At 35.2% G+C, this 69,900-nt stretch overlaps 4 protein-coding genes and 1 long non-coding RNA gene across 8 annotated transcripts in view; 2 read left to right on the top strand and 3 right to left on the bottom strand.

Annotated features, from left to right (window-relative positions):
* Positions 1-142, bottom strand: part of LOC121175095 (uncharacterized) — a 1,952-nt gene extending 1,810 nt beyond the window's left edge. Inside the window, exon 1 of the long non-coding RNA XR_005892133.1 lies at positions 78-142. This is a non-coding gene — a long non-coding RNA (uncharacterized lncRNA). The remainder of the gene's footprint in view (positions 1-77) is intronic.
* A 36,184-nt stretch (positions 143-36,326) lies between these two features.
* LOC100797489 (methylenetetrahydrofolate reductase 2) lies at positions 36,327-42,494 on the bottom strand. Of its 2 annotated transcripts, XM_003527540.5 has the most exons (12): positions 42,271-42,494; positions 41,617-42,036; positions 41,113-41,173; positions 40,921-41,003; positions 40,452-40,625; positions 39,508-39,681; positions 39,313-39,413; positions 39,106-39,217; positions 38,894-38,974; positions 38,630-38,807; positions 36,833-37,167; positions 36,327-36,692 (listed from the first exon to the last, which is right to left on the bottom strand). In XM_003527540.5, the coding sequence occupies exons 2-12, from the start codon at positions 42,019-42,021 to the stop codon at positions 36,609-36,611; spliced, it is 1,788 nt and encodes a 595-aa protein (XP_003527588.1). In that variant the 5' UTR covers positions 42,022-42,036; positions 42,271-42,494; the 3' UTR covers positions 36,327-36,608. The 2 variants fall into 2 exon arrangements, with proteins under 2 accessions (XP_003527588.1, XP_040872727.1); XM_041016793.1 differs by lacking the exon at positions 40,921-41,003 and having other exon boundaries at positions 42,271-42,492.
* Positions 42,495-46,187: 3,693 nt separating this feature from the next.
* On the top strand, positions 46,188-52,536 carry LOC100527672 (uncharacterized). 2 transcript variants are annotated; one of them, XM_006580906.4, is made up of 3 exons: positions 46,188-46,475; positions 49,542-49,681; positions 52,307-52,536. In XM_006580906.4, exons 1-3 carry the CDS (start codon positions 46,343-46,345, stop codon positions 52,316-52,318), a joined length of 285 nt encoding a protein of 94 aa, XP_006580969.1. In that variant the 5' UTR covers positions 46,188-46,342; the 3' UTR covers positions 52,319-52,536.
* Positions 52,537-60,127: 7,591 nt separating this feature from the next.
* Positions 60,128-61,922, bottom strand: LOC100796954 (carboxymethylenebutenolidase homolog). Its single transcript, XM_003527539.5, has 3 exons — positions 61,709-61,922; positions 60,822-61,116; positions 60,128-60,743 (listed from the first exon to the last, which is right to left on the bottom strand). The coding sequence occupies exons 1-3, from the start codon at positions 61,818-61,820 to the stop codon at positions 60,218-60,220; spliced, it is 933 nt and encodes a 310-aa protein (XP_003527587.1). The 5' UTR covers positions 61,821-61,922; the 3' UTR covers positions 60,128-60,217.
* A 2,682-nt stretch (positions 61,923-64,604) lies between these two features.
* Positions 64,605-68,495, top strand: LOC100796425 (UPF0301 protein Cpha266_0885). 2 transcript variants are annotated; one of them, XM_006582384.4, is made up of 3 exons: positions 64,608-65,072; positions 66,971-67,119; positions 67,594-68,495. In XM_006582384.4, the coding sequence occupies exons 1-3, from the start codon at positions 64,874-64,876 to the stop codon at positions 68,266-68,268; spliced, it is 1,023 nt and encodes a 340-aa protein (XP_006582447.1). In that variant the 5' UTR covers positions 64,608-64,873; the 3' UTR covers positions 68,269-68,495. The 2 variants fall into 2 exon arrangements, with proteins under 2 accessions (XP_006582448.1, XP_006582447.1); XM_006582385.4 differs by lacking the exon at positions 66,971-67,119 and having other exon boundaries at positions 64,605-65,072.
* The last annotated feature ends 1,405 nt before the right edge of the window (positions 68,496-69,900 follow it).

The following is a 69,900-nucleotide window of genomic DNA, read 5'->3' as shown; positions in this document are numbered from 1 at the left end:
TTTGCTTATTGTTTGTCTCTGTGTTCCTTGCTTGTGATTTGTCATATAGGGAATGGAAAGGAGGATTGATGTCATACCTTGAAGAATTTGAGTCAAGAAGCAAGGGGTCAACCACCTTAAGAGCTATTGGACTAAGAAGCACTCCAAATTGAGTGAAACATCAAAGATAGAATAGCCACCACACTTGAGGACTTTTTTTTTGTAATTTTGTAATTGACAATTTGCTTGCTTTCAAATTTTGTAACAAAAAGGCCTTTCATTGGAAGTAAGTTGGGAGCCTCCAATAGGTCACCCTACTTCCATTTGTGTGTAATAATTTTAGGCAATTTTCCCTTAGGATAGTGAGTGTTTTGTTGGGAACCTTAAATAAGATCATCCAAACACTCTTAGGATCCGCCTAGTTTGCATTTCTTGCACTTTTATTTCTTGCTTACTTTCATAGCTTATTTGCTTTACTCTCCATTGTCAAACCGCCTAGGTAGCTTGTCTTTGCTTATTGTTTGTCTCTTTCTTTTCTTGCTTGTGATTTGTCATATAGGGAATTGGAAAGGAGGATTGATGTCATACCTTGAAGAATTTAAGTCAAGAAGCAAGGGGTCAACCACCTTAAGAGCTATTGGACTAAGAAGCATTCCAAATTGAGTGAAACATCAAAGATAGAATAGCCACCACAATTGAGGACTTTTTTTTTTGTAATTTTGTAATTGACAATTTGCTTTGCTTTCAAATTTTGTAACAAAATGGCCTTTCATTGGAAGTAAGTTGGGAGCCTCCAATAGGTCACCCTACTTCCATTTGTGTGTAATAATTTTAGGCAATTTTCCCTTAGGATAGTGAGTGTTTTGTTGGGAACCTTAAATAAGATCATCCAAACACTCTTAGGATCCGCCTAGTTTGCATTTCTTGCACTTTAATTTCTTGCTTACTTTCCTAGCTTATTTTCTTTACTCTCCATTGTCAAACCGCCTAGGTAGCTTGTCTTTGCTTATTGTTTGTCTCTTTGTTTCCTTGCTTGTGATTTGTCATATAGGGAATTGGAAAGGAGGATTGATGTCATACCTTGAAGAATTTGAGTCAAGAAGCAAGGGGTCAACCACCTTAAGAGCTATTGGACTAAGAAGCACTCCAAATTGAGTGAAACATCAAAGATAGAATAGCCACCACAATTGAGGAAATTTTTTTTGTAATTGACAATTTGCTTTGCTTTCAAATTTTGTAACAAAATGGCCTTTCATTGGAAGTAAGTTGGGAGCGTCCAATAGGTCACCCTACTTCCATTTGTGTGTAATAATTTTAGGCAATTTTCCCTTAGGATAGTGAGTGTTTTGTTGGGAACCTTAAATAAGATCATCCAAACACTCTTAGGATCCGCCTAGTTTGCATTTCTTGCACTTTAAATTCTTGCTTACTTTCATAGCTTATTTTCTTTACTCTCCATTGTCAAACCGCCTAGGTAGCTTGTCTTTGCTTATTGTTTGTCTCTTTGTTTCCTTACTTGTGATTTGTCATATAGGGAATTGGAAAGGAGGATTGATGTCATACCTTGAAGAATTTGAGTCAAGAAGCAAGGGGTCAACCACCTTAAGAGCTATTGGACTAAGAAGCACTCCAAATTGAGTGAAACATCAAAGATAGAATAGCCACCACAATTGAGGACTTTTTTTTTGTAATTGACAGTTTGCTTTGCTTTCAAATTTTGTAACAAAATGGCCTTTCATTGGAAGTAAGTTGAGAGCCTCCAATAGGTCACCCTACTTCCATTTGTGTGTAATAATTTTAGGCAATTTTTCCTTAGGATAGTGAGTGTTTTGTTGGGAACCATAAATAAGATCATCCAAACACTCTTAGGATCGACCTAGTTTGCATTTCTTGCACTTTAATTTCTTGCTTACTTTCATAGCTTATTTCCTTTACTCTCCATTGTCAAACCGCCTAGGTAGCTTGTCTTTTCTTGTTGTTTTTCTCTTTGTTTCCTTGCTTGTGATTTGTCATATAGGGAATTGGAAAGGAGGATTGATGTCATACCTTGAAGAATTTGAGTCAAGAAGCAAGGGGTCAACCACCTTAAGAGCTATTGGACTAAGAAGCACTCCAAATTGAGTGAAACATCAAAGATAGAATAGCCACCACAATTGAGGACTTTTTTTTGTAATTTTGTAATTGACAATTTGCTTTGCTTTCAAATTTTGTAACAAAAAGGCCTTTCATTGGAAGTAAGTTGGGAGCCTCCAATAGGTCACCCTACTTCCATTTGTGTGTAATAATTTTAGGCAATTTTCCCTTAGGATAGTGAGTGTTTTGTTGGGAACCTTAAATAAGATCATCCAAACACTCTTAGGATCCGCCTAGTTTGCATTTCTTGCACTTTAATTTCTTGCTTACTTTCATAGCTTATTTCCTTTACTCTCCATTGTCAAACCGCCTAGGTAGCTTGCCTTTTACCAATTAGTTTTTACCTTATCTTTCACACCTCTTTTAGTGTTTATTTTGGCTAGTTTCAATCATAGTTTCTTTTACCTTTTGTTTTCAAACCCCCAACAAGAAAGAACCATAACTTAGGAACCAACATGAGTCTTCATTCTTCATCTAGTGTTAATGGTGAGGGTTTTACTCCTAAGGACCCTTGTATAAGATATTAGATGAGTTGAGATCGCTTAATTAGGGTTTAGAAGTATTGACTAATCAAGGTTTAGGTCTAGTTGACTTGTTGGGGTTTAAGGGTATTTGACAAATTTGGGTTTATGGGTATTTCACTAATTAGGGTGATTTGTACTTGACTAATTAGGGTTTTGTGTTCATTGACCAATTAGGGTTTATGACTATTTTAAAAACTTAGGGTTTACGGATACTTCACTAATTAGAGTTTACGGGTATTTGACAACTTAGTGTTTAGGTTTTAGGGGTATTTGAGTAACGAGGGTTTATGTGTAGTTGAGTAATTAGGGTTTAGTGTTACTTGACCAATTAGCGTTTAGGATTATTTGACAAATTAGAGTTACTTGACTAATTAGAGTTTAGGGTTATATGACAAATTAGGGTTAGTTGACTAATTATAATTTAGGGGTATTTTACAAATAAGGTTTTTTGATTACTTGACAAATTAGGATTTAGCAGTATTTGACTAATTACGGTTTATGGGTACTTGAGTAGTTAAGGTTTAGGGGTATTTGACAAAGTAGGAAATAAGGATATTTGACTAATAAGGGTTTAGGGTACTTGACTAATTAGGTTACTTGACTAAGTAGGATTTAGGGGTATTTGAAAAATTAGATGTTTAGGGTTACTTGAGAAATTGGGGTTTATGTGTGTTTGACTATTTCAGATTTATGTGTACTTGACTAATTAGGGTTTTGTGTTACTTAACTAATTAGGGTTTATGGTTATTTGACAAATTAGACTTTAGGGTTACTTTGCTAGTTATGGTTTAGGGGTATTTATGGTTATTTGACAAATTAGACTTTAGGGTTACTTTGCTAGTTATGGTTTAGGGGTATTTCAAAGATAAGGGTTTAGGATTACTTGACTGATTGAGTTTTAATGGGTATTTGACAAAGTAGGGTTCAGGGTTTCTTTACAAATAAGCTTTTAGTGGTATTTGACTAATTATGGTTTATTGTACTTGACTTATTAGGGTTTAGTGTTACATGACCAATTAGGGTTTAGGGTTATTTGAAAAGATAGGGTTGCTTGACTAATTGGGTTTAGGGGTATTTGACAAATAAGGGTTTAGGGTTACTTGACGAATTTGGATTTAGGGGTATTTGACTAATGAGGATTTATATGTAGTTGAGTTAATTAGGGTTTAGTGTTACTTGGCCAATTAGGGTTTAGGGTATTTGACAAATTAGGGTTACTTGACTAATAAGGGTTTATGGGTATTTGAAAATTAAGGTTTAGGGTTACTTGACAATTTGGGGTTTAGGTGTATGTGACTAATTAAGATTTATAGGTACTTGACTAATTAAGGTTTAGTGGTACTTGACTAATTAGGGTGTAGGGTTATTTGACAAATTAGAATATTGTGTTACTTGACCAATTAGGGTTTATGGTTATTTGACAATTTAGGGTTATTTGATTTATTAGGGTTTATGAGTATTTGAAAAATTAGGATTCACGTGTTACTTGACAAATTGGGGTTTATGTGTACTTGACTAATTAGGGTTTAGTGTTACTTGAATGCTTAGGGTTTAGGGTTATTTTACAAATTAGGGATACAGTTACTTAACTAATTAGGGTTTATCTATATTTGATAGATCATGGTTTAGGTTTACTTTACTAATTGGGGTTTAAGTGTGTTTGATAAATTAGGGTTTAGGGTTATTTGAAAAAATAGGGTTGCTTGACTAATTGGGTTTAGGGATATTTGACAAATAAGGGTTTAGGGTTACTTGACAAATTCGGGTTTAGGGGTATTTGACTAATGAGGGTTTATAGGTAGTTGAGTAATTAGGGTTTAGTGTTACTTGGTCAATTAGGGTTTAGGGGTATTTGACAAATTAGGGTTACTTGACTAATTAGGGTTTATGGGTATTTGAGGAGAAAATGACTTTTATCTTGTTAGTGGCCTGCACAAAATTGCAGGAATGAGGAGAAAATGAGTTTGTTGCAGTACCAAATACCTTAAATACTTCTTCCTCATCACATAGCCACCAAGTCAATTTCCCTTCCTTGACATCAATCAATGTTCCTATTGTGTTGAGGAAGAGTTTTCCCAAAATAATTGGTGTGACTTCATTCTCCTCTATATCCAGAATCATAAAGTCCACAGGGAAAATGAATTTTCTGACCTTGATCAGTAAGTCTTCCACTATCCCTTGTGGGAAGCAGAGAGTCCTATTTGCAAGCGGAGAGTCCTATTATTATTATTCTTGTTGTTGTTGTTGTTGTTGGATTATGAAAGAAAACTGAACAACATTGAAAAACAATAATTTTGTACCCATCGTCATCATTTATTTGCCGAGTAAAATCAAGTAATACCCAGAAAAACATCTTGGAATGAGTAAAGATACCAAGTACTAATCCAAATCCAAATAGTCAAATACATAGAGTTTAGTTCAAATGCAAACAAATTGATCAAAAAAGTAAAGACGATAATATCAGTCACATATCAAGATGATCAGAAAAACCTGAAAGATGGAGCTAACCACATTATTTGAAAACATTGAAATTACCCATTTGTTTCCTATAGTTGTAATAACTTTCCCTTTTAGTCCGTATAGTTTAAAACATCTCATTTTGGTGCCTATAGTTGCAATTCATTACCTTTTTGGTCCTCACTATCAAGTATCCATTTACATAGTTTGAAACGAATGTGGCATGGCTCATTTAATCCACCTTCAGTGCAAGGGAATAGTCACTGAAGTCTGAACAATCAGAATCTATTGTGTTAAAAAGAAAGAATAAGTACTGCTTTCCCCACCATACCTCTTGCTATCATTGCAGCAGCCATGAGAATTACACAATGCCATAACCATATTATAGTATATTGTTATAAAATGGTTGCAATTTAAAATTGATAGAAAGAACCACAAATAATTGGTTTTTACTTTTTACTAATGCACATTTGATAAAAGTGTCTCATAAGAAGCCAATGCCGATCCAAAAATTCTTTTCTTATTTAGGTTCCTATGCTTTGCATGTTATCACAATAAAACAAATTTAGAGAAGGAAGAATTTATACCTTGCATCTAAACCATGCACCACGATAACCACCTTTTCAAAGCATCTTGACTCAGTCCAATCCCCAACTTGGAATGGAAGATCAGGCATCTTTATGTACTTTCACTTTTTTAAGACAAAAAAAATCTTGATATAAAGAAGCTGCAAAGATTATTATACGAGACAACTGTTAAACAATCATGTTTCAGGTTTTCGGCCCTTCAACTTAAGTAACTTAGTAGACGGAACTCTTGATAAATAGAGAACAAACAGGAAAACCAAATAATAAAATTATATAATAACACTAAAGGTGAAAAAATAATATAATTATAAGTTAAAACACCATTAGAAATAGAGATAGAAAGAAAATATGAAGAGAGAGAGAATGTTAAGATAACAGCCAACGGATAAAGATCCTCAATGCCCCAAATAAACATCTTCAAACACCATTACTTTTGGAAGAGTCTCACACACATAAACAGTTTAGATTTTAGAACTTGTGATTGATCTCTGCTTTCACATGTGTTCATACCACCCCAAGTTCATCAGATGACACAAATAATCTACCATTCGCTCCCTGTTTTAAATATCAGCTAAATGATACATTAAGTATCCAATTAATCTTCTATAAATTGCATTAATCAGAAGGAAACCATAATTCACATGATAGAGCACAACAATACTACTAATATATGAGCTGCCCATGAAATGCAATTATAATTTTAAGACTGTGTATAAAGTAGGAGTCAATACATGTAAATTCATGTGCAAAGGCATATCAGTGCATTAAGGAAGTGAGGATCATGTCACTAAAAACCTACTTGTTGTGGACACTTGAATTTTTTCAGAGTGGAAGGCCCAACAGCTTCTTTTGCACATTCAGAATGGTAGCGCGCGTCACATCCTCGAACAGAACACAAGAGCTCATCATCCCCAAGGTAAATAAAATGGCAGCAAAAACAACATTCACCCTCAACCCAGACACATAACAAAAAATTAAATGAAACACATTATCAGTTAAAAACAAAAACAATTAATTACATGCTGAATCCATTAATCAGTAATTTAAAGATTGTTAAAAAAATATCATCTTGGGAGAGCCAACTAGAAAAGGATCTTTGAGGCGATCCTGGAAGGCCTTGTCGATGGTAGGGGGCTTCTTGACCCAATCCAGGGAGTCACAGGTGCGCTTCGAAACCCGAGGTTCGAAGGCAGGTTTGGAACCGAAGCCATTGGTTAGGGTTTTGAAAGAAGCGTCAAGGGCATCGGAGGAGGAGCAGTGAGAGTGTTTGAGAGCCGTGGAGAGAGATAGGTTCCCCAAATCTGGCATTGTGGAAATCCTTAGAAGAAACTTGCCGACAAAGACATAGTGTAGGGAAAAGAAAGATGCAGGGAGAGAGAGAAAGCAGAAGCCGGAGAAGAAAAGAAGAAAAGGAGGAAAAAATGGGCGGGAAAGTGTGATTTTGTAATTTTCAGGGAATGGTGTGAAAGTACCAAAGGGTGCATGGGACAAGGTTTATATTTATGATCTTGTAGGGTGTTGTGTGGTGACTGGTGAGGGAGAACAAGATTGATTTTAGATCGAGTTATATTGTATTAGGTTGTGCCGTTGGAGGGAGTCGCAAAAATGAAAGCGGGATTGTTTTCAATTTACAAATAACAATAAAATACTTTCATAAATTATTTTAAAAAGTTTATTGAAATAAGTTTAAAACCATTTATGAATAAATAAATTATAATAATTTTCGTAAACTCTCTTAAACACTTCAAAAAGTGTTTATGAAAATAATTTACTATTCTACTATGTATATATAAAAGAAGATTCCATGGATAAGAAAATATCATATAATAACTTCATATCCATTCAATATTAATTAAATATCATTGATTTTACTTTAATTAGTTAATTCAAAATAAAAAATGTTACGATTTATTTATGATTCTGTTAAAATAATTTTTTATCAAATCAATCAATCCATTTAATTACTAAAATAAAAATATATACAATTATGTTACCTTAATTAATAATAATGTTTTCAATTCATTATACCGTATGTAATTATTTTAATTGGTGACAATTCTTTTACTCTTTATATTACCTACCTATTATTATTATTATTATTATTATTATTATTATTATTATTATTATTCAAAAATGTGAGATGAATTTGAGGATTATTTATTATTTTTTAAAATTTGATGTTTTTTTTAAACCATGTTATACTATTTTTTCATACATAACTTAGACTTTTTTCTCATTGTTTTTCCTTTGTGAAAGTTTTTATATGTTTTAAATTATATTTATTTTTATAATTTAACATTTAATATTTTATGGTCTTATAAGTGTTAACATATATAAACATTTGAAAGATATATGATCGGGTGTTTTTATTAAACTGATTTTTATTTTTCTTATTCAATATTTCGAACCATGACCCGAGTTATGTAGTAAAAACTATTGTTTATGTTAGATATTATCTAGCATAATCAATTATGTGATACAAGATAAACTTAAATATTCTACTAATGTGTGATAAAAAAGGCAATGCAATGAATATCATGATCAAGCCTTCAAACAAGAGTCAAATATGAAAAATAAATAAATTATTATATACCTTTTTGTATTAAATACTAAATCATAAAACCAAAACCCTAGAGCCCCAAAACCCTAATCCCCAAACCTTGAAACCTAAACACTAAAAATCCAAAATCCTAAGCCCTTGTAACCCTAAACCTTGAACAACCCCAAATCCTAAAGGGAGTTGCTACATGCACCCAGCATTATTGATGGGGCACCTAGCAAACAGTGAAGTGGCGAAACTGCCCTTCAGCAAATGCATTTCCGGAAGACGCTTTTTCCAGAAACATTCTGAAAGACCATTTTTTCGGAAATTTTCCGGAAGAACCTTCTTTCGAAAGAAGAATTTGTGATTCCGAAAGTACTCACAAAATCTTTCCGGAAGAACATAATCCGGAATGTTTCCGGAAGAAGCTTCTTCCGGAAGATATCCTTTTACTTCCGAAAGAAGAGTCTTCCGGAAGTTAGTTTTTTTAAAAAAAAATGTTTTATTTTGTAATAATTTAATTTTAATGAATAAACTAAATTATAAAATAATTAATATTATTATACATAAATAATTAAATAATTAGTGAACGTAATTATGACTAATATTTATAATTTGTTTTTTACGCGCATATAAAATATTAATTTGTGTGACAATTTAGTATAATTTAAACCATAAAAATTAATTAATTCATAAATTTTATTAAAAATATAAAATTTTTATTATGATAATATTTAATTTCTATTACAAAAGTTAATATATAATAAAAAAAAATGGTTATTATTTTATAACAAAGTGAAGAAAAAATAATTTTCATTTTATAATAATAAGTAAAAATAAAATAATATTTAATGCATATGTAATGACGATTTTGCCTCTGTGTAATTTTCTTTAAATTAACGCGTTCCACGCTTCGATTTCATGCTTCCTTTACTCGGTTTTTTTACTGCGCCTTCTTCCTTCTCTGCTTTCTTTCTTTCGTTTTGGTTTGTAGTTGTTGCTTTCGGTGGTGGTCTCTTTTGCGCTTTCCATTGGTGGTCCCGTGAAGTATTTGAAGATTTGGTGATCCCCGTGTTCCGTATTTGAAGTTTTGTTAGTCGATGTTCTTCCTATTTCGTCGGAGGTACGTATTTATTAGTATTTTTTTAGTTTTCCGGCTAGTTTTTAGAGAAGAAAAACAGTAAAAAGATGTATCCGGAAGAAATTTTAGGCACAGCAGGAGGAAGTTTCGGAATGAGAATGTTAGTAACTTCCGGAAAAAGTGATTCCGGAAGTGTTTTCCGAAAGCACTTCTTCCGGAATAGGCCTTGGTAACTTCCGGAAGAAGGTCTTCCGGAATGTTAAATTATTAGCAAATTTTTTTATTTCTGTTTTAAAATTTATATATATATATGTTGTGGATTATTGGTTTAATTAGGTATAATGGTATAATATTAAATGATTTAGGTAACTTAATTGTATAATGGTAGAAAAATGTTTTATTAGTTGTTTATTATAGTGATAAGTTTAGTTTAAGTAAATTATTTAGTTATAAATTTAGAATATATTTTATTAGTTGTTAGTATGTTTTTTAGTTAATAAGTAGTCAATTTATGGATGTGGTTATATGATAATTTAATTATACTTGTGTATGATGCATATGTGCTGTTAATATGTTTGTTATTTAAGGTGTAGTAAATTTTTGGATGTGGTTATATGATAATTTGAATGTACTTGTGTATGATGCATATGTCCTTAAGATGGACGAAGATCAATGGAGGTATGACTTTGCGATGTCACAAGAAGTTCATATGGATTATGATTATGATAATCAAGAAGAATGTGGGGGTGAATGAACCACATGTGGATTGTTCAAATGCTTTTAATACGTCTTAGGTAATCATACATAATTTGAGTCATTTGGTTGAATTGATGTTTTGTATGAAAATTAATATGTTAGGGTTGCGTTGTAGGTATTCGCTACTCGAGATGATGTTTTGCAATGGGCTCGAACAATTGCCCATGAAAATGGATTTGTTGCAGTGATTATGAGGTCTGACACAGAGACCGGTAGCAGAGGAAGAAGTTCATTTGTCTTAATTGGGTGTGAAAGGATTGGTACGTACAAGTGTAAAAATAAAGAATTCGTTAGAAAAGACACTGGGAGTAGGAAATGTGGTTGTCCCTTCAGGCTTCGTGGGAAACCAGTGCATGGAGGGGAAGGTTAGATGGTGAAGTTGATCTGTGGGATTCACAATCATGAATTGGCGAAGTCCTTAGTTGGACATTCATACGTCGGGCGATTGACTAAGGAAGAAAAGAAAATTATTGCTGATATGACAAAGTCGATGGTGAAACCGAAAAACATCTTGCTAACGTTGAAGGAACACAATGCCGACAATTGCACCACGATAAAGCAAATTTACAATACAAGAAGTGCATATCGTTCTTCAATAAGAGGAGCTGATACCAAAATGCAGCATCTGATGAAGCTTCTCGAACGTGATCAATACATTCATTGACATAGATTGAAGGATGAAGTTGTGGTGCGTGATCTGTTTTGGTGTCACCCAGATGCAGTAAAGTTATGCAATGCATGTCATCTAGTGTTTTTTATAGACAGTACTTACAAAACAAACAGGTACAGACTCCCACTACTTGACTTTGTTGGAGTGACACCAACGGCGATGACATTCTCTACTGGGTTTGCATATCTGGAGGCTGAGCGTGTTAATAATATTGTATGGGCTTTGGTCGATTTCGAGGCCTATTTTTAAGAAACGATCACCTCCCTCTTGTTATTGTCACTGACAGAGACCTAGCACTGATGAATGTAGTGAAAACTGTGTTTCCCGCGTCTACTAATTTGTTGTGCATGTTTCATATCGATAAGAATGTGAAGGCAAAGTGCAAATCTTTAATCGGGGAAAAAAATGCGTGGGACTATGTAATGGATAACTATGGTACTTTGGTTGATTGTCCGTCCGAACACGAGTTCCATGAGTCACATCAGAAGTTTCAAGTTGCTTGTTCGCCTTGGCCGATGTTCATTGACTATGTTAACGACACATGGATTATCCCCCACAAGGAAAAATTTATTACAGCATGGACGAATAAGGTCATGCACCTAGGCAACACAACAACAAACAGGTATTAAGAACTGATTTTATTTGTTAGTAAGGATTAGTAATAAATGGTATTTAATTGTTGTATATTTTCATGTTTGTTGTGTATTTAAAATGTAGGGTTGAATCAGCTCATTGGCCTCTCAAAAGAGTACTACAAAATAGCGTTGGAGACCTATGTAGTGTTTGGGATGCCATGAACACCATGATCACGCTGCAACACGTCGAAATTAAAGCATCCTTTGAAACCAGTACGCATGTGGTTGGGCATGTATATAAAAAAACCTTATACAAGAGGCTTCTTGGGATAGTTTCAAGGGATGCTTTAAATCAGATTGCTTCTGAGGTTGACCATCTACGTTATCTCGACAACAATCTTTCTTCTTGTGGTTGTGTGATGAGAAGCACGCACGGTCTTCCTTGTGCATGTGAGCTTTCTAGGTATACTGCTGGCAGCATCCCATTGGAGTCAGTCCATCTTTTCTGGAGGAGACTTTGCTTTTCAAACCAAGGGTTATGTGAGACGGAAGTCACCATCAAGGAAGAGATAGAGATCATATCTAAAAGGTTTGATGAACTTGATGTGGCTGGCAAAGTAACTCTGAAGAGTAAACTTTGAGAAATTGCTTACCCTGATCATAACTCTATGTGCCCTCCTCCATCAAAGGTCAACACTAAAGGTGCACCGAAGAAACCGATGAAAAGAAGTCAAAGATCCACAAAGCGTGATCCGTCTTACTGGGAGTATGTTAATGCTTTTCATTCTGTTCAAAGCAGCAACTCTCTAGTGAAACGAAGTGCATCATGTTCTCAACCGCCTCAGCCAACAAGGATAATCCCAATGTTGGATCAATTTGCGCCATTATTTCAAGGTTTCATTCGTGACGTTGTGGATGTGAAAGCGAACGGTAACTGTGGATATCGGTCCATTGTCGCTTTATTAGGTATGGGGGAAGATTCGTGGCTGTTAGTGCGTAATGAATTGATTAAAGAACTTGGCAGGTGGTCGCATGAGTACATGAACCTCTTCAGTGGCACAGAGAGATTTGAACAATTAAAGTTGTCCCTACTTGTTGATGGGTTTTCAAAGGTACGTTTTTAGGTTAATTTTTTTTAATAACAATGTTTAAATTACTTACATGTGTATGTTTGGTTCATTCAGGTTAGTGTGGACAAGTGGATGGATATAACGGACATGAGATATGTGATTGCTTCACGGTATAACATAATCCTTGTATCGTTGTCCCGACAACAAAGCATGACATTTTTCCCTCTTCGAAGTCAACCACCACCTGATTCTTCTGGCCACCGCATCATATGTGTCGGTCACGTGTTTGGAAATCATTTTGTTCATGTACATTGAATATAGTTACTTTAACAATTATGCAATGACTTCGTTGGTTCGTTTGACACGGTCAGCGAATGATATAATGTTTGTTCATGTACAACAGGTTTATTTGAAAGACCATTGTCCCTTGCCGCCTCCAGCGTTATTGTGGTCAAGCAATTGTTATTCTCAGGCAAAGCAGTGGACAATTCCATATATTAGTAGAATGTAGCAATACACAAGCTTGATGTCATTCAAAACACACTATGTAGACCTAAATGAAGACTAAACATGCATTGTTTATGTAATTGTATTCATTATGCGATATAATTTGTTGTAACCTGTTACTAACCAATTAATATTATTAAGTACTCGTTTGGTTAAGCAAGGAAATTGTTGGTCCAACAAAAATCATTTACGCGTGCAGTATACATCATTGTCATAATTCACAACACATAATGACATGCATGTGTATTACAGTTTGAGCGCGATAACACATTGGTTGACTTGACTACACATTCTGAAACTAGCAGTCGCTCGACAACACATTGGCTGACTTGACTACACATTGCTAACAACACATTGGCTGACTTGACTACACATTCACGCGTGTCTATTTTTTTGTAAACGAAGTTAAGCAATCGCTCGGTCACAACCATCTATACAAATGGCAGACTAGGCTACTAAATCACACATTTTCTTGCTTTCAAATAGTCTCCCAACTGATACACAAAGTATGGCATTTTTAGGAGCAACTAGCAGTCAGACGATTGTCAACTCAAGGTTGGCTTTCATTTTTCCAAATGGATCGATTATTCACAATGATACTGGGGTTTACTTCCAAACTTCAACTCCAGTGCCCATTCGAGTACCAAATAGCTATGATTTTGCAAGCCTAAAAACCAGAATACACAATACCCTTCAGCTATCCGACAAACAATTTTTGGATGAAATTCACTATCGGAAGCCATTCACCGATACAGGTAACCAAATTCGCTTTGAGTGTATGAAATTGATAAATGATGACGATGTCAACACAATGTTAATGTGTAATGATCAATTTTCTTGTGTTGGTCTGATTGAGTTATTATGCATTGTTGGAAGAACACCAGATGGAATAATAAACTTACTTGAATGCACTATGCCCCGTACTCATGACGCGATCCTGTATTACAACGGGAAATGGAACATGCCACCGCAGGACAAATTTGTTGGATGCGCGTTCACAGGAAAAAATCCTAAGAAATTTCAAATTCCTTCAACTTGTACCAACGATGAACTGAAGAATTTAATCAAGCAAGTTGCACCTAAAGGGATTCCCCCTCATGGAATTCACGAATCACAAACGGTAAGACGATTGTTTTTCTGCCAACCAGCTCACTTTGAGTATTCAGATACGGTTATAAAATATGCAATAAATGAGCTGATGGCCAACGAAGAACTGCTGAAGGTGTTAGTACAATCTAACTACTGGAAAAAATATGGATCAATAGAAATTTTAGCTGCCTTTACTAAATATGTTGCGAAAATCGAAGACGAGGTCACTGGGACATCGCTAAACAACTGAATGTGATGTTTATTTTTTTGCTTTTTCGTTGATGTAACCTTTATCTGTTTACGGCGTGTTTAATTCCCATAATAAAGTTGAATGTGTTGTTTCAGTGGTCCAAAAAATTAATTGTTAGAAGGGTCGATTTCCTATTTTTTTGGATTTTGAGGCTTTGTTTTTAGGTGTTAGTTGACGGAACCGGGGAACGGGACTATTTTTTTTTTGGTTCTTAGACGCCCAAACATGAGAAATGGCCACCCTCCATTATCTCACGCCACTGGCACACCCACGCAAAAAAATCCCAAACATGGGTACTTGAACATGGAAAAGGGTCGATTTCCTATTTTTTTGGATTTTGAGGCTTTGTTTTTACGTGTTAGTTGACGGAACCGGCAAACGGGACTATTTTTTTGGGTTCTTTGACGTCCAAACATGAGAAATGGTCGCCCTCCATTGTCTCACGCCACTAGCACACCCACGCAAAAAAATCCCAAACATGGGTACTTGAACATGGAAAAGGGTCGATTTCCTATTTTTTTAATTTTGAGGCTTTGTTTTTACGTGTTAGTTGACGGAACCGGGGAACGGGACTATTTTTTATTTGTTCTTTGGCGTCCAGACATGAGAAATGGCCGCCCTCCATTGTCTCACGCCACTAGTACACCCACGCAAAAAAATCCCAAACATGGGTACTTGAACATGGAAAAGGGTCGATTTCCTATTTTTTTTTATTTTGAGGCTTTGTTTTTACGTGTTAGTTGACGGAACCGGGGAACGGGACTATTTTTTTTTGGATTCTTTGACGTCCAAACATGAGAAATGACCGCCCTCCATTGTCTCACGCCACTGGCACACTTACGCAAAAAAATCCCAAACATGGGTACTTGAACATGGAAAAGGGTCGATTTCCTATTTTTTTTTTATTTTGAGGCTTTGTTTTTACGTGTTACTTGACGTAACCGGGGAACGGGACTATTTTTTTTTTGTTCTTTGACGTCCAAACATGAGAAATGGCCACCCTCCATTGTCTCACGCCACTGGCACACCCACGCAAAAAAATCCCAAACATGGGTACTTGAACATGGATTTTTTTTTAAAGTCATCCTTGTAGTATCTTATATGGCGATTTCATTGTCATGTAAATTTTTTATTATTATTTTGTTTTTGGTACGACCTTATATATTAATGGTGTAAATTATGATCGAATCATAATTTATTATATATCATAATTACTTGAAAAATCTTACTAACACATAATTATGAATTATGAATTATGAATTATGAATGATTTTAAAAACATTTATTTTTTATGTAATTTTTACAAACAAAACTCATGATTTTAGGTTCACTTTTTTAAAAAATAAATTTAAAACACTTGTAAACTTCGCTTAACGACCACAAACAATCGAAATAATAAACTATATTATAAAATAATAAACGGTGCAAAACACGTCAATTATTAAACAAACAACTGTAATAATTACAAATATTCATGTCAACTACAACACAAAAAATAAATACAATGATCAATGGTCCGTGCGGCGTCTCTGACGAGCCCTGACAGTCCCATCAGCACTGGGTCCCCCTCTCGCGATCGTCAGGCAATCCTGCATAATGTCATATAACTCTGTGCCTGCAGTGACTATCCTAAGGTTGAGCATACGCTCCAACCTCTGTGCAATCACCTCATATCCCACGTAATCATCCTGTCAAAGTCATTAAAAACATTTATTATGAACTTTAAAATAAATAACAACTCATAAAACATTAAACGCGCAAATAATCTTACCACATGTGGAGGGGGGTCAAATGATACTAGAACCTGGGGGCTGGGCGGCTGTATGTAGTCCTCAGGGTCTGCAGCTGGTGCATCCTTCCGCTGGTCACCTGCCTGGGTCGATATCATGAATGGGTGAGATATGCGGAAAAACCACTCCATGTAATCCGCAGATACCTGCCCAGGCACTAGACAAAGCTGACCCGCAGGTAGTAAGTGATCCGCAAACTGCATCCACCTGTCATCTATCTGATCGTGTGACAATCGTGCACTAACAGGCGGCGAAGGGATGCTCTGGATGTAATCGAACTGGCGTACCACCCTCTCCGGTCGAACTGTGACGACCATAGGACCCCATCTCAGCTGACCCTGGAAAGATGAAATCTCCTGAAACGCCCTAACCCCCCGATGCTCCGTGTACGGCAACCAGGACACATCTGTGATGGTCAAACCATCACAACGTGCCCTGTAGGGTGCTCCTGTGATTCCCTTCATGTGTGCCTTCGACGTCAACCACCGGGAAGCACGTGGGGATGTCTCCTGGTATGTATCGTCAGTCACGCATTGGTTCACACTAGGGAAGTGCTCATAGATCCAGCACTACACAATAATTGAGATTAACATAACATAAAAACATGTTTAAATCATAATCGAACGTAACATATTAATAAACACAAAATTTACCTGAAGTAGTGTCAAGTACCCCGCAAGTTGTCGGGTCGTGGTCCTACAAGCCTCATCTAACTGGTCATACATATGAACCAGTGCGGCAACTCCCCAAGCGTAATCACCACTATGAGCGAGGTCCCGGAAAGCGTCAAGGTGAACCACATGCACGTATTTTGCACTCTTATTAGCAAAAAGAGTGCAACCGACAAGGTGCAGCAGATAAGCGCAAGCTGCGGCAATCCACCGCCGGGCCTGACATCTCGTCTCATAAATGTCTCGAACCCATCCTAAACGTACATATGCCCCATGTGTGAGTGATGTCTCGGCTCTGGCCTCCTCGGCAGACACCTCCAGCAACTCCGTCAGCAAAAATCTGGCCTCCTCTGTAGAAAGAGCGTGGAAACTGTGCAAGGCGCCAGTGATAGGAAAATGTAGGATTGACGACACATCATCCAATGTGATCGTCAGCTCTCCTACAGGAAGGTGGAAGGTGCTAGTGTCACGGTGTCACCTCTCCACAAATGCGGATATCAGTCCAAGATTGCCAGTAATAACTGAACAATCGATCAATGGACTTAATCCTGTGGCAACCACCAGGCCTTCAATCTCAGGCACTGGCCTCCCAATCAGTGTCATCTTCCTCCCATGTGACACTAACTTCAAATCAGGACATTCCTGATTTGAAGTACAAATTATACAATTATTAAAAAAAATTAATCACAAACAAATAAATCAACAATGATAAATAATTAACAAATTAAAATACCTGTCCACTCCAAACAGCATGGGCAACATGCTCGGCAAATGATGTGAGCACTGACGGGTCACGTGGACCACCAGGGAATCCTTCAGCAGCATCATCACCATCTGACCCCTCACCACTATCAGCACCTTGTGCGTCCGCACGCATCTCAGGTGCCTCCAAAGCCTGCTCAGGGACATCGTCAGTCATGTCAGCGACGTCCTCAGCCATATCACGTCCCTCCGTAGTCATCTGATGAACGCGTATCCTACAGGCTGAGGCAGTAGGCCTACGCCTCTCGGGAACGTCAGCAGCATCCTGGTCAGCAGGTCTATCTCTGCCTACAACTCTACCTATGGCACGACCTAAACCTCGTGTTCTGACCATGATCTGCAAATCATGTCGAACACGTATTTTTTTTCGGTCAAAATATATACAATTTTCTTTATAAAAAAAAACAACTTTATTTATAAACAAATAAAACTAACTTAAATCAAATTATTTTAAAACATACACAACATAATTTAAAAAAAAAATTAAACAACTTCATTTAAAAAAAAACACAACTAATGTAAAAAAAATTAATTAGTAGACATCCACAACTTAATTTTAAAAAAATAATAAGAAAATTCATTTCTAAAAAAAACACAACTAAATTATTTAGTAAACATCCACAACTTAATTTTTAAAAAAAATAAACAAGTTCATTTATAAAAAAAAACAACTAATATAAAAATAATTCATTACTAAACATCCACAACTTAATTTTTTAAAAAAAAACTTCATTTATAAAAAACCACAACTAATGTAAAAAAAATTAATTAGTAAACATCCACAACTTAATTTAAAAAAAATTTAAAAAAATTCATTTATAAAAAAAAACACAACTCAATTATTTAGTAAACATCCACAACTTAATGTTTAAAAAAAATAAACAACTTCAATTATAAAAAAAACATAACTAATATAAAAATAATTAATTACTAAACATCCACAACTTAATTTAAAAAATAAATAAACAACTTCATTTATATAAAAAAACACAACTAATATAAAATAATTAATTACTAAACATCCACAACTTAATTTAAAAAAAAAAACTTCATTTCTAAAAAACCACAACTAATATACAAATAATTAAGTATTAAACATACACAACTTAATTTTAAAAAAAAAATTAAACAACTTCATTTATAAAAAAAAATACTTCATTTATAATAAATTAAACAACTTTATTTATAATAAAATAAAAAAGTTTATCTATAGACAAAAAAAAACACAACTAATTTCAAAATATATAATTATTAAACATACACAACTTAAATTATATATAACAATAAAACAAAAATGGGAAGAAAAAAAATTCCAAACATACACAACTTTATTTATAAAAATTAACTACTTCATTTATAAAAAATACATAAGTAATTTAAAATTAAATAATTAGTAAAATATTCAACTAAAATGATATAAAAAATAAACTGAAACAATTAACAAAAATAACAAACTTAATTAACAAAAACAATATTTAAAAAAAAAAACTTCCGGAAGAAGGGCTCTTCCGGAAAGTGTTTCCGGAACCACTAAAAGGTCATCCGGAAGAACCCTTCTTCCGGAATGTTTCCGGAACAACCATTTCTTCCGGAAACTTTCCAGAATAGGTGTTCCGGGAGCTTTTCGAAAGACCAGTACTTCCGGAAGACGTTTCAGTGGTTCCGGAATAACTATTCTTCCGAAAATCTTTCGGAAGACCTTCTTCCAGAAGTTTCGGAAGAACCCCTAACGGGTCTTCCGGAAGGCGCCACCGTCACCAAGTTGTCGCCATTTTTTCTGGCGTCTTCTACCCTAAGGTTTCGTCTTCTACCCTAAGGTTCCACTAACCTAAGGTTACACTAACCTACCCTAATGTAGTGCATAACAAAACCAAAGCTAAGAAGAAGGCCACCTACCTCGAATGCAAATGGGTCCAAGGGCTGCCGGAGAAGCCTCGCGGAGAAGAAGCTCGTCGGGGAAGAGAGAAGAGAAGAAGCTTTTGCGGAAGAGACTCAGTGAAAAGAGAGAATGCTTCCGAAAGAGAGAAAAAAATGTTTTTTATTTTTTTAAATGAAGGGCAAAATTGACCTTTCAATGAATTGCTGGGTGCACCAACAATATTGCTGGGTGCACCTAGCATATCCCAATCCTAAACCCCATAAACCCCAAACCCCAAACCCCAAACCCTAAACCTCAATCCCAAGCCCCAAACCCCAAACCCCAAACCCAAAACCCTAAACCCAAACCCTAAGCCCCAAGCCCCAAGCCCTTAACCCTACTTGTTTGCAGAGCACAAGGTTGCCTTCTTTAATATCCACTTTCATTATAGGAGCACAAGGTTGCTTGCATTCACCTCCCTGCAATTTTGGCAAGGAAATTAAGTATTGATAATGCAAACTGAGATATCAAAATGATTTCTGAAAACCTAAACAAACTTTTTGGGGTTGAGAGTCAAAACGATCAATGCAACAAAGATTGAGACACTTAAATATACCAATGAAGCCATGACAAAAATTACATGAAGCAATGATGTTATCATAGAAGGTGTACTTGCATAGAAAAAGTATATTTCCAAGACATCCGTTTTTGGCAATAGAGTGATTTTACAATCAGATTTACAAAAATTAAGAACTCAAACTAATATTGAATTCTAAAAAAATGACATTTTCCACTGTAAGCAAGAAATATCGTATAATTTATGAATGTATTTAGTTTTTGCACAAAATTAATATGTACAAAACAAGACAAATGTGGGATTATAAGTACACACGAGGCATAGGCACTGTCTAAAATTTAGTTTTGGCACAAAATTTAACCAAAGAAAAATATCCATGTAAGAAATCAATTTATAAATACAGACTGCAGAGACAAGTCAACTTATAGGGTTGAGTACACACCATAGGCATAGGCACAGGCATAGTCCAACCTTTTTCTGGACACCAGTCCAAAGATGGGCGCAGATCCTTGCCTAATGCATCGTAGGATAACTCTTCACCCATTGGAGGAGGTAGCAAATCAATCTAAAAAGATGCATAATAAATATTAATTTACAATGCTGACATAATACTAAAATACATCCTGACAAGTATTGTTCAAAAAAAAAAAAACATAAAGGAAAAGTTCATTAAAAAAAGAGGGGGTAGGAAACAACTTATAGTTGGATATGTCATTCATATCTTGGTAAAAATGGAAATAAAATGATAGATGACAGACAAATTGAGAGGATAGAACTGAATGAGCCTTAAAACAAAAAGCACTACATAATGGTCCATTTGATTCACATTCAATAGTCAACACCCTTTGATATGGATCAAACAATGTCACAATTTTCTGTCGTAAATCATATCTGTTAGAAAAGCTGCTTATATCTGTTGTAAAGCTTTTATAAAGCTGTTTCTGGTTGTATTTAGGTCCTAAGCTATAGCTTCTTTCCTCATGTAACCCTGTTCAGACTTGTTATATATATATATATATATATATATATATATATATATATATATATATATATATATATATATATATATATATGGGTTTGCTAATGCACTCACACCATTTTTTTAGTATGAGTACATTAGCAATCAACACCAAAAATTTTAACTAAAAAATCAATCACCTCTTTTATTTTTCAAAATTTAATGTAGGGATATCCTACATTTGTTCCAAGCTCGACACATCTGATCTATATGCTCGAGCTTGAGGGGGAGTGTTGAAATATGATTAGTTTCCCATTGGAATATGATTTGTTTCCTAATTTTCATTTACTGTTTTCAATGTAATTTACTTTGATTGTATAATCCCTATAATCAAGGGATCTCTTTATCTTTTGTATTCAATTTTGATTATTATAAATAAAGAGCAAAGGAAACACTCTCCTCATGCATTCAGATCAATCTAAGTCTGATATTCAAGTAGGAAAAAGTATAAAAGAACACAAACAAAGATGCAAAAGAAAATTTTGCAGCAACAATGTACCACGTTATATTGAAAATCTCACATCGACTAGCGATATGACCAAAATAGTTATATAAGTGGGGGACAACTCTCACCCTATGAGCTAAATTTTCGGGTTAGGCCCAAACCTAAAAAAGAATAAAAGTAGACAAAGAATTAAAGAGAAAAATTTTAAAAAAAAATGCATGATCTTAAGTATGAATAGGATAAAACTAAGAAATCTAATAGTACCAAATAATTTATATTCAAGCAGTTATAGCTCATTAAAAATTCAAATGAGATATTCAATATAAGTAGACAACTTAAAGACAAAAATAAGTATTACCTGAACTTTATCATTTCCCATTATTTTAGTCACACTTCCAGACCAATAGCAACCATCTGCAAACCAATCTACCAAGTCCCCAATCTTCCATGTTATTAACAATAGCAATCACTTCTGATATGGTATTCACATCAAGCTTTTCACTTTCATAAGAAAGAGTAGGAAATGAAGGTCGCAACATCAATTCCTTGTTGTAGCCCTTTGACTTGCCAATATTAGTTAGAGGCTTTTGATACAACTTGATCCAACTTGGCTCTGCAAACAAGTAGTGTAATAATTGTAACTTCAAATGAATTATTACCCTTCCAACTTTTGTAACAGTTATTGGGGGATATAGTTATAAACTCCAAGGATTAAAAGAGCTCTCGAGTTTGTTAGAAAAAGCTACGTAATTAACATAGTTATCAATCTTAGATAGTGACATGACACATAGCGGCTAACTTGTAAAATGCTATAAGGGGATACAGTTAATAGAAGATAATAAACAGATCAGTAACCTTAGTCAGTGATCTAATTCTTTTGTTAAAATTTTGCTACAACTAAACTGATTCTGTTGACAGTTTCCCTGGTACATTTTCCCTACAAGTTCCACTCACAATACATTATGAATTTATCATGTATTAGAAATACAACAATATAGAAGGCATTTTTCATATTCGTTTGTTCAAATCACTCAGTTTTCTCTCTTTTCTCTCACTTCAATTTCCATTCACATAAATTTTGACATGGTATTACAGAGATTATGTTTTCTATCATACTTTCATGGCTTCTAAAAGTAATCCCTTTCAGTACCAAATACCTTCTTAGCACCTACCTACCACATTTACTCAGCCATGTTTCATCATGCTAAATGAGAAGAGAATCTTACAATAGCAAGAGCAACTTCAGGCAGTAATTTGAAGTCACTAACAACAGAATTTTATTCTGAATCCTCAATCCCTCTCAGGGATTTCGTTGTAGATGATCAAACTGATGTTAATGTCAATCCAGCCTTTTCAAGGATGGGATCTGCAAGATTCCCGACACCTCTCGTGCGGTTATTTTACCTTTATGATTCTATCCTTGCACAGCTAGTTGGATTTCTCCATTCTTGGCAGGTTTGCGACAAATTTCAGTCACCTGCACACTTAGTTGTGCCAATAACACTTACTTTTGAGTAGAACTCTGAATGATAAAGGTGGTGTTGAAAAGCATAATGATTGCAACAGTTTTTAGTCCTTTGAAATTTCTAAATTAAATGTAATGTGATCCATATATAGGAGTAAGAAATAAAATTTTCTCCCAGAGCTTGGTTTGATAAACTAAAAGCTACTCTCCTACAGTTTATATTTTCCTCCAGCAAGTGTGATCCTTCTCTTTTTGTCTATTCTGAGTAAAAATCAGTTGTTTACATCCTAGTCTATGTGGATGACATCATGATAATTGGAAGCAGTTCCTGTCTCATTCAGTCCCTTGTCTCCAAACTGAATGCTGTTTTTCCCTAAAGGATCTAGGTGATTTGGATTATTTTTTGAGAATAGAAGTCTCAACTGAAGCAAACCCCAAACCCTAAACCCTATCAGAGAACTACTAATCGTAAATCAGAAAGGACAGAACAGAGAACAAAGAGAAGTAGAGACTTAGAACACATAGAAATAGATAGACACAAAAAACAAAGGAGTAGAGTATCTCTTACAAAATATAGAAAAATAGAGAGAACAGACAAGGAAACAGATGAAATAATTGGAGAAAATGAAGAAAACAAAGAATGAGAATCAAAATAGATAGGTTACCAAAGAAAACCAAAATAGGGTGTTCACAGCATTGTCTGTCACAAAATTTGGTAGAAGTGTTCAATCAAAGAGGTCTCATTCAAGTCATGGGTTTGAGTTTGCGAAAGATGTGAGAACACTTGTAGTAACCACGTTTAAAGAACATTCAATGCAAGGGAATAGTCACTGAAGTCTGAACAATCAGAATTTGTTGTGTTAAAAACAAAGAATAAGTACTGCTTTCCCCACCATACCTCTTGCTATCATTGCAGCAGCCATGAGAATTACACAATGCCATAACCATATTATAGTATATTGTTAGTAAATGGCAATTCCACAGCTGCGGTTTAACAATTTATAGAAAGAACCACAAATAATTGGTTTTTACTTTTTACTAATGCACATTTGATAAAAGTCTCATAAGAAGCCAATGCCAATCCAAAAATTCTTTTCTTATTTAGTTTCCTATGCTTTGCACGTTATCACAATAAAACAAATTTAGAGAAGGAAGAATTTATACCTTGCATCTAAACCATGCACCACGATAACCACCTTTTCAAATCAGACATCTTTATGTACTTCCACTTTTTTAAGACAAAAATCTTGACATAAAGAAGCTGCAAAGATTATTATGAGACAACTGTTAAACAATCATGTTTCAGGTTTTTGGCCCTTCAACTTAATTAACTTAGCAGACAGAACTCTTGATAAAATAGTGAACAAACAAACAGGAAAACAAATTGATAAAATTATATAATAACACTAAAAGTGATTATATAATATAATTATAGGTTAAAATACCATTAGAGATAGAGAGAGAAAGAAAATATGCAGAGAGAGAGAGAGAGAAATGACTTTAACAATGCACAACAAATAAAGCAAATTAGTTTTCAAAAATTAAATCTTGATCAAGTCCGGAAAGTAGCTTTCCATTTTCTTTGAGAACACAACAATGATAAGATGACAGACAAAGGATAAAGATCCTCAATGCCTCAAATAAACATCTTCAAACCTTGGAAGAACAATACCACATAACCCAAATTAAGCCTACAAAAGGATCAAGACGAACAAGCATTAAAAGAATAACAACCTCACAGAATGTGCTGTCAACTATATCAACCCATGGAAAAATCTATGAAAAAAGGGAATTCATATCCACCTTAATTGTTATTTATATATTATTAATTTTAAATTGTACAAAAAATATTAGTAAGGATAGGTCTTATCAAAATTATGAATTTTCAATAAATTTTAATAATTGTACAAAGAATGTTAAAAAGAGTGTCTTATAGATGAAGTGTAGTTAATTCAAAAAACATAATAAGAACTAAAATGAAATCCCTTAAAGAACTGAAATGGTCACACGACTGGCTAAAGAGGCACAATGCTACGTGGGGGAGTGAGGGAGAAACAAACAATGTTCGACAGTATGAAGCTATAAGCCATAATATGAGCTACCTTCTCCAATATACTCAATTATAAATCCACCTTTATCGATTGTATCAGCGGCCTCCACTCCCCATCCACAAAGTTCAGTCTGGATCGAAAAAAACATATATGGTAATTGGTAGTAATATTTTGTAATGCTTAAGCCCAACAGAAGGGAAACCCCCCAAAAAATAATACAAATATGCTTTGTCCATCTTAATGTAGTAAAATTTCAAACCTTGACAATCTTGAAATTTTTCTCCTTGCGAAATGGTCGATTATTGCAATTTTCTGAGCAGCAACCTTTGAACAGCTTATGCATTGAACCCTGATAGATGATATATCCTGCAATAACTATTGTATAACCCTGTTTATGAAATCTTACTAGACAAGTAATTAGTATTACAAGTTTACAACAAATTACAGTGACATGTCATATAATGTGTAGCATGATAGTGCATGTTTGTATCACTGGTGCGTTGTCTCCTACCTATGTTTTGAAAAGCATCTTACTCATTCCTTATACAGTGAAAGGGCATGGGAATTCGCACTGCTGCAATTAGAACGGCAATACAAACATGCTAATATTTGGTGTATAACTGTAGGTGTAATCAGGCAGAAGGTTAACATAATTTTGTAGTCCAGACAAATAATATTTCTCAATATAATTTGTTAACACAAAGGAGTAGCAGGCATCAATATTTATATCCTTCAAGTCTGGGATCACCAATATTTCAACCATAAAAATCATATATATGTTGGTTATACAACAAAAAATAACTTATTGTCAACTAAAATTAAACAGCGTACGTTATCTACATGTACAGACTACAAGTTTCATTCAAAACAAAAAGAAAAAGAAAAACACTCTGATAGTGCACATGTACCTGCACACAAAATCATCAGAACATGTAGAAGTAGAACTGCAACCGGAGCACCCTGCACCATCATCCATATCACTACTTTTTTCTTTACTAAGTATATATCTGATATTAATTCAGGCTAGCAACATGGTGAGCAGTGCAATAATTAACTTCACAACTCTTAAATTTTAATTTTACCAAGAGTCAAAATCAAGTTCTTTTAATTAGCATTCTAAAAGGGCTACACTAATTTTAATTTTATTAAATATAGTAGTTTCACAAGATAACAAGAAAACATGTAGGATACTGCATCTTATGTGTACATATGGTGGTGGCTGCTCCATCTTACTGTCCATGTCTTTCGAAGTGAAGTCAATCTTAAACTCCTCACCGATAAATGAAAGAGGCAATTGACAAAATACTTCCTGGAAAAAGGTGGGGTAAGAAATCTTTCAAAATTGATATTAACAAAATTACAAAAGTCTTATGTAAATAGCCGGTTTGACTCACTCAAACATACAAGGAACAAGTATATATGATGAGCAAGAGCAATCAAAGTCATTATAATACAGAGTCCTTCAGAATTTGTATTAATTTAATAATACAAGTTCCTTTCTTTCTCAAACATGCTATATATTATTCATTTTACAACAGGTATCCATAATGCCAAATATATAACAAAGGGTCAGCACAGGATATATACATAAGTGCAGTAGATGTAAAACATTTTTCATAAGCCTTACAGAAATGTCACTTGTCGAAGCATCAGGCTGCTCATCCAACAAATACAACATTCCTGTCAGCCAGCCTAATCAATGAAAAATACCAATAAAAAAATAAAACTTTGAAAAGAGATATCTAAATCTAGTGAGAAATATTCTACAAATATATCAATCCAATTTGAAGCAGTAAAACCTTATGAAGCATATTGCATATTGCAGATGTGACAACTAAGTCGATGTTTTTTTTTTCTGCAAAAATAATATTATATTAATGAGTACCAATGGTACTAAAAGTACATAATACAGGTCAGATTTGATCCCTTGACATTTGTTATGTCTATGGAACCATAATCTGATCTATGTGAAAACATTACAAAAATCTGCTCTGAAATTCTGTCCTCCTCATTTGAGGAATCCTACTCAAATGTTAGAGTACCAGAAATTAAAATGCATGTTGAAATCTTTCTCCAAATTTGTGAGCCACGTCCACATCAGGAAAATTGTATCATCTAAGATTCTATTTGCATTGATTGTCCCATTTGAGAATATAATATTGTTTCTCTGCTGCCAAATGGTCCACATCAATGCCACCCACTACCAACTCCATCTTCTAGATCTCATTCCCGCTGTCACTCCGTATATGTGTTGAATAAAGTGTTGCCATGGGTTGTTTGAGAAGGCCCCCGACATACCCACCCAAGACAAAGACTCCCACCATACTGGAATTATCTTTCCACACTGAAAAAATAAGTGGCCTGCACTTTCCTCCTCCCTACTGCAGAATGGGCAAGTTGAATCTTCAACCTGAATGTGTCTTCTCTGCAAGTTTACTCTAGTTGGTAATTTGTCTCGGATTAACCTCCATGCAAATACAGCAAATTTCGGCGGCAGCTTAAGTTCCTCCCACAACGCATAATAGGCAGATTTGGCGGTATATTGTCCACTCGGGTCTGCCTTCCATTCCCACTGATCCCCTTTGTGTGCCTGAATTGTACTTCTTGCTACATCCGCTAAAAATGAGACTGCCATGTCTATTTCGTTATCAAACAATGGTCTTCTCCACCTAAAATCCCATTCCCATCCAGCTTCCTTGAATGTCCCCATGTGCTGTATATATTGATTTTGCTGAGTAGAGATACAATACAGCCTCGGATACTTTGAAACCAGCGTGTCCTCTCCACCTAACCATCTGTCTTCCCAGAATTTAAACTTATCCCCACATCCAACCCTCCATGCTGCCATAGTATTCATTTTGTCTCCATATTGCGAATGATTGAACATAGTCTTGAGATCCCTCCACCATACAGATTCACCCTTTCCTCTAGTTACCTCATTCAAACCCCTCCAACCTTCATATTTTGACTCCAAAACTCTAGTCCACAACTCCCCTTTGCTATGAAATAAACTCCACTTCCACTTGCCCAGTAGTGACAAGTTAAAGGAATTAATATCTTTGACTCCAAGTCCCCCAGCTTCCTTGGGCAAGCATACAGTATCCCACTTGACCCAAGCTATTTTAGTTTGTTGTTGATCACCTCCCCAAAGAAAGCTTCTCTGTATCCTTACTAGCTTGTCCTTCACCTTTTTAGGTACCCTGAAAAAAGAGAAAAAATAAATCGGATTGGACGTTAGCACTGACTTTATGAGAGTCACTCTCCCCCCAAAAGACAAGTGTCTTTGCTTTCATTTCGCTAACTTTCTCTCACACTTAGTTATTACAGGGTCCCACATCTGATATGCTCTCGGATTTGCTCCAATAGGAACACCAAGGTACGTGAAAGGAAACGACAACAAGCTACAATTGAGGTATCCAGCTGCACTGATCCTCCACTCCTCCGACACCCCTACAGCACCCAACCCACTTTTGGCAAAGTTGATTTTGAGGTCCGATACAAGTTCGAAAGCCCTCATCATTGCTTTGATAGCTCTAACATTTTCCATTGTTGCCTCTCTGAAGAAGATTGTGTCATCCGCATACTGTAGTAGGATAATTTCCACTTTATTTTTACCACATAAGAACCCCCTTATACAATCCCTTCGCAATTGCTTGTGACATGATGCCACTAAGTGCCTCTGCCACGATACTGAAGAGGAGAGGTGATAATGGATCGCCCTGTCTGAGCCCTTTCTGAGGTATAAACTGTGCTAACGGGCTACCATTCACTAGAACTGATACAGATGCTGATTTTATACATCCCTTCACCCACTGTATCCATTTATCACAGAACCCCATTCTTTTTAACATGTAAATTAGGAATCCCCAGCTAACTGAGTCATACGCTTTCTCATAATCCACTTTAAACACTAAGCATGGTTTTTGACATCTTTTGGCCTCGTCAACCACCTCATTTGCAATCATCACACTATGTAACATATGTCTGCCTTCTATAAATGCTGATTGTCTTTCATGTATAATAAAAGATACCACCTTCTTCAGCCTATTCGCCAATATCTTTGCTACTATCTTGTATATACACCCTATCAATGCGATAGGTCTGTAATCAATCAACATTTGAGGATCCGATATCTTGGGTATCAGGGCTAAAAAAGATGCATTAGAACCCTTTGGGAAAATTCCATTTACATAGAATTCATCCAAGAAGCGCATGACATCAGGCTTGATGATGTCCCATAATTGTTTTATGAATTTGAAGGTCAAACCATCTGGCCCCAGACTCTTGTCACTTCCACAATCCCATACAGCCCTTTTTATCTCCTCCTCCTGAAAGCGTCTCACCAGAGTATCATTTTGCTGATTATCAATGGTCTTGAAATAGACCCCGTCCAAAGTTGGTCTTTGAATCTCATTTTCTTTAAAATGTTGTTCAAAGAAAAGCCTAGCTGCCTCTTTGACTTTTGTCGGCTCCTCCGTCCATTCCCCATCAACCATCAGTCCTTTTAGGCAATTATTTCTTCTATTAGCATTGATCATCAGGTGAAAATATCTAGAATTACAGTCACCTTCTTTAATCCATCTGGATCTCGCCTTCTGCCTTAGTAGTGACTCATGTGATTGAGCCGCCACCCATAAGTCCTCCTGAAGCTGCTTCCTACTCATCATCTCCTGTTGGGATAACTGTCGATCAACTGTGTCCTGTTCCAGCTTGTTCAGCTTTTCTTGGATCATGGTGTATTTCTTAAAAGTATCCCCAAATTGTTCTCTATTCCACATCTTAAGCCTGTTCTTGAGTGCCTTTATTTTTTCTTTCAAAACATAACCTCCCCACTGTTGGGTTACAAGTGTGAGGTGAAGTCCCACATCGTGTAGAAGTGGAAAGGTTGAGCACCATATAAGTGAGGAGAAGACCCATAAACCTGAGCCTTAAGGTTTTGGGTTAGAGTGTGGTGTCAGGTCTCCTTATGTGGTGGCTCGTGGTCCACAGGTGTACCCCTCGAATCTCCCCAACAATTGGTATCAGAGCCGATGGTTCAAGTTGGTGACCGGCTCAGACGAGTATGCAAGTACCGCAGGTGGCCAGAATGGCTAGCGGCACAGTGTGCCCCGCAGGTGGCCATGGCTATACTCGTGGATGATAAAGACTTCCGCTCGAGGGGGAGACTACCATGTGGAAGAGACTCACACTTGAGGGGGAGATGTGTTGGGTTACAAGTGTGAGGTGAAGTCCCACATCGTGTAGAAGTGGAAAGGTTGAGCACCATATAAGTAAGGAGAAGACCCATAAACCTGAGCCTTAAGGTTTTGGGTTAGAGTGTGGTGTCAGGTCTCCTTATGTGGTGGCTCGTGGTCCACAAGTGTACCCCTCGAATCTCCCCAACACCCCACCCCTTTTGCTGATTAGATTTCCAACTTTCCTCCACCGTTTTCTTGAAGGAAGTGTCAGATAACCAACAGTCCATTATTCTGAAAGGCTTAGGACCCCAATCTGCATTTTTAGAACATAGCAATATCGGGCAATGATCCGAGAAATTTTTCTCCAGTGTATATTGAGCTGATCCAGGCCATTTGGATATCCAATCTGGAGATATCAAGATTCTGTCTAACTTGCTCCTCGCTGTTCCGTTTGGTCTTACCCATGTGAATTTGTTACCCACCCATGGAGCTTCCTCAACCTCCATATCTTCTATCCATTCATTGAATTCTCTAGACCCACCATCCTCCGTCCCTCTGTGGCACGCACCAGTTCTCTCAGTAGGATTCCTAATGGTATTGAAATCCCCCAATATACACCATAGTCCATCTTGGCTTTGCGATTTCAATTTTCTGACAGACTCCCATAGTACTCTTTTGCTTTGGATATAACAAGGAGAATAAATGCTTATAATATTCACTGTTTGATCTTCTTGAATCCACTTCCCAACCAACATTACATAACCAGTCCCAATTTCTTTCCTCTCTAGCTTGAAAGTCTTTTTGCTCCACAAACATCAAACAAAAATAAGCTTATAAAAGGAAAGACATCACAAGGTAAAGAAAGAAACAAAAATTAGATATCCCAAGCACAACAAATAACTGAATTTGAATGTGGGTGGGACTCTAATGGAAGGGCATACAGCAATTTGCAGTATAATCAATAAACAATAACAGTAAAAGATTCTGGTGAAAATAAAAAATTGACCTTCTTATCCAAGCGCTAATCAGAAGGATGCCTCCAGCAAACAGTATGCCCAGGATTATCTTTTAGTTGCAACACTGAATCTGACCATGGAGAACATTTACTATGGAAAGCTACTTTACACCTAACACGCCTAAACTGCTTTTTCTTGCAAATGAAGCATAACTGCACATTGAAGGACATAATATAAGTATGGCAAGACAACGAGGACAAAATAAAAAAAAAGATTGTGGACACTATTGGGTGTTGGGTAAATAGTTTAATTCAATAAGCTCTTGCTAAGTGAGAATTACTCATAAGTTTTACTTATGGAAGAGTCTCGCACACATAAACAGTTTAGAACTTGTGATCGATCTCTGCTTTCACATGTGTTCATACCACCCCAAGTTCATCAGATGACACAAATAATCTAACATTTGCTCCCTGTTTTAAATATCAGCTAAATGATACATTAAGTATCCAATTAATCTTCTATAAATTGCATTAATCAGAAGGAAACCATAATTCACGTGATAAAGCACAGCAATACTGCTAATATATGAGCTGCCCATGATTTTAAGATTGTGTATAAAGTAGGAGCCAATACATGTAAATTCATGTGCAAAGGCAAATCAGTGCATTAAGGAAGTGAGGGTCATGTCACTAAAAGCCTACATGTTGTTGACACTTGAATTTTTTCAGAGTGGAAGGCCCAACAGCTTCTTCTTTTGCACATTCAGAATGGTAGCACGCATCACATCCTCGAACAGAACACAAGAGCTCATCATCCCCAGGGTAAATAACATAGCAGCAAAAACAACATTCACCCTCAACCCAGACACATAACAAAAAATTAAATGAAACCCATTATCAGTTAAAACAAAAACAGTTAATTACATGCCGAATCCATTAATCAGTAATTTAAAGATTGTTAAAAAAAATACCATCTTGGGAGCGCCAACTAGAAAAGGATCTTTGAGGCGATCTTGGAAGGCCTTGTCGGTGGTGGGGGGCTTCTTGACCCGATCCAGGGAGCCACGGGTGCGCTTCAAAACCCGAGGTTCAAAGGCAAGTTTGGAACCGAAGCCATTGGTTAGGGTTTTGACAGGAGCGTCAAGGGCATCATCGGAGGAGCAGTGAGAGAGTTTGAAAGCCACTAAGAGAGATAGATTTCCCAAATATGGCATCGTGAAAATCCTTAGAATAAACTTGCCAACAGAGGCGTAGGGTAGGGAAAAGAAAGATGCAGAGAGAGAGAGAGAGAGAAAGCAGAAGTCGAAGAAGAAAAGAAGACAAGGAGGAAAAAATGGGCGGGAAAGTGTGGTTTTGTAATTTTCAGGGGATGGTGTGAAAGTACCAAAGGGTGCATGGGACAAGGTTTATATTTACGATTTTGCGGGGTGTTGTGTGGTGATGGGTGAGGGAGAACAAGATTGATTTTAGATCGAACAAGATTGATTTTAGATCGTAAAATGGCAGCAAAAACAACATTCACCCTCAACCCAGACACATAACAAAAAATTAAATGAAACCCATTATCAGTTAAAACAAAAACAGTTAATTACATGTCGAATCCATTAATCAGTAATTTAAAGATTGTTAAAAAAAATACCATCTTGGGAGCGCCAACTAGAAAAGGATCTTTGAGGCGATCTTGGAAGGTCATGTCGGCGGTGGGGGGCTTCTTGACCAGATCCAGGGAGCCACGGGTGCGCTTCAAAACCCGAGGTTCAAAGGCAGGTTTGGAACCGAAGCCATTGGTTAGGGTTTTGACAGGAGCGTCAAGGGCATCATCGAAGGAGCAGTGAGAGAGTTTGAAAGCCGCTGAGAGAGATAGATTTCCCAAATCTGGCATCGTGGAAATCCTTAGAATAAACTTGCCGACAGAGGCATAGGGTAGGGAAAAGAAAGATGCAGAGAGAGAGAGAGAAAGCAGAAGCCGAAGAAGAAAAGAAGACAAGGAGGAAAAAATGGGCGGGAAAGTGTGGTTTTGTAATTTTCAGGGGATGGTGTGAAAGTACCAAAGGGTGCATGGGACAAGGTTTGTATTTACGATTTTGCGGGGTGTTGTGTGGTGATGGGTGAGGGAGAACAAGATTGATTTTAGATCGAACAAGATTGAATTTAGATCGTAAAATGACAGCAAAAACAACATTCACCCTCAACCCAGACACATAACAAAAAATTAAATGAAACTCATTATCAGTTAAAACAAAAACAGTTAATTACATGCGGGATCCATTAATCAGTAATTTAAAGATTGTTAAAAAAAATACCATCTTGGGAGCGCCAACTAGAAAAGGATCTTTGAGGCGATCTTGGAAGGCCTTGTCGACGGTAGGGGGCTTCTTGACCCGATCCAGGGAGCCACGGGTGCGCTTCAAAACCCGAGGTTCAAAGGCAGGTTTGGAACCGAAGCCATTGGTTAGGGTTTTGACAGGAGCGTCAACGGCATCATCGGAGGAGCAGTGAGAGAGTTTGAGAGCCGCTGAGAGAGATAGATTTCCCAAATCTGGCATCATGGAAATCCTTAGAATAAACTTGTCGACCGAGGCATAGGGTAGGGAAAAGAAAGATGCAGAGAGAGAGAGAAAGAAGAAGTCGAAGAAGAAAACAAGACAAGGAGGAAAAAATGGGCGGGGAAGTGTGGTTTTGTAATTTTCAGGGGATGGTGTGAAAGTACCAAAGGGTGCATGGGACAAGGTTTATATTTACGATTTTGCGGGGTGTTGTGTGGTGATGGATGAGGGAGAACAAGATTGATTTTAGATCAAGGTATATTGTATTAGGTCGTGCCGTTGGAAGGAGTCACGAAAATGAAAGTGGGATTGTTTTCAATTTACAAATAACAATAAAATATTTTGATAAGTTATTTTAAAAAGTTTATTGAAATAAGTTTAAAACCATTTATGAATAAATAAATTATAATAATTTTTGTAAACTCTCTTAAACAGTTAAAGAAAGTGTTTATGAAAATAATTTACTATTCTGCTATCTATATACAAAAGAAAATCTCATTGGATAAGAAAATATCATATAATAACTTCACATCCATTCAATATTAATTTTTAAATTGTACAAAAAATATTAGTAAGGATAGTTCTTATCAAAATTATTAATTTTCAATAAATTTTAATAATTATAAAGAGAATGTTAAATACAGTGTCTTATAGATGAAGTGTAGTTAACATTCATATTATTTGAAATAGTTAACCAACCATTATGAATATTTTTACAAATTTTTAGATAATTCAAAAAAAAAAATTTAAAAAAATATTTTTCTTAGTTTACATATTTAAAGATTTTTTATAGTCAATTATAAATGTGTATATATATATATATATATATATATATATATATATATATATATATATATATTAAATTCACATATAGTTTAGATATTGACTTTATTTATTCATTTTTTTGTGGTTTAATTTTATAAATAAAATGCTAAAATATTTTTTCATCCTTCTAAAATTACCAAAGTTCAGATTTATTTTTATAATTTTTTGTCTATTTTTCACCCCTATAAAATTATAATTTATTAGTTTTTCATCTGAAATTAGGTTTGGATGATTACGGACCTATGTGACATTTTTTTATTAAAAAAATGTCATAGGTCCGTAATCAACCAAAGACGAAAATCTTGATAATATTCTGAACCATTAATAAACATCAGCAAATATTATTAAAATATTTATAACGCCCACATAAATAAATAATTGTGATGCAATTACAAAATAGGAGTTTGATAAAATATAAAATAAAGATATACAAATAAGAACTAGGCCCAATGAAAAAGCAAAAAAATGGGATTAATAAATAATACTACTCCTAGACTTCCTAATATAAGACCCGATCCAAGAAAGACTAAAAGAAAATCATGTAACCATTCAAGCAAATCCATTCTATGAAAAATAAGAGATAAATAAATCGAAATTTCATGACCTTATTGATATGACTAGGAAAAAAATTTATTAAATACTAAAATTATCTCAGCGTTGAATACCACCAACTCCTAACATAAGAGGTGTGAGTTGTTATAGGTACAGTTGTTATATGATCAATGTTATTTCATTCTTTTCTTTCTGTGAAAGAGTAATTTGAAAAATAAATGAATATATATATATATATATATATATATATATATATATATATATATGTATGTATATATTATATCCGTATTTCATATGTGACAATTCCATCAAGATTAATATTTTTTTTTGGATTCTTTGATGTTTAAACAATGGAAAAAATGTATCACCGACATTAATTATGTATGGGACACAATTTTTAAAAAATGCATAACATGACGAATTAAGCATTGGGGAAGAGGTACTACGACCCTTACAAGATTATTGAGAAGATAGGGTCTGTAGCTTATAAGTTGGCTCTACTTGAATCGTCCAAAATACACCCTGTGTTCTACTGCTCCTTACTGAAACCACATTTTGGGCCACTTCACTTAGATAACTCTCTTCCACCATCAGCAACAGAAGGTAAGCCCATTATTCTGCCTCTGGCTATCTTGGACCGTAAATGGGACACTTCCACCCCACCCAAGCATCTGGTACTTGTACAATGGCTTGGGTTAAATCCTGAAGACTCCACTTGGGAGGACTGGACCGAGTTGCAAGCCACATATCACCTTGAGGATAAGGTGTTTCTCGAAGGACCAGGGAATGATAGTGATCAGCACCAAAGACCCAAACGCATCAGTAGAAAGCCCACAGACTAGGAGGAGTATGTTCACTAGGTTGTTACCTTTTGTATTAGTGAAATAAAGCATTTTGTTATAGTGGAATTGCATTGTTCTTTCTGTTTTTAGTGGAACCAGCTTGTGGTACAGGTGTCAGGCATTGATAGGGTCTGGTAGAACTTTCTGTTTTAGGTCTGATGCTGTAATAGCTATATATATGAATGAATATGACAGTAAGAGGCACTGAAAATTTTACCAAATTCCAGGCTCTGTTTCTTCTCTTGTTTTCTGGAGTTACCCTTCGTGGCCTCAAATACAGGAAGTTTCCTTGCCTATATTCAGCACCTTATCAGGATACTTAAAAAAATAATTTCTTTTATCTGTGGTTTTAGTTATCTTTTATATTTCAAGATCATTGAGTATTCTCATATCAAATTATGTCGTCTGCAGCACTTAACAATTTAACCAAAGCGTGACACGCGTGCAGATAAACACGGTTGCAACTATTGTGTTATATATATAGAGAGAGAGAGATTGTAATATACATGATTTTTTTTTCTCAAATGCCAATGATGACAAGGTTCTCAGAGAAAAGAAATAAAAGCAAAATATAACACACAAGACTTCGATATTCTACTTTCACAGTTAAGAAACATCGAATTCAAAGGAAGGAGTAACTTGTCCTTAAGTCAACGTACAGGTTACTCATGCGACTCAGAAGAATGAAAAAATAAAGATGTTTGGGACAAAGCCCAGAAAAATAATTTGGTACTTCAACTTAGAACCACGTGTAATATGAACCATCCTACTGAGAAGAAAACAAAAGAAAGGAAAGGAACATGACAACGAACAGAAGTGACATAACTAAAGAACTAATAAATAATAAGCTCATGTCAGAAATCTGCAAAGACGGTGAAAAGATCACCATTGATGTAATCATTGTCGACCAAACTCACCAAGAAGTAGCTGCCCCCAACCTGTGACACAAATAGAAAGAATTATCAAAACTCTAGCATCTAGCTGAAAACAAAAATAATGCATTGCCATCAAATACACGGTATTTCCTTTTATAAGGCAGTGTGCAAGGTTTTACAGGACCATAGATTTAGAAACCAACCTCTTCAACCAATTTCCTGGATGCATCACCCTCAGGGTACAAGCTTGCCCATCCTCTTGACCAAATTTCAAATGCCTCATCCTTCCATACATTGAAGCTGACAGGATCAACAATGGTTGGTTGAATTATCTCCTTAGCTGGGAAGACACCCCATGTCACAGCATTAACATCAGTTTGACCCACATTAGATTTCCAGCTCCCGTCTTTATTCACAGCCATATAAGTTAAAGATGTTCGATCCTTGCATTTATCAACAAGTGCATCCAGCTTTTCCTTAGAGCAGAAGAACTCTACATATGCCTTCTGGTAAACATACCCGCCTGGTCCACCCCAGCCTAGGCCAAATTTCAAACAAAAATGATTTAGTGTATCTCATATCCACCAACCAATATGGACAAGATATGAATACCCTCAGTCACAAATTGCACCCTTTTGAGTACTTTTCAATCTTCATTATTTGTTTTACAAGAAAATATAGTTAATATAAAGTGGTACAGCCACACATCTCACTCAATACTAGTCCAAAAGTAAATTAAAAAAAAATCCTTCCCATCATCTGGCCACCTGAAGTCCAGAACTTAAGAATAATATTTTTCCTATTCAGCTTAAAAGTAGTTTAGGCAATCAACAATTTGAATTGATCTGTAAGACAACCAGATCCGTGATCTGTATAGGTTCAAATGTATCACATTTGACATAATGTAATTTTTACCAACAAAAAACAAGAAAAAGGAAATTGGAAATAAAACAGAACTAAAATTGCCCACTTGTGGCTGTATGTGGAATTGTGGCACCTTACTAACATGTTATCCATTAGAACAACATCAGATTCAGCAGACGAGCATGCACAAACCAACAAAAAACATCAAAAAGGAAATTGGTAGGAAATTAAAAAAAAAATGGAACTACAGAGACAAATAACAAAATTAAAAAGGCTGGTTTCAATGCTTTGAATTTAGATTTGCTTCAATAGGATTCCTTACTTAATCCAGTCACATGCTTCAATATTCAGGTAATTAAAGACAAGGCACAAATCAGACAGCCAGTGCTAAGGTTAACATGCCTACTTTTCATTGGTGAAAATATTTCAAACCAAAGATACCCTACTGGAAGACCGTGTCAAAAGGTAATCAACCTAACTGTAAGTAACCTCTTTAAAACGAGTTGTAAGTAAATGATAGAAATAGTAAAAATAATCAAAACCTAGATTTTGGGAAGGGAACAAATATTCACCATTATTAAGATAGGTATTAGAAATGGACCAAGCCTAACTCAACCCTAAAGGCTACCTCAAAGGAAGAGGATTGTGCAAGTCTTATAGGGAACATTTTGGCCATATTCTAAGCTAGACATCTTAACAGACACCTCAAGCCCAGAACTGGACATCTGCACTGCAGGTAACCTAACAGAGTTAAAAAAGCAGACGATTACCGGAGTCTTTTTGTAATGGGTATTCTGATCATATTCCAAACCAATGTGGGACATCTTAACAATATGCATACGTCAGTACCAGGACAGAAGGGGGAAAGCCTCCTATATCATGTCATACATACACTTGACCACCATTGTTCAAGACACAAGTAACTGTGGCTGTCTGTGGTTCCATCCTGCTATGAGCCTATGACTATCTAGCCCTTGCTTCTACCTCATTCCAAAATAAACCTAAAGAAATATTCAACTATCTAACTTGTATCAGAAAGTTAGTCATCCATCTATAGCTAGTACAAACTACAATGCTCTAAACCTACATCCAGAAAATATCATGCATAGATAAAAATTAACTTCTTTTACACCCACCAACAGTAGGAGAATCTGACTTTTCCCCATTGACAGCTGGCTGGCTATTGATGGTGAGGAAGCCCTTTGTGTTAATCTTTTCCAGCAGCTCATTTATTATCTTTGTCTCTGGCTGAAGACCATCTAGTTCTGACCAAGGATTGCTTCTCAACTTTCCAAGACAATACAGTCTAAACCTCTGATATGCAACAAAAGGCGTAAATTAGATGACGTCGAACTGTTAGTAAGAATACTCTAGCAATGTTCCAAGTACAGTAACTCCACCTCATATATATCTTCAATGCTTTTCAAGGGAACTGCCCATTCTTCAACAAGCTTCTTGTCCCGTGCACGTGGCCGCATGAACTGCAAGAAAGAAATTATAGCACCAGCAAATTACAAGACTTGCCAATTTCTAAAAGCTTCAATGTAGTGTTTCATTCTTCTGCCTTGTTTACCAATAACACAAATTAAAATCACTAAGTAACCATGTGCACCTGATAATCAGATAATGCACCATATGATGGATTACAGGAATCACCCCAACGCCCGTGTGGGTATTGATCCCATCCTATTGTCCTTGATATGTAGCTTTTTGGACGATTTGCCCTATGATAGTTGCATAAAGAACGTAAGAAATCCTTCAGACAGATACTTCCTTCTTATATTTTGGAACAAGACATACCAATTGCAAAGTAACATACCAAAAGATTGGACGGACATCTTCTTTAACACGGAAAACATTTGCAGGGCGTCTCCAAGGTAAGGACCTAGAAACTTTGGTCTCTTCAATTAGGCCAAGGTTCTGCCAGAAATAACATTAATATCACCTTCCAATTAAGTGAAGTCTTTCAAAAATAACATTAAAAATATACACATCACATGCAATAGGAGACAACCATTAGTATCGCTAATGCCGATTTCTCCATATTTAGTGTATAAAGATGCAATGTATTAATTCCATGAGCTAAAATCTTTTTGCACATTTCAGTTCCCAGGTGAATTCCATAAGCCTTGACAGCTTCTTCGTTGTCCTTGATAGGCTCTAAAGCAGCCATAATGTCAGCTGGTATCTAGATTGTCATTGAAAATAAAACATTGTATTAGAGCCGATGACACTTGACATATATAACAAATTAGTAAAAACTAAAAAGTAAACGCATATGACATAACTAAGAAATATAATATGTTCACTCATCCACACATCATTCTTCTCTCTGCTACGCAAATTTTATTCTCTGGAAAGATTTTTACCACCTAACATTCAGTTTCATTAAATGTCATAGCAAGTATATTGCTTTCATGATTGACCTCCCAAGCATAAAACTAATTTGATTTTTAGTAATGAGATTCTCTTCCTAATCTCCACTAAATTAACCTTCCCCATAACTTCATATATGACTCATCAGCTTTATTCCCCTATAATTAGCACAATTTTGTATGTCTCCCTTGCTCTTATAAATAGGGATTAGAGAACAGGTCCTCCACTCTTCCAGCATTTTCCTAAACCTCATAATTGATAGTTTAGGCATGACTGGAATGCATAACAGACATCAATGCATGTTGGGTTAATACTCTAGTAGTTACCTATCTATCTAATTGCAAGTAATTCTTTACCTACCAATGTAATTTCTATACACTTGCTGAAGTCTAATTTTTATTATTCTCAAGTTCCAAAGGGCACAATTATTTTTTCTTCCAGTATACATGTATAAAGAGACATCTATATTCAACATTCAAGTGACCTTTTATGCTTCCTTTGAGAACCCCCCTTCCCCAAGGTCCTTGAGATCATTAAACATTTACAATATTTAATACTAGGTCTACACAATTTTTTTCTTACCTTTGTTTTGCAAAACCCAGTCATGCGGATAAAGCCCTTGTAATTATTAATGGGCATAATTCCAGGTACAATAGGGCACGTTATTCCAATTTGGCGACAGTCGTTCACAAATTTGAGGAATATATCCGTATCATAAAATAACTGAGTGACAATCAGATCTGCTCCAGCATCAACCTATAAAAAGAACAGAAAATCAGAAAAGGAGGCCTGAAAAACAGGCAGAAAGATAAACAAAAAATTCCTTGCAAAGTAATCCTTCTCCACTGCCCACTCCTCTTTGTTTACTTTTTATTTACATTTAGAATAGAAATAGCCATGTTTATAAAAAAATGCAGCATTTCTCATTAATACTTTTTCCTTCTTGTTTAAGCATGCACGTCACAGATTAAAAGAATCCTCCCCTCAAATTATGTTCTAGAAATGATTAAAAAAAACATAAAATGGATGGATTCTAATTCGATGACAAGACCTTGCTCTTCAAGTAAGCAAGATCATTTTGATAACCCTCTGATGTAGCCAACCCATCACTTTCTATAACATCCGGATGTGCCTCTGAAGAGAAAGACCATTATAAGAGAAAATGATGGTGGAAAAAGGAGCAGAAAGCACTTGACAGAAAGTGATAATGAAGTTAAAAATAAGGATAACAAAAGCAAGAAACCTGGATAACCAGCGACTGTAATGCCAAAGTAGTCACCATATTTAGCTCTGATATGTTGCACCTACAAAAACACAAGCATCCCTAAAATCAGGACTCAAGACCAGACAAGTGGCCCAACTAACAGGATCTAGTATCAAGTTTTATGAAACCAAAACTAAAGTTTTATCATCACTAAGAATTCAGTACAATGTTCCATAACTTAGTGGAAAATGTTGTCTACTTGTTTGAAAGTTTGGTTCAAAAAAATGTAACAAAATGGAATTAAGAGTGCATGTGTGACCGAATGAGTAATTAAACCAAAAATATATTCAGCAAATTCCTCTGGCTCAATCTCCACAAAATAAATGGAGTCCAGAAATTATAGACTTGCTCAGAGGTGAATTGGCAAAATAGAGCATGAGTGAGGGTGATATGGTACTACACAGATCCCAGCAAACCTAGGCAAAAATAGAATGAATTGATGATATAAGTATGAGGAAAATTGGAAGAGAAAGGAATAGGTACCAAGTCGCGTGCACAGGCAAAGCCGCCTTCGACCTGGACGAATTTGTCCTGACCATGCGGTGGATCACCTCGAAGTGCAAGCACATTTTGGAGGCCATTGGACTTGATGGTGTGGAGAGCATGGTCAATCTTCTCAACAGGCATGTTGGTGCAGGTGAGGTGCATCATGGTCTCCACACAGACAATGTTCTGCATCTTGTTGGCAATTTCCAATGTAAGATCAGCCGTTGTCCCTCCAGCACCCCAAGTGATGTCGCAAAACGAGGGGTTGTGCACCACCATGCGGTCCATCCTCTCAAACAGATTGTCCACCCCATCCTCAGTCTTGGGCGGGAAGAACTCAAATGAGAACACCACCCTGTTTGGATCAGCCGAGGCTGCGTGAATTTTCTCAATGATCTTCATTTTTTATCTTTGTCCCTGAGGCCAAGCCAACCAAAGCAGTAAGTAGATCAGCTAGATCCAACACTCAATCCTAAAACAAACTTATTCATACAACAACAACAACAACAACAACAATTGTGTATGTATCCGTTGACATTCAATAGCCGAATTAGGAAAAGAGTTATAAGTTCTGGATGAGAATTGTGAACCCTAACATTAAGAACGGAAGGGGAAACGAAAACTTGAAAGAAATAAGAGCAATAGTCGTACCTTGTGAGGTGAGGTAAGGTAAGGTAGACAGAGATACACAAAGCGCGGAATGTGAGGAGCGGTAATGTGGTTATTTGTTTATTTATAGAGGAAACGACACAGGTAGATCTGAGATCTGAGTGAGGATGGTTGGTGGCAACTGGCTACCGGTGGTCCCTTGTCACTTTTTCAATTTTTTCTTCGCATTAGAATGAATTTATGGGTGAGAGATACACGAAGCGCGGAATGTGGGGAGCGGTAGGTAATGTGGTTATTTATAGAGGAAACGACACATGTAGATCTGTGAAGGAGTGAGGATGGTTGGTGGCAACTGGCTACCGGTGGTTCCTTGTTCATTTTTTCTTCACGTGATAGAATGGAATTTATGGGTGAGAAGAGTGACACCGCTACTTTTTTTCCACATCAGTTCACAAAAAGTTGGAGATATTCTTTTTCATCGTTTTAATTAAAAAAAAATGGGTCTTTCAACAAGAAAAAAAATATTAAACTTAGGATTGGCTATTTTAGTATATGTGAATCTGGAGTGATAAAATAAGATCTGAGTATCATAACCCATAAAATTAAGGCCTTAAAAAAATAATTAAAGACACATATGTACCCAAGAAATCCATTTTTTCACGAAGTCCATTTTCCTCTGGATACTTACAAGATAAATTCACTCAACATGGTTTCCATATATCAATTTTTTAGTGCAATCTCTCGCTACTTACTTTTATTCTTATATCTCATATGGTGGATGACTTCTAAGGCTAAAAGGACATTATCTAAGATAGTTTGATTTTCTACAAAAACTGATTGTTCTTGGGAGATGCATTTGGGAAGGATGGGTTTAAGTCTATTGGTAAGGACTTTGGAAATAATTTTGTAGATGATAGTGTAGAAGGGCATAGGTCTAAAGTCTTTCAAAAAGAACACGTTTGAATTCTTTCATACTAAAAGGAGTTATCAAATAGTCATTGTCATAATTGGAAACACATGTGGGAATTTTATTGATAACACGAAGAAAATCATTACAATTGTTCTTAGATATATCCTTTTGGTCAGAAGTAGTGGTAACATCTTCTAGGTTCAAGGAGGAAATGAAATTTTATTTCTTTCTCACATTGGTAAAGGCATGAAAGAATTTTGAATTTGTGTCACCAACCTTCAACCAGAGAATTTTGGCCCTTTGTTTCCAATAGGAGTCCTCTTGGGCAATCAACTGTTTGAGTATGGTATTGGTGTGTTGGTAATGGATGGCATCCTCGGGATTGATAAACTGGTACAACTGGTCAAGTTTCTTGCGACAGGCTTCAATTTGATCAAAGTAATTCCTTTTTATGTGTCTTCCCACGTGTTCATTTCAGCATAGCAAAAATTGATTTTGGATAAGAAGTCTCCTTGAAGAGATTTGTCCCAACTAGTTTTGGCAACGTCACTTAGTTCCTCTCCAAGGCATCAAGTGTGATGATGATAAGACAGTGATTAGATTTAGAGGACACACCATTGATTAGTTTGAAGTTGGGAAAGAGGTCGAACCAATCCATAGTAGCCAAACCATGGTCTTGTTTTTCTTCAATTGCATCACGCTTGTCGCATCTCTTTGCCCATGATATTAATGTCCTTCCATGGGAATGTTATGAAGGCTACAATCAAAGCGAGCCTCCCTGAATCCATTGAGAAGTCAGTTTGGATGATCTACAAGACCAATCTTTTTGTCATTGAACAATAGGTCATTAAGTCTCCGAGAATGCACTAAGGGAGAGAAGAGTCATGAGCCAAAGTTTGCAGGAGGTTCCAAGAGTCCCTCATAGAAACCAACTATTCTCTAGAAAGGTTGATTGTCAAGATGGAATTTGGACATTTATGAAATTGTGGGAGAAGTTGAGAAGATGACAGTTGAATGGTTTCCTCCATAGCAGAGCTAAACCTCCACTCCTGCCATTAGCGTCCACTGCAAAACATGAATCAAAACCAAGTTTTTATTTCTTCAATACGTCTGTATGAACCAGGGTTTCACACAAGAAAATGATGTCAACATGATATGACCGGACAAGGTCCCAGCGAATTGGAATTGCGCTTGGGTTTCCAGAACCCTGACAGTTCCAACCAATGATGCTCATTATCCCTAGAGAGCCCGACTGTCAGGGTCTACCATTAAAAAATGAGCAGGGTATGGTTCATTGTCGTTGGATTCTTGCATTGGCTCATTAATAACATTTACATTCACGTTAAAATCCATATTGATTGGCTCATCAATGAATTGTGAATTCACGTTCAAGTACTTGTCGATTGCATTAGTTTACGCCAACCTTCTTTTTATATCACCAATTATGAGCCTATTGTCCCCCTCTTGATTCCTACTTTTATTGGCATTAATAGGAGATGTAACTGATTGATTAATTGTAGGAGATTGGAATTTCGAATTCTTGAAAATAAATGTCATGAAGTCATAACTTTCCTTGTTTGCCTTATGATTTCCATTTAATGTTTTGTTTGGGCAATTAATGTCACCACTAGATTGTCCCCCCTCTGTCGGAGTTTGCCATTAGGATGAAGCTCTGCAATTGCGTAAATAGGGAGAAGAGCCAAGCCCACCATTTAAGTGAGCTTCAACCTTCAACTTAGGACCCCAACAACGTTTACCACCATTAAGGATAAGAACTGTAGTTTGTGAAAATGGTCCTTAGTGTGGCCTAAGAGTCCACAAAAAAAGCCAAGTTGTTCATACTTGAAAACATTCTTAATCTTCTTCATTTTTAGGAGAAGAGTATGGATATCCAGAAGCACTCCTATACGCATGAAGGACAACAAAAAATGGAGGAGTTCTTCTCATCATACTCCACATATTGGCTAATGAAATTACCAGGCTCTCACCAACTTGTTGGGGCATAAAACCTGCTATGATTTTATGAATTTGGATATAAAATGGCACATAAAATAGCGGGATGTTGGTAGGGTCTTCACCTTTTTTTATCCCAAAATCAAAATGTTTCTATCAAAAGTCCATAGGCCACCTTTAAGCACCCTCTGACAATCATCATCATGATAGAACTAGAACAAGAATCTCCCTGTTGCTAGATTGGTGATGGTCACTCCTTGGAAGGGTTTCCAAACTAGGGATATACGCTTCTTCATTATGTGGCTGCATAATTTTTTTTCTTGCATAAAACAACCAACTAAGCATAGGGAGGAGTCTATTTGTTCTTCATCTTTAGTATCAATGTTAATCTCAAGTCTAGGGTCATCTCCAATGGTTAGGTTCTCTATGTTTGGTGTTTTCATAGTTAGGTAGGAAGAAGGAGGGGAATGGTAAGAGATATGGAGGTTACAAGTTCACTCAAAAAAGAAAGGAAATGATCAAATTCTCACAGGTACAGGAAAGCTCTCATGGAGAGAGGAAGCTTCTCACAAGGAGAGAAAAAACATAAATGTATGTGAAATTAGACCTTATTATTTTTGTAATGTCAAAACATAAAGTTAATTCCCATTAGTTTACTATATCATATATGTATAGTAAATAGTTAAAAAAAAACATCAAAGGCCCAAGTCATTGGCCTTAACTGCCTAGCCATATAAACGACCTTGACTTGCCACTACCCTTTCTCTTCAATCAAGCAGGAAAACTAAGGACATGCTCTCTCAACATATGATGCATTTGCATGTTAGCTCGAATCCTCCTTAGGCTGGTTTCATATAAGTCAATTTTGATGCGTCCATAAGACAAAATGTTGGAAGTGGTATGGGAATGGAATTATTTGTAGAGTGTTAAGTGGTACTATGCAAAGGAATCATATTTTTGTGAAAAGGGGGGTACTTTTAGAATAAGAAAAGTTCCAAAAAGTTATGGGGTGAGAATAGCAGAAATGGAGCTGTGAATAGTGGTTCCTTGAAGGATTTAGGACTAGGCCTTTTCACCGAAAAAGCCCAATTAGAAAAGAAACGCAATCCACCGGAACCCGAAAGCACATATATTCTCAGAACAAGCTGGAGCTGGGGGAAGAAGAAAACCCAGAATCAAATCAAAAGGTAAAAAACAAATTAAAAGAAAAAGGGAAAAGTATACTACGCAGAAGAGGTGGTTCAAAGTTCAATGGCTGAGAAGAAGGAAATGATTCCGCAACAATTTGACATCGATGCCAAATGGGACGCCTGCATTGATCTCACCGTCCGTCGCTTCGTCTACTCCGCAACCGCCGGTGCATTTGGCGGTCTCCTATTTTTCAGTCAGTACTACTTTCTTTCTTTCTTTCTTTCTTTCTTTCTCTCTCTAATATTGTTGCTCTATGTTTGAGGATGTGCTGAAGAAAATCCTACATCCTTTTCTTGTTTCCGACAACAGATATTCTTATTAGATAGTACTTGGTCTTGCCTATTTTATTAACCCTAGATGAGAATGAGTCTCCCAAATTCCTCCCAATTCTATCCATTATCATCCTAATAGATTTCCAAAGAGATTCTGTGTGTGTTTGCTTTCTAGTGCATTCACAGCACAAGTTTGAAATCTGTGCCACATGATGCCTGAAAGTCTATTTGATTCCTTCCTCACATTATTCAGTAATCAATTTCTCATTTTTTTCCAAAACAAGTGTTTTGAAAACCAGAAAACAGGAAAAAAAAGATGTTTTCTCATCATCTTCTTCTATTTTCTTCATGTACTCTATTCAAGTGCTCAAGGAACAAACTTTTACAAAACATAAATATGCTCAGACTCCACTTGTAAAATCATAAGAGTTTGCCTAATACAAAAATAAATATTCAAAACACCTATCATAATGTCCTAGGGCAATGACCTCTGGCTTGACCAGAGGAGATTCTGGCAAGATCATTGATGCTTTGGTGTGTTCTGTTCTGGTTCGTAACCGAGTTTAATTTTTGTGTGAACATCAGTAAATTCTACATTGGGCAGAGATCATTCCAGTATCGTCTAAAATTGTGATGATTTTGGAGGCTTTTGCTGCAGACCGTGTTTCTGGCAGCCAAGGGTCTTACAGATCTGTGAGCAGCAGTTGTCTAAGTGCATGTTTGATTTCACTTTATAGAATTGATTTTGAGTTCACAATTGATTTTAGATAGTTTTTCACATGTTTGGTTCCATGTTGGAAAAGAGTTCAAAATTGATTCTGTGTCCAAAATTGATTATGAGCTTAAGTAACTTTAAGTAGTTTCAGCATTGGATAAAAAAAATTATACTGAATTTTACTTGAAAATCAATTCTAACCAAAATCATCCAAACATGAATCACTGAATCACATTACTTCAAAATCAATTCTAACCAAAATCAATTTTGTCAAGTGTCAACACTCATCCAAACACACTCTTGTGGTTTCAATCCTCCAGAAAGGAGCAATCAAGGGTGAACAGTGTTGCAAGTTTGAAAGCCAGAGTCATTCTTGGATTTCCTTTTGTTCTTGGGCATTGGATTGTCTGGCTTTGCTCTTATTTTCTTCTTTATGCTGGCTGTTTCTCTTCTCTTTTGGGTGATAGCCTTTGGTTAAGATGGATTGTGTGTTATTTCACTTATTTGTCTTAGGCCTTGGCTTGTGGGTGAGTGTTAGAATATATTTATTTTATCTTTAGATTATCTTCGAATATATTTTGAGTATGTTGTGAAATCAGTTAGACACCTAATTGAGCTGGCAATTTTAGAGTTGTTTACTGATTTTTTTGGTCTTTGTTTGGTTTGAGAAATGCTTTCTGTTTTTACTTGGTTTCCTTTTTTCAATAGTTTGTATAGGAAAAAGTGAAAATGGGAAATAGAAATAGAAAACAGAAAAAAGTTGTTTCCACCATTTCCTGTACAAACTTTTGAAAACAGAAAACGTTTTTTCCAACCAAATAGCTCCTTATATATCTTGATTCTGTTTCCTTATTTTATTTTATTTGATTACTTGGTCTCTTTCTTAGTTGACCTGATATTGTACTAGTGGTACTAGTATTGATCTAATTATTAGTAGAAATAGGAGTATTACATTAGGGTATTGTAAACATTACATCCTATCAAGAAAATATTCACTGGTATTATTGTTTGACATCTTTCAATTGTTCCAACCCCTAACCGTAAACCTGTACTTTTTTTTATTAAAATGACACTTTACTTGATTAGTTGCAAACATTGAGGTGAAAACCACTCAACATCAATGTTTTGTTTACGTAGTCTATCATACTCTATCAACTAGCATATTAATGGAGCTTCTACAAAATAGCATTGTTTTTTGGCTTAAATATGTTCAAGGTCCCTACAAATGTAGTGATTTTTTTAGTCCTTTCAATGTTCTTTTTCTTGGTTTTTTATCCTTGTAATGTCCATTGTCACTTGTTTTGGTTCCTTCCATGAACTTGCCGTAGCAGCACATTTCATGTCCCTGCAAATATAGCAATTTTGTTTCTATGTTCTTGCAAAATATAGCAATTTTTGTTCTCTGTCCCAAAAATAATATAGTGGTTTTCGTTTTAGTCCATGCCATTGCATCCCTGCAAAATATAGTGGTTTCTGTTTTTAGTCTGCTGTCATGGCAAAATCCATTTTGTTTTGCAGGGGTTAAAAAACAAAAGACACTATATTTGTAGGAATGTAAAACATATTTAAGCCTCTTTTTAAAATTTTAGTATGATGATAATATTATTTGATAACTTTAATGCTTTACCATGTTTTTGCACATGCAGATTTGGATGAAAACTGTTTAACTAAATTACTGCAATCTTGTGCATTTTTTTCTTTATTATATCTTTATGTGCATTGAGAAAATAAATTGTGAAAGTCTTATTTGTCTTGCTAAATGGGACTTATGCTGTTGCATAGTACTGCCTCTAAGCCTCTTATGGTTGCATTGAAGGCCAATGCCAGTTTGAAAAAATAATATATGGTTAGTATGCAGCCACTTGAATTACCCCATGAAGGCATTTAAGCCAAGGATTACTGTTCAATTTTCTAGGTATGACATATAAGCCAATTTGTTGGGTGAGTGTCGTGATTAGTCTTGTCATTAGTAGTCTCATCTTAATTAGAAAATTTGGTATTTATAATCAATTTAAGCTACTGATTCTGTTTATATTGCAAAAAGCAAGGTTGAGTTATTTATACATGTTGGTGGTTTAGATTGGTGTTTATTATATCTTTTATTATACAATACAATCATCTTGTAGTATTATATGCCTTTATGCACTCCCGCACCCCTGAATTTAATGGGCTATTTTTGCATTGCATTGATTGAGGACTTGAATCTTTGTGGTTGATACCTCCCCAAATTGTTAATATTATTGATTTTCTCCAATTCTGATTGTTGTACTAGGGAGTCCTGTGACTCGATGGGCATCTATTGCTTTTGGTGCTGGAGTTGGAATTGGATCTGCATATGCAGAATGTTCTCGTCTGTTCGATGGACCTCCAACAAATTTACCCTTACCTAAGGTCTCCGAAACTGCTACTCAGGTAGGATTTGTCTTTTATTTTCTTGTTTATATATTCCCTCCATCCCTAATTATAAATATTGTTAACTAATTCACACATATTAAGAAAGTTGGTTAATTTAGTCATTAACATTAAATTTGATTTAAATTGTAACATTTTTCTAAAACTACCTTTAAGTAATTAATGTATGGAGAGAGAATAATAATAGTTGAGTTTTAATTTTAAAACTAAATTCTTCAATTCTCCAATCCTCATGAGAGAAAGAGACAATTCATAGCATTTATTATTGTTGGACTAAAATAATTAATGCAAGGGACAATTAGAAAAGAGTCTTATGAAAAGGGACAAGGAAATTTCAAAACAATGTCTTATATTTAGGGACGGAGGGAGTATAATGCCAGATCCAATTGCAAGGTATGGGACTTTAGTCCCACACTGGAAGTATGGGATTGTGGCAATTTGGGCTCTCCAACTTCAATGGTTAGCTTATGATGTGGTTCTCCCAAGGTTCTTATCATATAATTTGGCATGATTGTCCAAAGCATATGTCATGTGTCAAAAGTTATTAGTAGGCAGAGTTAGTTTTAGTGTTAAGATTTGACATATACTTACTGGAAATGGAACAAGTTATAAATCATGGACAATGGCAGTGATATAGTGCCATTGCATTGAGTTGTGTTGCAGCAGGTGATAGCTATAGGTTCTCATTTGCATCATAGTAGTCAATCTAAAATAATGGCGCAGAGCAGCCCAAAAATGCTATATTGAATGCAAATTATGATTTGCATCTTGGTTAAGGTCGTGACTATCACACTCAAAATCATGGCCACTAAAGCAGAAAAAATGTGGCTGTTGCAACTTGCAAGTACTGTTGCAAACAAGGGTTGAAAACCCACATTTACCCTTGACTTTTGAGTTCTTTTTTTGTTGTTGATAGTCTCAGGGTTTCTAGTGAGTCTTTTGCTTTAGAAACATCATTGGATTTGAAACTTTCCTCCAATCATTCAGGAAGAATGTTACTTCTGTTTTGAAGTCTATCTGACCCAGTGACCTCCACTACTAGTCGACATCTGTTTTCTGGCCCACCCGTGTACCTAGCCATTGACACATTGCTTATAGGTCTCTGACTCTCTGTTTTTCATTTGGTTTCCACTCACCCATCCGAGCTTAGTCTTTGTTTACACGTAACAGCTCACAAATGTATGTTCTTTTTATTTTATGACAAATGCTAATTAGTGTGGCCTTAGGGCACTGGTTAAGGAAGTAAAAAGGGAAAGTCTTTTATTGGGATGCAGAAAAATTAGCTCTCCTATTATTTTTTAAAATGCACTCCCACTTCCCTTTTATTCCCTAACATTGCCCTGCCCAGGCACTTGTTAGCAAGACCCTTTATTTACTTATTTCTGTGTTCTTTTCGTTTTTCTACTTCTAACTTTTTAGTTCTGTTTAACAAAAAAAGAAGAGGTAATGCTGGGAGCACTTCTAACACTCTCTTGAACAAACTCTCATTGGTTGAAATTTATTAGAAATCACAAAAACTTTGTGGGTCTCACATCTTATTTAATGAACATCTCTTCTGATTTTGTATATTTTCAACAAATTTTTACCAATAGAAGAGTTTATAAGAAAGAGTGTATTCCTAGCACTCCTCAAAACAATATTATGTTTGTTCTTCTTCTTTCATACTTAACAAAAATTCACATTTCTTAAATTTTTTATCTAATATGTTTTGTTTTTTCTTTTACGGACTTTTCCATCTTTCATTTTTTTACTTCATTCCATTCCCATGTTCTTATTGCTCCTAGATTGTTGGTGGTTGTTTGTGTAGACTAGGACAATATTTATGATGAATTTCTTTAATTTTGGGTAACTTTTGAGCATTTATATGGATGTACTATAATATTTAGTCTGTATTATAATATTTGAAATAGCCGTAATCTTGTTATCCACTACCTCTTTATAGCATTTACTTGGTTAAATGCTATGGGTTGCTATCAGGATTGATAACTATGAATATGAAATTGGTAAGGTAAAAATGAGAAAATAAATTTAAGATGAGAGGAAGTTTGTCGGCAGAGTTTTTGTGATCAAAGAGACAGGTTGTTTGTGTGGTTTACATGTGGAAGTGAAGTAGTCTAAATTGGCTCACTAGCCTTTATAACTTGGATATTTGAAATTTTCTTATAATCTTGTATCATCTATCATATGATAAAGTTTTAGTTTGCTGTGTCTCGCTAAAATATTAGTGTTGATTGTAATCAGATTTTCCTTATTATTACCTTTCCTAGTTTCTGTTATTATTAGCTTTCCTATATGTGTTTGTTTTTTATTGGATTATTTGATTGATAAGTATAGTATTTTCAGGGTATGTAGGAATTTCTCTTTATTGGAAGGTGTACCTGCAACTTTCATTAAGAGGAAAGCAATTATCTTTTGTGATGGGAATTAATAGGAACATAAATTGCATTGACATACGGCCAGTGAAATAAAATAATTGAATGTGTTCTTGCATGTAATCGGAGATTCCCCAGCCAAGAGGTTGGGCACCAGTTTGTTAGTTTTGCTCATGGTGGCAACATATGTATTTAAAGAACTGGATTGGAACATAATTAACGTATTTCTTGCTTTTGTTTCCTGAATGTGCAGGACTCTGATTAGAAGCCATAAGGGATCCTGGTTCCTGGACGGTGGTGAATCAGAATTTTCTTGTGATTGTTGATGTTCCTTACAGCATTATTGCTCTTCAAAATGTTGCACTACCATGATTTCATAAATGAACGGGACGTATATTTTATTCCTAAGCTTTTACGCTTTTGATTTCCTGTAATCTTAAGTAATGTTTATGTGGAGAAGGATTAAAAAGGAAGCTTTCTTCAGATGTGATTTTCCATTTGCTCTACTTTGAATCCAATCTAACTTTTAAGTATATTCTGAAATCGGATTGGTGATTTAACTGAATTTCCAGGCAATGATTCAATCAGTTTAATTGGTTAAATCAAATTATTCAACAAGATATATTGATAATTAATGTAAAATATTAATAAATTTAATGACAGATTATAATGCATCGAATGTTATCCTCTAATCACAATTTGTCATATAAGAGTTTGATGACTTTTATAATAATTTTATCTTATTTTTTATGTTGCTTTTTTACTTTTTAAGAAATTTATTTTGGTCTTTTATCTTTGTAAATTCATTTAGAATGATTGTTTCATCTATCTAATGTTAATATCACTAATCAGATAAAAATAATGTTAAAGTATTGTGTATTGTAGTTATATGTAGAAAGCTGTATTGTGGAGACAACTGTATTGTGTAAGTGTAAACAATTGTCTCCCTCTCTTTGTACCCTATATATATATATATATATAATAGTAAGTAATGAAAAGTAGATTGAATGTGTGAGAATACACACAAAATTCAAATCACAAGTTGGTATCCAAGCAGGTAATCGTTCTGATTGTCTTTAGTCATTGTTTGTCGTCGTTCGTCACTATCCGTCGTCCGCCACTGTCGTCTCCGGCCACCTTATTTTTCGGCGAACCCAAGGTTGTGTGCGCCTTAAAGAGCACGGCTCATCCCTGGAAGTCGTGTGGCCAGAATCTCAGCCACGTGCCTCCACCCGTCGCCACCAATTTGTGCCAATTCTAGTGCGTGACGTCCACGCGTCGCCCTTCGATCACCGGAAGCTCACCGGACCAGTTCCAACAGCTTCGTCGTCTTCTTCTAGGAACATTTCAGTCTCTGTTTTTCGGTATTGACAGCTTGATCGTTCCAGCCCTTGTGTTCCCTTTTCCTTCTACGTTAGGGCTTTGTCTTTTTTATCATAAATGGCCTTTGCCGGTCCTATGTTCTCCTCCTCTGGAACCCCCACCATCACTATTGCAAAACTCAACTAGAAGAACTACTTGTCTTGGTCTGCCTTAGTGGAGTTGTGGTTTCTTGGCTAAGGATATCATGACCACTTGGAAAAAGGAGTTAGTGTTGTCCCAAATGACAAGAAATCTGAGTGGGAAAAACTTGACTTTCAACTATGTGCTGTGCTGTGGCAATCTGTTGAGTCGGATGTTTTGAAAATCCTTAGATCATTCAAAACATGTTGCTCTCTTTGGAAGAAGGCCCAAGAGATATATGCCAATGATATTCAAAGTCTTTTTTGATGCAACCCAAAAAGTTGTTGCACTCAAACAGACCAGCCATGATATGATTGCACATATAGGTAAAGCTCGAGCGATAGTGGAAGAGTTAAAAAGGTTTCTTGTGGCTGATTCTTTGAAGGAAGTAAATAGGAAGCTGGACAAGTTTTACATTGTTCTTATTTTGAAAAGCCTACATTTAGATTTTGATCATGTGTGTGATCAAGTCCTTGTTGGTGATCAAGTTCCGTCAATGAACTCTCTAGTTACTAGACTTCTTCATGTGCCCCATGTGTTGAAAGATGAAAACTTAGCTGAAGTCGTGGAAACATCAACCATGGTTGCACTTCGTGGAAGAGGAGGAAGTCCTAACAACAGAGGAGGCCGCGGTGGAAGAAGTGGACGTCCTCAATGCACTTATTGCAAGAGGATGGGTCATACTCAAGAAAATTGTTACTCCTTACATGGCTTTCCTGACAAGGTAGCACATGTATCTAAATTAGAGTCTAAGTTTTCTGATGAGGAGTACCAAGAATATTTGAAGCTTAAATCTGAAAAATCCAGGAACCAAGCTCAATCCTCCTCGGTACCATGTGTTTCAACAACATGTATCTCTCAATCTATGGAAGGTCCTAGTCCTTGGATACTTGACTCAGGTGCCTTTGATCATATCTCTAGTAACAAATCATCTTTTTCATCTATTTCTTTTCCAAAAACTCCTCACTTTGTTACTGTAGTCAATGGGTCCAAAGTTGCATCTCAAGGAATTGGTCAAGTTTCTTTGCTCCTTCATTAAAGTTGAACTATGTATTATTTATTCCTCATTGTCCCTACAACTTAATCTTATTAAGTCAGTTGACTCGTTCATTAAATTGCTCAGTAACCTTTGATGCTAATTCTTTTGTTATTCAGGAACATGGTACGGGTCGTCTGATTGGAGAAGAACGTGAATCATGAGGACTTTATTACTTAGAATCCAACCTTCCTGTGTCCTGTTTTGCAACTTCAAAGCCCAAGCTTTTGCATGATCGTCTGGGTCACCCAAGTCTACCAAAATTGAAAATGATGGTTCCTAGTCTTAAGAATCTTCAAGTCTTAGAATGTGAATCTTGTCAATTAGGGAAACATGTTAGGTCATCATTTCCTCAAACTGAAAAAAGATGTAACTCGACTTTCTCTATCATTCATTCTGATATTTGGGGACCAAGTCGTATCACATCTTTTGGTTTTAGATATTTTGTAACCTTTATTGATGAATTCTCCATATATACTTGGGTTTATTTAATGAAAGACAGATATGAACTTTTGCCTATATTTATGTCTTTCTTTAATGAGATTAAGAACCAATTTGGAAAAACTATTAAGATTTTCAGAAGTGATAATGCTAAAGAGTATTTTTCTCATGATTTATCCTTCTTTTTATCCTCAAAAGGTATTTTACATCAATCCATATATCCTCATACACCACAAAATGGCATAGCAGAGAGGAAGAATCGTCATCTCCTTGAAACTGCATACTCCCTAATGTTTAACTCAAATGTTCCTACACACCATTGGGGAGATGCAGTTCTCATTGCTTGTTTTTTAATAAATAGGATGTCTTCTTCTTCTCTTGAAAATCAGATTCCTCACTCAATTATTTTTCCTCATGATCCATTGTTTCATGTCTGTCCTAGGGTGTTTGGTTGTACTTGTTTTGTCCATGATCTCTCTCCTGGTTTAGATAAACTCTCTGCTAAGGCCATTAAATGTGCCTTTTTGGGATATTCTCGTCTTTAAAAGGATTACATGTGTTACTCTCCAACTACAAGATGGTACTATATGTCTGCTAATGTTATCTTTTTTTAGGACACACCTTTCTTCTCGTCCTCCATAGACTATTCTTCTTCCCTTCAACAAGTTCTTCCAGTCCCATCTCCTGGTCCTACGAGTAATCCCAACCAAAGTGTTAGTGGAGTCCCATCTCATCCACCAAGTTTAGCTGAAGTTGCTCCTCCACCTTTCATTACATATCAACGCAGGACACGACAAGTTAGTTCTACAGTGCTTGAGTCTTCTTCTCGTGATTCTGATCCTCCTCCAACAGATCCTTAAACCATGGATCCTTCTTCCTCCACTTCTTCTCATAACTCTGATTCAGACTGGCCCATTGTCCTCAGGAAAGGTACTCGATCTACTCGCAATCCTCATCCTATTTATAATTTCTTGAGTTATCATCGATTGTCTCCTTCATACTTTTTTTTGTTTTCTCATTGTCTTCTCTTACTGTTTCTAACAATATTCATGAGGCTCTTGATCATCCTGGATGGCGACAGACCATGATTGATGAAATGCAGGCTCTTGAAAATAATGGTACTTCGGAACTTATCCCTCTTCCTCCTGCTAAGAAAACTATTGGCTGTAGATGGGTCTATACTATTAAAGTCGGGCCCAATGGTGAGGTTGATCGGCTTAAGGCTCGGTTAGTAGCTAAAGGATACACTCAGATCTATGGCCTTGATTATTGTGATACTTTCTCTCCTGTAGCTAAAATCACCACTGTTCAACTGTTTCTTGCTATGGCTACCATGCGTCATTGGTCTCTCCATCAACTTGACATTAAAAATGCATTCCTTCATGGTGATCTTGAGTAGGAAATTTATATGGAGCAACCTCCTGGATTTGTTGATCAGGGGGAGTATGGCCTAATGTGCAAGCTACACCGATCTCTCTATGGGTTGAAGCAATCTCCTCGAGCTTGGTTTGACAAATTTAGTCATATTGTGCAACTTTTTGGGTTGAAATGGAGTGAAGCAGATCATTCTATTTTTTATTGTCATACATATCCTAGAAAGTGTGTTTATCTAATGGTCTATGTTGATGATATAGTGATTACAGGAAATGATGCTACTAAGATCTCTCAACTAAAAGAGCACTTATTCAGCCATTTTCAAACCAAAGACCTGGGATATTTGAAGTACTTTCTTGGTATTGAGGTGGCTCAATCAAGAGATGGTGGTATGATTTCACAGAGAAAGTATGCTCTTGATATACTGGAGGAAACATGCATGCAAAATTGTAGGCATGTTGATAGCCCTATGGACCCAAATCTGAAGCTCATAGCAGATCAAAGTGAAATTTACCCTGATCCTGAGAGATACAGGAGACTTGTGGGAAAACTCATTTATCTCACCATTACAAGACCTGATATTTCTTTTGCTGTTAGGGTTGTTAGCCAATTTATGCAAAATCCTCATGTTGATCATTGGAATGTTGTCATGCGTATTCTCAGATATGTAAAGAAGGCTTCAGGACAAGGATTGTTGTATGAAGATAAGGGTAACACTCAAGTTTCTAGATATTGTGATGCAGATTGGGCTGGTTGTCCCATAGACAAGAGATCTACCTCATGATATTGTGTTTTTGTTGGAGGAAATGTTATCTCTTGGAAGAGTAAGAAACAAATTGTTGTTGCTCGATCCAGTGCAGAGACTGAATATCGATCTATGGCTATGGTTATATGCGAACTTATGTGGATTAAACAATTTCTCCAAGAGTTAGGATTTTGTGAAGTGGTGCAAATGAAGTTATACTGTGATAATCAGGCAGCTCTTCACATTGTCTCAAATCTAGTCTTTCATGAAAGGACTAAACACATAGAGATTGATTGCCATTTCATTTGAGAGAAACTATTGTCCAAGGAGATTATCACCGAGTTTATCAATTCTAATGACCAACCGACATATATTTTAACTAAGTCCTTAAGAGGAACTAGGAACAGAGGAATGAAATGATCATTTGAAATTATTCTAAAAAGATAAATTATTAAAATGAATTTTTTAGAAGATAAATGATCAAATAAGTCATTTGATCTTTACAATAATGAGTTTGAGTTACATTTATTGTGATTTTTAATTGTTGATAATGGATTTTTTTTTATTATCTATTCATAACCATTAAATTTCAATATAACTTTGATTTATAAAGATGCAAAAATTTTAGTTTTCTATTCTGAATTATATCCAAACTTCTTTCAAGTTTGACACAAATTTATGATTTGTTTTTTGTACTTAACCGTTTAAAAAAAATATAGAAAACAAAACTTGTTTGATAAGAGTAATTTACTATTTTTTTTAAAAAATACTATTCTCAAAATTAATATCTCTTAATTTTAAGAGAGAAAAAACATTTTCAACTTGTGCTTTTTTTTTATTTTCAGTTTTATTGTGTTTTTTTTAACAATTTTAGATTTGGAGTGTTAACTTGTTCATCTGTTCAATAATCTCGGATTAAAAAGTAAATAAAGATCACCAAGGTAAATTGCCTTGAAGATGTTTGTCACACAATGAGTAAAGGAATACGTAATACTTTGAAGACTAAATGATTATTTTAATTTTATTCAAAATAGTCCTTTATTTTATTTTATTTTTTTACCAAAGGTTCTTATTTTTTAAAAAAAAATATTTTAATCTTTTTATCTTATTTGAAAAGTTTAAAATGATATTTTTTTTAAGATTCACTTTGGTTTTACATCTTATTTAAAAGGTTTAATAATATCATTTTCAATTATTTAAAGAGTTTAATATCTATGCATTGACGATCTGTTAAGTCAAAAGATATTTATATTTTAAAGATGAATAATAATTGTTAATTATTTTGATTAAATGTAAATAAGTCTTACGTTTTTAGACAATGCACTTCTAAGACGACCTAATATAACATTTAAGTAGTACATTTAAAGGCTTTCATTTAATATTTTGTGTTTGAGATTCTTTCATGCAGAAAACATTCTCCTAAGATCTATCAAAGTCCTATGAAAAATAAATGAAGTCCACACTTTAAAAGACGTTGATCTTCATCAAAAGACGTGTTTTGTTGTTGCATACCTACTACCTTGATGAAGTACAAGACACACTATCTTATGAACTTTGCTTAAAGAAATGGCGTGCATTTAATACAAACATTAAATACCCCAATGTACTCAAGGCCTCAAACGAAGAATAGAGTGAAGAATCCAACCGTTGAGAGACAAAAAATACATGGAGATGAATGTTATATATAGAAAAAACTTTGAAGAAACAAGATACAAATTACCTACGAAAATCATTATTTCTTGTATAAAACTTTCTATTAATTCTTGTAAAGATACAAAGCTCTCAAAAATCTTATATACCTTGAGAGAAAAGACTAAAAGTGCTAAGTGATATATCCGTCTACTAGACAATCATACTTTAGTGAACAATCTTTCAACAAATTTTATTGATTTATTTAGAGCCAGCAAAGACTAGGTATGACAAAAAATACTAGGGTTTAAGTCAAGCTTAGGGTAGAACTTGCAAGTGTAAGAATCTGAAGTGGCATTGAACAATACTTGTAACTTTGATAAGTTAGTGAAAACTTGATGGATCCCAAGAACTTGATGTAATCTTGAGGTTGAGACGAACCACTATAAATTCTTTGTGTTTTCTTGTTGTTTGACTCATAAAAGTTTTGAATTTGTTTTTAGATCTTATATCTTCTTTTGTTTTTCTCATCGTTTGATATTTTATCAAACGATAAACATGTTTTTCAATCTTAACAAAAGTTTAAATTTCTAAAAACATAATTCAACTCTCTTCTTATGTTATTTGTTTCTACACGGTGTAAAACTATTTTACATAATTATTTAATTACAGCTCATCATTTGAATCACTTTAAGATAATTATTTTAAAAGTTAACAAATTTATCACACATGGTATGTTGTGATTGGATGTCCATGTAAACTTTTTTACATTGTTCATGAATAACCTTTTTTCTCTTATTTAAAACTTACTAGGAGGATGAAGTAGGAGCGTTTAGAATTATGCTTTCTTAAATTATTTTTATGAAATAATTAAATTTCTTGTGTGACCTAAACTAAAAGTATCTTTTATGAAACAACCTAAAATGACATTTACTTGAAATCTAAATGTTACCGAAGAAAAAAACACTAAACTAAAAAGTAATTAGATGCAACAGTAGGCTGATATTAATAGTACACAAATTACTTAGCCTCATAAATTTCAGGTTTAAAATCTTATGCTATGTTAGTCCAAGTAACAAGGAATGTAATTTCTTGTAAGCTAGATCTCATATTTAAGTATTGTAAATGAAGAAAAATAGGCGTTGAAACACCTTTATCCTCTTAAATGGGTTCACTCGCCTCAAATTTAAGATCAATGTAGCTTCCTTCCATATGTTTAGGTGGTCAAACCAAATTGCCTATTCCTATTGACCGAAAACACCATTTAGAGTCATATGTTCCTAATTTAAACTATAATGCATCATCAAGTAACGGCCCTAGAATTATGTTAGTACAAGGGAATTTCCTTGACTGAAAAGAGAATGTATTCAAAATGTTGACAGGTCACTATTGACATGTTAAGACGCAAGTGTTGGATATATACAATACATATAATTTTATACGACCAAACGATCATATAGCCAGTCTCTCATAATCACATAGGCTTGTTCAGCATCCACATCTTCTTCAGGAGATCCAGGTCGGTGGGCAAATCCGTGACCTCTACCAGGGAATAAGACTACTTTGGAGCCGCTAGCAATTTTTTTCTCAACATTCTCAATTTCACTTACCTGGCAAAGTGGGTCATTGTCCCCTAAAATAAACAAGACAGGAGCTTTTATATCAGAAGCAGCAAGGGGATCTATCCTTGTACCATAAAAGGAGACTCCGGTGCCAAAACAAGCACCTTGGTCTTTGGCCAGCACCTTCAACACTTGGCCACCTCCAAAGCAGAATCCAATAATGCCAAGTTTCTTGGAAATTCCTACAGCCATGAATTCATCAACCAGCCATTTTGTCCATCTGGTAATGTCTTCTGCGATCCTCTCTGGGTTTTGTCTAGCAATCCATTTTTCAAACACATCTGGATCTTGCTGGTCCTTTGTCCATGGATTTCCACGAAATAAGTCTGGAACTAGAATGCTGCAAATTTTGTTCAGAACGTGAAAACAGCCATTTTACAATTAATGCGCGTTGATATATAGGAGTTGAGGAACATACTTGTAACCATTGCAAGCTACTCGATATGCAAAATCTCTGGTGAAAGAATCCTCAAACCCGAAAACATCTGAAAGAAGCAATAGGCCAGTTCCATTGTTATTTTTTACTGCCTTGAACAGATAAGCACGGATATTTTCATCACCCTCCTCAAGTGAAAGCTCCACTCCACTGACTAATTCACATGCTTCATCATCTATCCCATCTTCCACATTCACTAAGCTACATGATATTTTTGAGTCTGCAGCATCTTGAACTGGTTTTTGAAAATTCAATTTGCACTTTTTCTGAAGACATGCTGAAGAATTGCATTCAACAAGATAAATATGTAGAGAAGAGGCTATTAAGTATGTGATGTAATTCAGGAATTTTGAGTAACTAATAAAAAAAGAAGGAAACTCAAGAACCAACTCAATTTGATCTTAATGGCAGGATTTGGGGTCCAATGTAGGATCCAACCACTCACTGCAAGCTTGAAGAGAAAAAATAAAATAAAAAAAGCAGTTCAGTGTCTAATAGATTAATCCAAGCAGACAAGTAACGTTATAATATTATGTCATTTAGCAAAGCAATGAAAACAATGTCAACAAATGTGTGAAACTAGAGATAAAGAGAAATTTCTGAATTGGGTTGAGTGAGAGAATCACCCAACAAATTTTTAATTTATAGGCATGAGGATGACATGATTTTACAACCAAAGGCACTGTAAGAGAACAAACATTGAAACAGTTTCATGGTTCACTTCAGACTGTTGATGTTGGATTTCTAAGAATCTATTAAGAATATAGACTCTTTATTTCATTTTCCTGGCTTGGGTTGGGGAAGGATATCTATCAGTTACATACGGAAAGTAATAACAAAAAGGTAAAGGGAAGAAAGAAAGAACGTACAGAAGACAGGAGAAACAGAGGTTGGGAGGAAATGGCAGTGACGGCGGAGAGGCTTTGAGATGGCACAAACACAAACTGATCCTATGCTTGTCCTTGCTGTTGACAACCCCATCTTCCACTTAACTCCCTGAAAAGGAATACACACAAATGCTTGGTTTCCGAGGTAGAGCTAGATATTTCAGATTGGGTTCTATCCTTTACATTATCGTTTTCCAAATCAATTAATACTACATTATTATTTGTATATGCAAAGCTAAACAATGGGCCTTACCCTTGCAGATGCAAAGAGGCTGTTTCCGGATTCGAACCCATGACCAACAAGTCACCAAGACACAACTTTACCGCTGCACTAGGGCTCGCCTTCAAATTAAAAACATATGAATAAATATATTTTTTTGCAACATCAATAAATAAACTATGTGCGGCATCTCATCACCAACTGGTTTTTTTTATTGGTTGGAGATAAAAATTCAGTTATGAAGATGTTTTTTATTTGATCAATGGTGTAAAAAATGAAGTGCTGAAAAATTCTCTGATAAACTATGCTCTCTTCATTGAACGATCATCCATGGGTGTTGCTTAGCAAAGTTTTTGTGTTCGTGCTGTAATTGCTAATTAACTTTGTTGTTTGGAAAGTTAAAAAATGACTTAGGGTCAACAAAGAATATTTGGGATTTTAGTAATCTCAAAAGAAAGATTGGGAGTGTATTTTTTATTGTGAGAAGTGACAACCATAGAATACTTATTATAATGATTTATTGATTAGTGACACTCCTATATAAAATTGAAGGAGAATTGAATATAACTTAAGATTAATTGAATTAGTAAAAAAAAATATTCTTATTTCTATTATTATGTTTTTTTATTTATTTTCTTACATAAATATATTTGGACACACAAGCTTATCAAAATCTTATTTTCAAAAAAACTTTCTTAAGTATACATCGTTGAATGATATCTTTTAACAATCTCAATTTTTAAACTTATACTTGTGGAATCATTTTCAAAAAAGTTTATCTTTTAAGTTCTCTTTAACACATTATTCAAACTTCATTCTGATGTGTTTCATTTATTTTAGTATGCACATACAAACTGCAACTCTTGCAATAAGGTGAAGTCCCCCATACTTTACATGGAACCAATGATTGTAGAACCAAACTCTTCCCAGGATCGGTTAATTTAAGTCTATCTAAACAAAAACCCGTACAAACTTGCCTCTCAAAGCATCAGCGGTCCTAATGTCCACCTTAACGGGCCTATAAATTACTATCACCAATGCTAATAACAAGTTTTCCTCCATAGCTAAACTGAGAAATGGTAACCAAACTAATGTGCTTTTTATAATTTCTTTCGAAGACACAAAGTCAAGAACCCAGTTTTGAACAACAATGTAATGATCAAAGATCATCCAAAGACCCCTGCTAATCACATTTTCCCTATCCTGTAAAAGATCAAACTACACCGTGTAAAAATTGTGCCCTACATCAACCACTTCAAAATTGCCTGTCAATTTCCATATTGTTTTCAACCTACCATGCATCATGAAGAAACTAAGACTCTTTCCAATAAACTCCACAATAATATCCTCATGCCAAAGCTTCTACAACTCTAGAAGAATATTTTAATCCACAAAACACTTAGGCTTCATATGATCTCCCCTTTCAAACTCAATTATGAATATGTTATTTACTATCAAATTCACTTCTTCCCTCCTTGGAAGGTCCACTTGAAGCCCCATCATTTTATGTATCTTTAAACACGACCTTGTTTTTACCACCTCCATCCCCCATTTCTGCACCAAGACGTCCCTAGAGAACTCTATTGGATATGATATGTGAACTACCCCCTATGGTCTAATAAGGCCCTTTGCAGATAATCACACAAACCAATAAAAAGAATTAATGTAGTTCATTTTATTGACTTTTAAAATAAATACTACTGATGTATCAATTTTATTCTTATTAATAATCATTAACTTGTTATGAGTGATGAAAATATTAAAGTCTAAGAGTATTAGGAATCACTATTTCCTCTAGTCTTGATTATATGAAGAAAAAAAGACATGTTTCACACTCATTTAAAAATTCATTAAACTTCATTAAATTATAAAATCAGGAGAATTAAATGTGAGTAAGAATGGATCTGTGTGCTGCTCATGCGAAGAACCTTTTCCAATAAATTTTAGCCAATGAGTAATAATGTGTGTGAATGAGTGTATTCCAATCATTTCTCTAAAAAAAATCTTTTTTCCTAAATTATCTTTCATTAAAATTTGATATAAAACATAAAAAGTTTGACTATATTAAATAAAGGATATTATGAGAATAATCACATTGAATAAGACCGTTAAGATTTGTTTATATTTTAAAAAAATTGTTATTTATATCCAAGACAGGAAAAAATACTTAAAATATATAATAATAACAACTAATAAAAAAATTAAATATTACATAAGAATTATGAATATCTTATAAAAAAGATCATCAATTTATTCTCAATTTTATCTTATAATAACCACATAAGAGTATTTTCATGTTATTTATTATTTTATGTTTATTTAACTTGTGATGATAACACCTCTATTGTTTAAACAATATTTGTGATAAGATAATGTAATAACGTAATATTTTTGTGATTATGATATTATGCTTAAATTATTTATTTATTTAATGAATGACTGAATTTATGAGATATTTATTTAAAAAAGAAAGTGACGAGTCAATCTAACTCAATTTACAACCCAGCAGATTAGATTAAGTGGAGTTGGATTCAGTTAACTGATTTTTAGGATGATTTATTTGATGTTCTAACTGAATTGGATAGGTAAACTATTGGCAAGCAATCAGATTAGATTAATCTTATCTTTGCGTAGCGTAGGCCATAGTTAAGCCGCCAGCGCAGTTTTAGATTGCATTGGAGGTTGTGGCTAGCGTACGCCAGTGCTGACCTCCACACAATTCGGTTAAAATAAAGCATATTCTCTCTCTTTCCAATTCCAAAGCGTCGTTTTCATAATCGTACCAGTGTCTTTCATCATCCTCTTCGTGATCGTCTTCTGTTGTTGCTCCACTCACTATCTTTATTTTTCCTATTCTATCCTTCTCGCTTCTTAGGTTAGCCGAGCGTCATCGATCCAGAAACGATAAAGGCAGTCATAAAGTGAGAATGGATCTGTGTGCTGCTCATGCGAAGAACCTTTTCCACACAAATTCGTTTTACCACAGACCCATTCCCTCCAATTTGGGAAGGAGCAGAGTGTTTGAGATCACTGTTTCGAGGAGAAACCCTTACTCTAAAGGGTATCGCCTATTTGTTGTCAGCGCCACGGGGAAGAACAATCATGACCACAACTCCTCTTCTTCCGGTCTGTTATTTCCTTTCATTTCCTTTAAATAATCAATAATTGCTTGTTTTGCCCTTATTTGTCTCTCTGTGATCACAATTACATTAAAGAAACGCTACATAGCATGCATGTGATTTGCATTAGGTTTTCTTTGGGTCCTAGGGTTTCGAGGGGATGGAAAGGTTCGCCAAATTTTTCAAATGAAACAATTGATCAAAGAAAAATAGTTATTGTTGCCTGTTTGTTGAGTTCCTTCATGACATTGAATTCAATTTTCTGTCTAGAACTTGCTTCTTTCCATGTGAAACAAAGCTCTATCTTGAATTGATGAAAATGAGGAATGGTCACCGGTCATCCCTTTTTTTTAAATTATGATCAGTTTTAAAATTTCCAACTCGAGTGCTATATTATGCTTTTATAATATATACAAGTGAATAGTCTTACAATTATGTCACTTAAATCTTGTGTTCTTTCTTACAAACTTCATACATATTGGTAATGTGAGAAAATATTTCATAATACTAGATTAAAATAATCAGTGATTTACATTTGTTTGTTGGTGGACATGTTTGGGTGATAAGATTACCTCTTTCATATGAGGCATTTCTGAAGTATGGACAGTATGGAGTTCTAAATGTGATAGTTTCTTAACTTGCTATTTGTGGTACTGGATTTAATGCACTGCCTATGTAAATGATTTTTACACTGTCATCCTATCATAGATTGTCATGTGTTATAAGTTTGTTGACTTTTGTAATTACTAATCATGATGATTTCTAAATGGTTGACAGTATAAAAATCTTTACATATTCTTATGCTGCTATCTTTCTTGGGGACCTGGGATATATTTTGTTTCTCTGAATTTACTTTCTCTTCTTTCTGTTTTGGAAGGGTAGAAGTGAGGCCAAATGTTTTTTTTATCAAATTGATCTGTGTTATTTATTTTTCTTTTACAGTATTTGTCATGAATGGGAGTAATATTTATTTATTGCTTCCTTCTAACTTGGACCTTCATTTTCCATTAGCAATTTCAGGTCAAAGTAATAATTTCTATTAAAATGGAGCTATTCTTGTACAGATTGAGGGTTTTTCCTGTATAATCAGCAGTTCTCTTGCTTGTTTAAATTATTTGATTTGATAGACGTACTATTCTGTTATCCACTTATCAGTCATACATCACCAATCTCACAGCATTGAACAATACTTTACATAATGTTTTTAGTTTACTCCTTTACATGTTTAAATTTTAGATCACTCTACCTTATTAATGCATCAGAACTGTTGAAATTGGTGTTTTTTTTTACAACTAATGCATGAAAATACGGATACATAGTTTCTTAGATGTTTTCTGCCTTATAACATCTAAGATCTAGTTGCCTATTCTTGATGGCCTCTATATTGTTGAGGAACCTGTTATTTTTTATGCATAAAATGCAATTTTAAGTTTGCACACATGCTTGAATAGCCAGAATTTGGAAATAAAATTTAGAATTAAGAACAGATACATCATTCCACTATTTAAGGTTATGTTATCTGTTATTTATATGATTTAGATAGCATATTTTGATTGTCATCGTTCACTCTCTCTTCATGTGGATTTTTATTTTTCTGACATGATATAATTGCACCTAAAGAGGCATTGGCTAGCTTTTCTATGACATAAGCCTAGTAATTCTGTCAGGTGAAAACTAGTTGGTCTTATATTGTACTGTCCTTGATGCTTCTTGGGTATAGAATTTTTGGAGACAACTTGTTAAAAATACATCATAGACAAAAGGATGAAATTTTGGATTGATAACTCAAATAGGTATTGACATTATAATGAAAATCATATTATTCCTTTTCATTTTATTGTTTTCTCTTGCTAATAATATAATTTTATGTGACTTCCTTTTTTATGGATATATTCATCATTACAGGCAATGATGAATGGTCCATTCCAGAAGAAGATGGTACTAGAGGGAATAATTCTTCTGATGGCAACAAATCAGATAACAACTCTGAGAAATGTCATCATACTAATCTGGATTGGCGCGAATTCAGGGCAAAGCTATATAGGGATGAGTTGGTGATGCTTTCATTCCTAAATGGAATCTATATCTGTCATCTTCTCTTAATTGCTCTGTAGCTCTTGCATGCCGTTTTAAGTAGAAGGGGTCAACTTCATGAATCTTGAAATAAGTTTCAAAACATCTATTAGAGTCATACCTGTTCCTTGTTACAGTCATAGAAGCATGCTTGATAGTTGGAGAATCATCTCCTCTTGATGGATTTGTCGTCAATCTAGGACACTTGATTGAGTCAGACAACTTGCCTACCCCTGTTCTGTTAACCTGTCTAATGATATATATTGGTGACTAAGTTTTAAGCCCTACAGGGCTGATTAATTTCCTTTTATTAGTATTGCACTTTCTGTGTTCTTTGTGACTTGTTGATACTTGTAATACTTTTAATTATTTATGATTGTGCATATCTAATCAATACAGTAATTTACTGAAACATTATATTTTCTTTAACCGAGTTTTCTTCACTTCATTTACAGAAAGAAATATCAGATGCTGACACGCATAATCAAGGTGGAACATTGCCTATTTCCAAACCTCTTGGAGCACAGTGGGCTCATCCTATTCCAGTACCTGAGACTGGTTGCGTACTTGTGGCTACCGAAAAGCTTGATGGTGTTCGCACATTTGAAAGAACTGTTATTCTCCTTCTCAGATCTGGAACTAGACATCATCAAGGAGGACCTTTTGGAATTGTCATCAACCGTCCTCTTCACAAAAAGATCAAACACATGAAACCTACAAACCATGATCTATTAACTACCTTCTCTGATTGTTCTCTGCATTTCGGCGGACCTCTTGAGGCAAGCATGGTTTTGTTGAAAACAGAGGAGAAGATGAAGCTTCCAGGATTTGAAGAGGTAATCCCTGGGCTATGTTTTGGATCTCGAAACAGTTTGGATGATGCTGCAGGACTTGTGAAGAAGGGGATTCTCAAGCCTCATGACTTCAGATTCTTTGTTGGTTATGCTGGATGGCAACTGGATCAGTTGAGAGATGAGATTGAGTCAGATTATTGGTATGTAGCTGCATGTAGCTCAAGTTTGCTTTGTGGGGCTTTATCAGATTCTTCAGAAAGTTTGTGGGAGGAGATTTTGCAGCTAATGGGTGGTCATTACTCAGAATTGAGCCGGAAGCCAAAGCAAGACATGTAGCTACTCATGTATGGTTTCAAATTCAGAGTCAAATGAATGAAGAACCTGTAATCAGGGTGCTACAAAGTCAACTGTACTGATGTTCACTTTAATGTCAAATAAATAGATAATTTATCCCCCTGTCCTACTCTATTGTTATAAGAGGAATTGTACGTTGCTTGGTTTTTGTAATTATGCTTGTTAGTATAGTTTGATGTAAGTATGAGAATAAGTTGTGTTGGCTAGCATTTTTACGATTAAACTTTAGAATTTCATCTAGAGCTCAAAGAGCTCCAGCACCATTGAATTGGTATTTCCACGACCGATAAACGATATTAAAAAGGCTTAAATACTTTTTTTTTGTTTTTGTAATTTAGCATTTTTTTTCATTTTGATTTTTGTAGCATTTTTTTTCATTTTGATTTTTGTAAAAAAAAAAATCTTATTTAGTTTTTACAAAATGTGTTTTTGTGTTTTTTATCCTTAAAGAGCTTTAAATAACCCTTTGAATAATGAAAAAAATCGTTCTTACATAACCATATAATTAACAAGCGAAAAACTTTATTTTAATTTTTTCAAACTCTTCAATCAGTTTATTTATGAAAACACTTGTGAAATTTGCATGTTTTCAAAAGTCAAAAGCTAAAACCAACAACTCCAAGATAACAAGTTCATATATGCATGATCAATTGATTAAAAACTCATCTCTTATGCCACATCACCATATCATAAGATAAGATAAGCCATCAGGATGTCTTCACACACTTATATACTTATATACAACTTATAGAAAGATGCACATCCTAAACACTTGATTTGATCAACTCTGGATAAATCTAAACAAGAAACAAAAGAAGGAATCATATCATTACATTCATGTGTGACCGTCAACAAAGTCTCCAAAGAAAGATCTAATTCCAATTATTTTCTTTTACAAACATAAAGTTCAAGATCATAATATTAACAACCACATGTACCATAACATGAGGAAAAACTTACCAGAAATATACTTAAAAAAATTTAAACTTCAACAAATAACAATTAATTAAACATCATTGTCTTTAAAACATGGCATTTGAATTTGAGTAACAATAGCATGGAACTCATAAAGAACATCTCATGTTCAATTATCTTGAATTATAATCAATTATGAACATCATAAATCAACCATCAAATATCATCAACACGAGTCTGTCATCATCGTCACTAAGTACACTGAACACAACCATGAGTGATTAACTTAAATACATCCTTCAACATAGTTATCTCTTTAACCATTCGGATAGACCTAGATTAATCTTGCGGAGGAAATGTGATTTTATCAACAATAGATGAGTCTGAGCAATGATTTACCTTAATAAGGATTGCAAAGATCTTAACCTTTACAAGGATTTGCCCACTCATCTATTCTATAGGTTCATTCAACATTAGCCAACACGAAAATCTTCAACACTAAGTTGATGACTCTCCAAGCACCCACAACTTACGTGCTTACTCACAACAACAACAACAACTCTCAAGTATACCGTATTTCAATAAACACCTTTGTAGAGGACATAGTTAACCCTTCCAACACTTAGGGGCAATTCCAAACATCAAAATCACCTCACACACGCATCATCATCTCATCAATAATTCATATCATTTTATCAA

Source organism: Glycine max, chromosome 6, assembly GCF_000004515.6.
Source record: "Glycine max cultivar Williams 82 chromosome 6, Glycine_max_v4.0, whole genome shotgun sequence".
NCBI classification, from domain to species: Eukaryota; Viridiplantae; Streptophyta; class Magnoliopsida; order Fabales; family Fabaceae; genus Glycine; species Glycine max.
The sequence above is the reverse complement of the archived record's forward strand: the minus strand, read 5'-3'. Positions and strand labels throughout refer to the sequence as shown.

What these genes read in the sequence shown, in the direction of transcription:
- LOC100796425 (XM_006582384.4), top strand. Translation starts at nt 64,874, where the DNA reads ATGGATCTGTGTGCTGCTCATGCGAAGAACCTTTTCCACACAAATTCG. An exon ending in CCACAACTCCTCTTCTTCCG is followed by an intron (nt 65,073 to 66,970) that starts GTCTGTTATTTC and finishes TCATCATTACAG; the next exon opens with GCAATGATGAATGGTCCATT. An exon ending in AGCTATATAGGGATGAGTTG is followed by an intron (nt 67,120 to 67,593) that starts GTGATGCTTTCA and finishes CTTCATTTACAG; the next exon opens with AAAGAAATATCAGATGCTGA.
- LOC100796954 (XM_003527539.5), bottom strand. Translation starts at nt 61,820, where the DNA reads ATGGGGTTGTCAACAGCAAGGACAAGCATAGGATCAGTTTGTGTTTGT. An exon ending in CTCTGTTTCTCCTGTCTTCT is followed by an intron (nt 61,117 to 61,708) that starts GTACGTTCTTTC and finishes GCAATTCTTCAG; the next exon opens with CATGTCTTCAGAAAAAGTGC. An exon ending in GTAGCTTGCAATGGTTACAA is followed by an intron (nt 60,744 to 60,821) that starts GTATGTTCCTCA and finishes CAAAATTTGCAG; the next exon opens with CATTCTAGTTCCAGACTTAT.
- LOC100797489 (XM_003527540.5), bottom strand. Translation starts at nt 42,021, where the DNA reads ATGAAGATCATTGAGAAAATTCACGCAGCCTCGGCTGATCCAAACAGG. An exon ending in GCATTGAAGATATATATGAG is followed by an intron (nt 38,808 to 38,893) that starts GTGGAGTTACTG and finishes GTTGCATATCAG; the next exon opens with AGGTTTAGACTGTATTGTCT. An exon ending in GTCAGATTCTCCTACTGTTG is followed by an intron (nt 37,168 to 38,629) that starts GTGGGTGTAAAA and finishes AATTTGGCCTAG; the next exon opens with GCTGGGGTGGACCAGGCGGG.
- LOC100527672 (XM_006580906.4), top strand. Translation starts at nt 46,343, where the DNA reads ATGGCTGAGAAGAAGGAAATGATTCCGCAACAATTTGACATCGATGCC. An exon ending in TGGCGGTCTCCTATTTTTCA is followed by an intron (nt 46,476 to 49,541) that starts GTCAGTACTACT and finishes TTGTTGTACTAG; the next exon opens with GGAGTCCTGTGACTCGATGG.